This window comes from Danio aesculapii, chromosome 19, assembly GCF_903798145.1.
Source record: "Danio aesculapii chromosome 19, fDanAes4.1, whole genome shotgun sequence".
Lineage (NCBI taxonomy): Eukaryota > Metazoa > Chordata > Actinopteri > Cypriniformes > Danionidae > Danio > Danio aesculapii.
Window position 1 is genome coordinate 32,076,734 of NC_079453.1, and position 72,089 is coordinate 32,148,822.

A 72,089-nucleotide genomic window follows, 5' to 3' on the forward strand; every position below is an offset into this window, starting at 1 on the left:
CATAGCGTTTCATGTCTGGGGGTCCAGCATGTTAATGCGGTGCTCGCGGGCAGTGCATGCCATCACTGATGTCATGTCTGTTGCGCAGTTAAGATCGCGGCTCGCTCTTGAAAAAGAGCCACCCACCCCAGTTGTCCCCCGCACTGCGGTTGGCACTCGGGCAGATCTGAGGGTTTCAGTGAGAGTAAATCCGCCGCCCCCGGGCCGTGGACCTCTCGCTCCTCCACGCGCTCCATCCAAGCTTCAGGTGAAGAGAAGCGCTCCGTCCTTGGATGGTCGCTCTCTCACCTGATGACACCGGGGGTCAGATGTCCATCGCTGCATCGGAGGATGGGCTGTCATTGTCTGATGAGGATGCGAGCCCGCTCGCTCCCTCCCTCCGGGGAGGAGAGCGCGGCGTTAGCATCTAAAAAGCAGACGTGATGGCCGTGCTTTCTCGGGCTGCTTCGGCCGTGGGTCTGGTGATGGTTTATCCCCCAGCCCCGCGGCCGGACCGACTAGATGGGTGTATGTGGAGGATATAAGGAGGCAAGACCTTCAAAGCCTCCCGTCCCCTTCTTCCCGGAAGTGCACAGTAAGCTCACGCTGTCCTGAGGGCACTTTTTTCTGCCCGATCTGCGTGCGCTTCCATCCTCACCATCCTTGGAGGTTGGGCTGTCAAGGTCTGACGAGGATTCGAACCCGCTCGCTCCCTCCGGGACTTTGAGCGCGGCGTCGAATCCAGAAGCAGACTTTGCGGCTGTGCTTCCCCAGGCTGCTTCGGCCGTGGCTCTGGAGATGGTTTATCCCCCAGCTCCGCGGCCGGACCGATTAGAGGGGTGTGATGTGGAGGATGAAGGCGAGACCTTCTAAGCCTCCCCATCCCCTTCTTCCTGGATGGGCACAGTAGGCTCACGCAGTGTGCTGCGTGCGCCTTCCCCCTCACCATGCACGCTATGGCCACCTACCAGCGCTACCAAGCGCAGGCGCTGGCCCGGCTGCGCGAGGATGGTTCTGACCCAGGACTGAGCATGCGCTCCGCACCGCAACCGACTATGCTCTTACAAAAAAAAAAAAAAAAAAAAGTCGGCTGTGTGTGCCCTGGGAAGGACGATGATCACATCCGTGATCCAGGAATGCCACCTCAGGCTAAACCTGGTGATGTGCGTGACGTTGACAAAGTTCGCTTTCTTAACTCACCCATATCCCAGGCTGGCCTGTTCGGCGACACTGGCGGTGAATTCGCCCAGGAATTCACGCCGGTGATAGAGCAGTCGGAGGCGATGGGCGAGGTCTCTATCGGCGGGATTGTATGACCGCTCCCCCCCCGCCGAGCCATCCACATCCACTGCTTTTTCGCCGAGGACGCCCGCCCGCAGCTTTGCTTCGCCGCCCCCGCCTGCGCCTCCGGCCACGCGGCTGCGCCGAGCATCGCGCCGGCAACCAGCGTCCCCCGCCCAGGGCGCCGCTAAGTTCGGTAAAACGGACCGCGAAGCGTCCCTGAGGCGGGCCATCTGGGGAGGAGGGAGTTTGCTCTTTCCCCGCTGGAGGGCGGGGCACGTTATTTAAAGGCGTAAAAAAAAAAAAAAAAAAAAACGCCATCAAAATCCTCAGTGAAAGAGCACTTTTCCCCTCCTCCGGATGTGACAGCCCGAACACTGCCAGTCTGGGACGCTATGCCTTCCAGCTAGCAGGATCGGTGCATTTCGCCAATGGCTCATGGAGCACGAGAGAACGGTCTCCTTTCTCTCCACTCCCAGCCCCTCTCCTGGAGTTTGAGTGCGAGACGAGAACATCTCCTCTCCTGCTCTCCTGTGGGACCCCAGCGCTCCCCGGATGAGCCCACTCACTCCACGCTGCCCCGCCGCTGGCACGTCAGCGATCGTGCGGGTGGGACCATTTGCGGGGGCTCTGCCTGCCTGGTTAGCGCGGGCCAGCCCATCGCAATGGCTCATCCATACGACCAGACTCGGCTATGCGATTCAGTTCGCTAAACGGCCTCCCAGGTTCACGGGCGACCAGGGTCAGTCCTGCGTCCGCCCCTGTCTTGCGAGAGGAGATTGCTGTCCTCCTGGCGAAGGATGCAATCGAGCCGGCCCTCCAGCCGAGATGGAGCGCGGGTTTTACAGCCCGCACTTCATCGTGCCCCCCAAAAAAAAAAAAAAAAAAAAAAAAGCGGTGGGCTATGGCTAATCCTATATCTGCACATTTTGAACCGCTGCCTTCACAGGCTGCGCTTCGGAATGCTTACGCAGATGCGCATCACGCGATGCGTTCGTCCTCAGGATTGGTTTGCAGCAATAGATCTGAAGGACGCGTATTTTCATATCTCCACACTTCCACGCCACCGGCAGTTTCTGCGGTTTGCGTTTGAAGGTCGAGCGTGGCAATACACGGTCCTCCCCTTCGGGCTCTCTCTGTCTCCGCGAGTTTTCACCAAGCTCGCGGGGGGTGCCCTCGCGCCCCTTCGGCTCGCCGGCATCCGCACGCTCAATTATTTCGATGACTGGCTGATTTTTAGCCCACTCTCGGGAGCAATTGATTATGCACAGAGACAAGGTGCTCCGGCACCTCCGCCCGTTGGGGTTTCAGGTCAACCGAGAAAAGAGCAAGCTCGCCCCCGTGCAGAGCATCTCCTTTCTCGGGTTGGAGCTGGACTCGATCACTATGGAGGCGCGCCTCTCACGAGAGCGCGCCGAGGTAATGCTGAACTGTCTGAGAGAGTTCGACAGGAAAAAAAGTGGTCCCCCTGAAATTATTTCAGAGGCTCCTGGGGCATATGGCATCCGTAGCCGCGGCCACGCCGCTCGGATTGCTCCATATGAGACCACTACAGCATTGGCTTCACGATCGGGTCCCCAGACGCGCATGGTACGCGGGCCCACACCGAGTGACTGTCACTGCGCTGTGTCACCGCACCCGCACCCCCTGGAAAGGACCGCTCCTTCCTACGGGCCAGTGTGCCCCTAGGTCAGGCGTCCAGGCAGGCTGTCGTTTCGGCAGATGCCTCCAGTATGGGGTGGGGGGGCCGTGTGTAGCGGGCATGCTGCTGCGGACCTGTGGAGGGGAACCCAGCTGCATTGGCATATCAACTGCCTAGAGCTGTTGGCAGTGTTTCTCGCTCTGCGCCGCTTTTTACCGGTGCTGAGGGGGCAACACGTGCTGGTCAGGACGGACAGCATGGCCGCGGTAGCGTATTCCATCCGGATAGGGGGTATACGCTCCCGCTGCATGTCTCAGCTCGCTCGCCGTCTGCTCCTCTGGAGTCATACGCGGCTGAAGTCGCTGCTTGCTATTCACACCCCGGATGGGCTCAACCGTGCGGCCAACAGGCTCTCACGGCAGCTCCTTCCCCGGGAGAATGGCGACTCCACCCCGAGTCATGCGTAAGTATGCACTCCCCCCAGTGAGCCTACTCGCGCAGTTTCTGTGCAAGGTCAGGGAGGACGAGGGGCAGGTCTTGCTAGTTGCGCCCCTGGCCCAACCGGACCTGGATATCAGAACTCTCCCTCCTCGCGACGCCCCCCCTGGCGAGTCCCTTTGAGAGAGGACCTACTCTCTCAGGGACAGGGCACCATCTGGCACCCTCGCTTAGTTCTGTGGAACCTCCACGTGGGGTCCATAAGACGCGACGAGGAAGACTTAGGTAACCTACCGGTGGCGGTGGTTAATACCATCACTCAGGCTAGTGCACCCTCTACGAGGCATGCCTACGCCCTGGAGTGGAGTCTATTCACTGAGTGGTGCGCTTCTCGCCGAGAAGACCCCCGATCTTGCCAGATCAGTGTTGTGCTTTCTTTCCTTCAGGACAGGTGGAGCGAAGGCTGTCGCGCTCCACACTGAGGGTTTACGTGGCCACCATCTCCGCTCATCATGATGCGTGGATGGCGGCACCGTGGGGAGGCATAACCTCATCATCCAGTTCCTCAGAGGTGCGAGGCGGATGTTTTCCCCCGCCCCCCTCTCATACCCTCTTGAGATCTCGCGGTAGTGCTACGAGCCTACGTGGGGATCCCTTCGAACCACTCGACTCAGTATCCTTGAGATTTCTGTCCTTGAAGACAGCTCTGCTGGTCGTGTTGGCATCGGTTAAGAGGGTTAGGTACCTGGAGGCATTTTCGGTCAGTGACTCGTGCCTAGAATTCGGGCCGGCCTACTCTCACGTTGTCCTGAGACCCCGGCCCGGCTATGTGCCCAAGGTTCCTACCACGCCGTTTAACAATCAGGTAGTGAGCCTGCAAGCGCTGCCCGCGGAGGAGGCAGACCCAGCCCTTTCATTGTTGTGTCCTGTTCGCGCTTTGCGAATATATGGGGACCACACTCAGAGCCTTAGATCCTCTGACCAGCTCTTTGTCCATTACAGTGGTCGGCAGATGGGAAGTGCCGTATCTAAACAGAGGTTGGCCCACTGGGTAGTGGATGCCATCTCCCTCGCCTTTGGGCCAGGGTGAGCCGTGTCCCCCGGGGGTGAGAGCGCACTCCATTACGGAGCATCGCATCCTCCTGGGCGTTAGCACGCGGCGCCTCTCTGACAGACATTTGTAGAGCTACGGGTTGGGTGACACCCAATACATTTGCAAGGTTACAATCTGCGAGTGGAGCCGGTTTCCTCAAGGGTATTAGGCAACCCTTGGTGATTGAGGAAACGATTCGGTTGAGGTGTCGAAACACGCTTGCTGCGCCACTCTCCCTAACCCGGAGATACGTGCGCTTTTTCAGCTTTGTCAGTTTAGTTCCCCATTTCTTTGGCGAACCCTGCAGAGTTCCTCCGAGGCCCCCAGCACCTGACTCAGCGGAGGAGTCAGGTGTTGGCCCGTTACGTTGTCGGCATGCCCGCTGGTCAGCCCGCGTTCTGGGTATAGGTGCCTGCTATGTGTGATCCCCGCTGGCGATCCCATACGTTCACACAGCCACGGTATAGTCCCCCCCTTTTTAGGGCAGGCTCGTGTCTTCCCTCCCCGCTAACCATCCTTATGCTAGGACCCCCCCATCTCTGGGCTGGTCCATAGATTGTCACCAGGTCTCCCCTCTGGGTAGCAGGTGAGCTCCGCAGCGTCCTCCCTATCGGGACTGAACGCTTTCCCAACGTACTGTCGTATCAAAACCTTTTTACAGGGTTATTGCGACTCCCCGAAAAATATAACCGTTTCTGAACAGGTAAGTGAGGGCCAGGGGACACGTTGGAAGACTGTGTCTCGGGGTGTTGTAGGTGCGCTTGCTCTACTGCGTGGCACACCCTTCGCCAGGGGCGCAGTAAGGTTCTTTCGTTGTGGCGTTTTCCATAGATTTCCCCATAGTGGAAGTTTCCACATAGCATTGGAGTTCCCCATCCGAAGGGGAACGCTACGGTTACTAAAGTAACCCTTCGTTCCCCGAGGGGGGGAACGGAAATGCTATGTTCCTTCGCCACAACGATTGTCCCTTAGCTGTTGAGCGTGAAAGTCTCTTCAGCTAGAAAAGGATGTCGAGCATGGCACTGGCTGCGTCTTTATAGCATGACTGATTGTCATTGACGCCAGCTGTGCACGCTGACGCTGCCAACTCATTGGCATTTCATTGGCCCGTTTTTATACTCTTTCAGATGATTGGATTCTGACGAAATCCCCATAGTGGAAGTTTCCACATAGCATTTCCGTTCCCCCCCTCGGGGAACGAAGGGTTACTTTAGTAACCGTAGCGTTCTGAACAGTACCAAATTAGGGTTCTTTGACTTGTAACAATAGCAGAATCCTTAAAAGGTTCTAAATGGAACCATGCTTTGAAAGTGATATATAGAATCTTAAAATATCTATTTTTAAAAAATATCATAAATAGTATCAATATTAGTAATAAGAGTGTTTATTTTATTAATATTAGAATTCTTCACAGCAAGAAGGTTGCTGGTTCAAGTGCCGGCTGGGCCAGTTGGCATTTCTGTGTGGAGTTTGCATGTTCTCCCTGTGTGGCGTTGGTTTCCTACAGATGCTCCGGTTTCCCCCACAAGTCCAAAGACATGCACTATTAGGTGAATTGAATAAACTAAACTGGTCGTACTACTGTATGAGTGTGTGTGTGTGTGAGAGAATGAGTGTGCATGGGTGTTTCCCAGTACTGGGTTGCAGCTTGAAAGGCCACTGGATAAGTTGGCAGTTCATTCCATCGATTAATACAGAGACTAAGCCAAAAAGAAAATGAATAAATGAATGAATATTATAATTATTTATATAAATTATATTATGTGATAATATTTCATTAATTTCTTAATTTGTTTGTCTGGTCTTATACATTTGCAGGCTCTGTTAAGGTCCCAAAAAAGAAAGGGATGAGCCCATTATACCCAACAGCTTATATCAGTTAAGTACTTAATTTTTTTAAAAAGAGAACTTGTAGTGAAAATTGACAGTACTTGTACTACAGTTATTAGCTTATTCCTCTTTAGTTCCCCAGTCCAGACTGAAACGTAGAGGGGTCAAAGCTTTTTCTATGCCAGGTCCTCGGTTATGGAACACTCTTCCCCTTGAGATTAGAATGGCTCCATCACTATCTATTTTTTAATCACTCCTAAAATGTACTTAACTAGCTTGGCTTTTAATATTATTTTAATAGTCCTTTCTACTGCTTCATTTTTACATTCATTCAGTCGGATCTCTTGGCTTATTTTTATGTTTTATATTCTGTCTTTTATTTTACTTTGACTTATGTACAGCACTTTAGTCAGTCTTGTGACTGTTTTAAATGTTCTCTATATATAAATGAACTTGAACTTATTAAAGTTATTAAAACATTAATAAACATTTACATTGAAAATTAATTAATACACAAAGAATTAAAACAAAAAACAAAAGCATATTCATACATTGAAGACCAATTGTCCAAAGTCTTCACAATCTCCTCTACAAGCCATTATGACAATTGTTATGAGTGTATTCTGTAAAATTGAGAGGTATTTTCCCTCTGCAGATGATATTTAACGGAAATTCACAAATGAGTTTGAAGTTACAGTGTGTCTCTCTTCCATTTGATCTTCACAATTGTGTTTAAGGTAGCCAAAAGTATCCAAAGTGTGTGATACAGATACCATGTTAAAAAGAAAGTAAAAATGTGTAGATGTTTTAAGAAAGAACAATATGACGTGTTAGAGGGTGCTGAGTTGATGATTGAGCAACAGAAACCAACACTGTAATGCTTGATTCCACACAATTTCTTTATGTTGTTCCAACACAAATCGATTAAGTTAACTTTATCATGTTTAGAAATGTAAGTGGACTGAACATAAAGGAATGAATTTGTCACAAAAAACTCTTAAGAATTGCATTGTTTCAACTAATTTTAAGAGTGTAAGTAGTTTTAACATGAAGCAAAAGTCATTTTTGCAGTAATGAGGTGCAAGATGCTCTGTCAGTTACAGATTTGAAGAATGTTAAACTCACATAAAGAACCTTTTCAAGAGTTCTTGAACAATACAGTTCTATCTACAACTAATACTATGGGGAAAGAACTTTTAAATAACAATCTTTTTCAATGTGTATTTTATTACCTTAATTGATGTGTGTTAGGAGAAAATGAATGAATTGTGTGGAACCCTGCATTTTTGACCATGTATGGATATCAATGTTCTGGTTTCCAACATTCTTCAGTATGTCTTCATGTGTTCATCAGAACAAAAGAATCTCAAACTGGTTTAAAACAAGTCTAGAGTGAGTAAATGATCACATAAATTTCAACATTGGGTGAACTATCCCTTTAAGGCTTTTTCATGCACCTGTCTTTTTTGGGGCTTTTTGTGACGTGTTTTATCAATCTAATGAAAAGAAAACAAAAGACCTGTAAGTGTTTCTTTTATAAAATGTGTAGTTTGTCTCTGTAGATTTACATAACAAAACATACATAAAGCCTTCATACAACACAGTTTTCTCAAAGTGAAAAAAATGATTCATTTGATTTATTAGTTTTTTTTTAAGGTACGAGGTTGCAAACAATTTATATGGGCTGAATTTAAACAAACAAATTAAATTTAGCAACGTTCAACTTAATTGTTTGTTTAAATTCAGCCCATATAAAATGTTTGCAACCACTTAATTAAAAAAAAAAAACTTGTAAATCCAATGAATCCTCTTTTTCAGTGTATATAATTTGCCCAATTATAAAGCATCCCCCCCCCCAGCATTTTCAGAATTATGAAATGATGAAAGGTGACACCCAAAATCCTCTCTTTAGTATCCCCCGCTCTTAACTTTACTATTCAAAAAAGATAATGTCCTAGATATAGATGCAAGTACATGCATATTTAATTGAATAGGACCTAATTTACATACGTAAACATAACATTTAGGGAGTTTGTACACTGTGAAAAAATATCTGTTAATTAACAGTTTATGTATTTTGTGATACACAAGAGTTTTATGTTTATTTACAATTTTGAATTGCATTATGGGATGTTGATCTCTGCTCTGTCAACTTTTGATGATGAAAGTTCAGCTCTAAAGTTTAACGGAGTGACTTTTGTTGACATTGTAGTTAGTTTGAAACAATATAATGAATAAGATATACACAGAGAAACATGTCTAAAATAAAAATTACAGAAAATGTACTGGCAGTTTATTACCAATCTTTGTGTGTAATACACAACACCAGCCTAGACAATATTTTAGGCCTGTCACGATATCAAATTTTTGTTGTACGATATATTGCAACCATATTTATTGACCACAATCTATTGTGATAATTTATTGTGATATTGTCCTTTTAAAATCAATTTATGCCACTCATTATATAATGCAATATGAACATAATAGCATCATAATAGAAGTGCACTCTTTCAAAGAACACATAATATTTTATTCTTAAAAATACTTATTAGAATTTTAGCAACTTTATTTGGCATTAGGCACTTTATTAACTATTATTTAGGCATTGGAATCGTATATATACTAAATAAGTACTAGGATAAAAAGTAACATGTTTAACAAAGTCAGTTTAGACTTTTAAACACAGCAGCACAGGAAAACAAACAGGACACATCCTCTACCAGAGCTATTTTCAGTTAGGCACCAACATGAAAAAAATACTATAGTAATTTATAGTAAATACTATAGTTTTTTTTAACCATACCGTCACTGACACCTTTAATAGAGTTTGGATGAGATGACAGAGGCTATGCAATGAGCTAAAATATTGCTAACATTGGTTTTTAAGTATGGGCAATTTACAGTTGAAGTCAGAATTATTAGCCCCCCTTTGAATTTTTTTTTCTTTTTAAATATTTCCCAAATGATGTTTAACACAGCACAGTATGTCTGATTTTTTTTTCTTCTGGAGAAAGTCTTATTTGCTTTATTTTGGCTAGAATAAAAGCCATTTTTATTTTTTTTATATCCATTTTAAGGTCAAAATATTAGCCCCTTTAAGCAATTCTTTAAGCCTAATTACCCTAACTTCCCTAGTTAACCTAATAACCTAGTTAAGCCTTTAAATGTCACTTTAAGCTGTAAAGTGTCTTGAAAAATATCTAGTAAAATATTATTTACTGTCATCATGGCAAAGATAAAAGAAATCAGTTGTTAAAGATGAGTTATTAAAACTATTATGTTTAGAAATGTGTTGAAATGTGTCTTCTCTCTTTTAAACAGAAATTGGGGAAAAAATAAACAGGTAATTCAGGGGAGCTAATAATTCTGACTTCAACTGTATATTGCATCATGAAAAATTATTGAGGTCATGTGTTGTGTTGATATATTGAATATTGTGACAGGCCTACAATATATCACTTCAAACTATTAAAATGTTGAATAAAAGTCACGTTTTGGAACTTTTCAAGGTTAAACATTGTTGGAAGAAAGCATCAAGTTATAACAAAGGCATCAATAAACAAAGAAAAATGAATAAATAAAAACACGAATCACAAAATACGGAAAACTGCTAATTTACAAGTATTTTTATAGTGAATACAAACATGCAACCCTAGCCCTAACCCTAAATGATACAGCATGTAACCCATCAATTGCTTATTATATCGAACTAACAATTTTTTAGTACCTAGAACATTTTCGTTGGTTTTAATTATGTAATCAGAAAATTCTTATGTGAATCCTCAAAACAAATAAATATCAAATAGCAACCAAATGGGAACCATACAGAAACACTAGGGGTGCTTTCTGTGTATGGGTTATTATTAGAGCTGCACAATATATCGTTTGAGCATTGATGTAATGTAAGTGTCTGCACATCGCAGGATATGCAATATGGAGTTTGGGTTCAATTTGACCAGAAACCACAGGTCAAAACACAGGAGATCTGTGGAGACCTGTGGCTTTGTGAGCATTTTAAGAGAGTTTAAAGCATTTTATAGTGCCTAAAGAAGGTTAATAAAGCTTTATTCATTTATTTTCCTTCGGCTTAGTCTCTGATTTATCAGGGGTCGGCACAGCGGAATGAACCACCAACTTTTTGAGCATATGTTTTACGCAGTGGATGCTCTTCCAGCCACAACCCAGTACTGGGAAATTAATAAAGATTCATTTTATTGAATAATTTATATGATGAAGACTATGAAAAGTTATTTTACATTTAATTATTCAATTTCTAAATACCATAAAACACGGTTTATTTCACTTTAATATTTGCTCCATTGTGTTTATTTGAAACTGTAGTTTGTTTATTATATGTATATACTAACTTACATGAAAATATATTTACATTTCAGTGCCCAACAAAAGCATCCCAATAAATCTAAATGAATGACTTTCCAAATAGAGCTATTAAGGTAATCTGGTGAAATTGTATTTATTATATCGCTATATATCGCAGAGAAAAAAGATATTGCCAATTTTTCCAATATCGTGCAGACCTAGTTATAGTAATGATTAATTGTACTTGATTATTTCCTCAATGTGTGGCTTAATGTAAAAATAAAATGAATCTTGCATGCGAGGGGTGGTTTGATTCTGTCCGCGACACCTTTAAACACTCGCCTGGTCGGGATGGAAAATTCATGACGGTGGCACAGAGCTGCTATGAATGTCAATGGCATGTCTGAACACTGCAGAGTTAAAATAGACAGGAAGCTGTCAGTGGACATTGAGTAATGTGCACACTGAGCGTCACTGATCCTAATTCAGCTGATCCTAAAACAGGCGGACAAGTGACTAACTTACCTTATGACCCCTCATGAGTTACAGTATACAGTATAAGCAACTGTGACACGCTGTTATTTTGTAATGGATGAGTTCATTGTCATTCTGAGCTTCAAGGCTTCTTTCTTTATTTGTTTATTACTTGTGTGTTTCTTTCTTTCACTTCATTCATTCATTCATTCATTCTTTCTTTCTTTCTTTCTTTCTTTTACTTCATTCATTCATTCATTCATTCATTCATTCATTCTTTCTTTCTTACTTACTTTCTTTCTTTCTTTTACTTCATTCATTCATTCATTCATTCATTGAATTCATTCATTCATTCATTCATTCATTCATTCATTCATTCATTCATTCATTCATTCATTCATTCATTCGTTCGTTCATTCATTCATTCATTCATTCTGCTTTCTTTCTTTCTTTCTTTTTATTCTTTTAACTATTTGCCAAATTAGATTTTATGTTTACAAAAACACATTTATTATGGGAGTAAAGTACAAAAAGAATGTAAAGCACAATGTTCACTTTTCTGGTATAGGACAAGCAAAATTGGCCATTTTAAAATCTCATAAATGTCGATGGAGAAAACAATGATTTACTCAGAATGTTTAGTGTTAGTTTTAGTAGAATACTGGGTCACTGTGGAATATGTATATTGTCAATTAACAAACAATATGTTTTTCTTTGATATGAGGTGGTGTGTAAAAAATGCGGAATTTGGAGAATTACAGCTGAAGTCAGAATTATTATCCCTCCTGAATTATTAGCCCCCCTGTTTATTTTTTCCCCAATTTCTGTTTAACGGAGAGAAGATTTTTTTCAACACATTCCTAAACATAATAGTTTTAATAACTAATTTCTAATAACTGATTTCTTTTCTCTCTTTTTTTAGATATTTTTCAAGACACTTCTATACAGCTTGACGTGATATTTAAAGGCTTAACTAGGTTAATTAGGTTAACTAGGCAGGTTAGGGTAATTAGGCAAGTTATTGTATAATGGTGTTTCATTCTGTAGACTATTGTAAAAATATATAGCTTAAAGGTGCTAATAATTTTGACCTTAAAATGTTTTTTTTAATGCAAAACTGCTTTTTTTCTAGGCGAAATAAAACAAATAAGACTTTCTCCAGAAGAAAAAATATTATCAGACATACTGTGAAAATTTTCTTGCTCTGTTAAACATCATTTGGGAAATATTTAAAAGAGAAAAAAAATCAAAGGGGGGCTAATAAATCTGACTTCAACTGTAAGTTTTAAGTGGTAATGTCTATGAAGTGGTAATTTTATGAATTGTTAAATTACTTGTTTTGATTTAAAATAAAAGTCTTTTAACTTCGTTTCTTTCTTTTACTACTCCTTTCATTTTCTTTATTTCTTTCTTTTTCTTTCTTTCTTGCTTGCTATATTATAACTATATTCCCTATTTAGTTTTTTTGTTGTTGTTTGTGAAGATGGTGTATGTTTATTTATTCATTTTGTTAGTTATTTTATTTATGAACAAACTCTTAAAAAGCAATGTTTTATAAATGTAGTATATGTTATATAAATGTTTTAATATCTTAAGTTTGCTAAAACCAATAATGTTCCTTCAGATTCTTTAAGAATCCAATAATTTATTGTTTTCATTCATTTATTCTCTTTTCGGCTTTTTAGATCCTTTATTAATCCGGGGTCGCCACAGCGGAATGAACCACCAACTTATCCAGCACGTTTTTACGCAGCGGATGCCCTTCCAGCTGCAACCCATCTCTGGGAAACATCCACACACACACTCATTCATCATACACTACGGACAATTTAGCTTACCCAATTCACCTGTACCACATGTCTTTGGACTGTGGGGGAAACCGGAGCAAACCCACACGAATGCTGGGAGAACATGCAAACTCCACAGAAACGCCAACTGACCCAGCCGAGGCTCGAATCAGTGACCTTCCTGCTGTGAGGCGACAGCACAACCTACTGTGCCACAGCGTTGCCTATTCATTCCATCATGCTGTATTTTTTTTTTTTATTATATATATTTATATATTTTTTTCTCTGTATTATATATGATACGCTGTAAAATTGGCCTTAAATTTCTAAGTTGAATCAAATTACATTTTCTAAATCATTTCTAATTACACTCAAAAATTTGTTTGCTGCTTGTTCAAACTACTTATTGAAAATGAGCTGAAACAACACCATTTTTGAGGGTTTTTTGGGACAGCTTAATTGTTTTATGTTCAATCAACTTAAAATTGTAAAAAAAAAACTTAACTTAATCGATTTGCGTTGGGACAACATAAAGGGATTGTGTTTTTTACAGTTACATTAAGCTAAAAAATCATTTCTATAACTTAAAAAAAGTTTAAACCAATTTTACTTGTTGAAATAAGTAAAAATAACATAAAAGTATATGCTGTCGTGACTTTTTGAAGATATCAATCAGCAAAAATCCATCTTTAAGAGATAGCAGTCAAGCTTTCCACATTGAAAAGTCTCTAAAACATGACGTGTCGGTCAGCAGAGGTACAGTACACGTCCATCTCAGACTGTCGGAGGTCACGGATACACCTATTACGTAGTGTAAACAAAACCAGCATGGCCCGATATTGTGTATTGTGACCCACAGCCACATAGACACTTTTATTGGACTTTGAGACTATCAGCAGAGATTTTTAATGTTGCGTGTATGTGGACTGCTAAACATACAGTGGATGTGTTTATTTGACTTTTTTTAATAGTCATTTGCAGTTCACATCTACGTGAGAGATTTAAGTGAGCAAAATGTTGAATCTGAAAGGTAATATCAGTCTATGCATGAGGGGACATTCAAAGAGAAAATATTAAAAGTATAAAGACACATATGCTTATTTATGTCACAGATAATGCATCTCTGACAATTGGTAATGCGTATTTTGTATGCATTCAAAACCTGTTATAAAATATGCATCGCAAAAAAGAAAACATTTCTTTTTGTTTTTCTCTTTGCTACTGTTTTGATTTATTCAAAACGTCTTGCTGTAGATACGCCGTTGCTGGGTGTGATTTGAATGAATGGACCTCCTGTGTAGACATGCTGTGTTTCTGATGGACTGGATATTGCTGTTATATGTCTTTTAGTTTTGATTCACTTTCTCTGCGTTGGAAATCTCTTCAGAAGTGCATGTGATTAATAATTACAGCAATCTTTAGTCAGAATAAAAGCCAAAAATAAAGCTAATTTCACAGATTCACGAAACACACACACACACACACACACACACACACACACGCACACACACACGCACATACATACAGTAAGAACACATTATTTGAAAATATTTGTGTCATTCATGTTTGTTATGTCATTTTAATATATAAATATATCAATAATATTAGAAGCTTCTTTCCTAAAACAACTTTAAAATATATGTTTTTTTTTTTACATGTACTTTTGTCTTTTACATGTACCAGTGTCTGGACACACCTTATGAGTCATTGCTATGACTACACTACAGTATTTCCACAGTGTTTTCAGTGGAATAATATCATCTAACATGGTTATTTTAAATTAAACCAATAAAATTTCTAGTGATTAATTCAGACAAATTAAAAAAATATATAAATTTATTAATTTTACAATAACAAATAAAGTTTTAAAATGAAATCTTTAAATGCAAAAAAATTGCTAGACAATTAACAATTAGCTAGTGTGAATGGCATTTTTGTAAAAAAAACATTTTAAGCTGACGTCTTTTCATCACATAAAATACTAATTAAAATAAAGATTATTTAATACAAATTTATCATTAATAAACCATATTTATTGAGCAATAAACAATGATTTTAAAATACATAATATTCAATAATAAGGACAAAATAAACAATTATATTTATTTAAATTTGATCCCATTTTTCCATTTAATAATGTTTTATGACACTAGTTTTTTACTATTTTTAAAATAAAATCTGTACAAACTCATTTTATTTATTTAAAAGTGTTTTTAAAATGATCATGTGTCACTAATGACTTCAGTCACATGTCATCACAGTTTTGCAATCAGTCACAATTCCTATTCAAATAGAAACCTATTTTAAGTTGCAGAAATACAACATTTTCACTTATGTTTTAGAACAGGGCTGCCCAAACTTCTTCGTATGAAGGGCCAAAACCAAATATCATTGAGAGCCTTGGGCCGAAGGAAAACATCCCAAATTATATTACATTAAAGTTGCCATGGGTAATTTCCTAATTTATTTCAGAATATCTCAAATAAAAAGAAAACATTTAAATCGTATGAACTAATGCTTTTTAAATTAATAGCTTAATGCAATAAAAACAAAAACAATCACATTTATAACACAGCGGAGTTCAATGCTGAATACACTAGTCAAGCAGAATCTCCCTTTGAATTGATTTTCTCACCAAAGTCTCTGTATTGTCGGGTGACAGTGTGTACATTTAAACAACATCTGATTAAATGTGCGCCATGTAATTGAAAGATTTAATTTAAGTTAGCTTTTAACAATAAAACAAACAGGGTTACATTAAATTTGGCCCAGAGGTTTGGTAATCACTGTTTTAGATGATCAAATGATTTTTCTTTCAAAGCCATTCAAAAATCTCAATTATTTCACATTTATGACTAGTAGTTCAGCCACACTTTACATTTGTCCACTTGAAATCCTTTTCAAGTACTAATAAGCTTTTCCAAAAAGGATCTCAATATAAGAAGCAGTCAGGTGTATCTTAACACTGCGCGATATATTACATCCTGTTTTAAATAAAAATAAACTCATACATAGTGAACTTGGTGAGCAGAACTGACAAAAGTACAGAAGGTGCATGTGCTTCAAAGCTATGGGCACAATGGGAGCAATTCTCACATACTGTGCACTCACACGTATATAAAACCCACCGCTTGCTCGTGACTTTCCATAACACCTGTGGCTATCAATAGATGAGAACAGCAGTCATGACACTGATCCATCCCGCGACCTGTGTGTTTGACAACACACTCATGTGAGCCAATAAGATGAAATGTATGTTGCGTGATTACACTGAGACACTGCTGGCAACAACACTGAAACAAAAACAAAACAAACAAAAAGAAAACATGAGGTTGACTTAAATATTCACGTTGAATTTTAATTGATTTACTTTTTGAAGTGATTTTAACTTATTACATTAAACTGACTTAAAAGAGCTCATATTACCATAAAATGTAAATTAATGTAAGTAAGGGCTTATATATGATAAACATACTAATTAATAACTAATAACAACTATTGTATATCACAATGTATTATTATTCATTAATTTTCCTTCGGCTTAGGCCCTTATTTATCAGGCGTCACCACAGCGGAATGAACCGCCAACTATTTCAGCGTCTGTTTTACACAGTTGGTGCCCTTCCAGTCGCAATCCAGTACTGAGAAACACCCATGCACTCTCACATTCACACACACACACACACACACACACACACACACACACACACACACACACACACACACACACACACACACACCAATTTACTTTCTCCATTTCACCTGAAGAACATGTCTTTGGACTGTGGAGGAAACTGGAGCACGCAGAGGAAACCCACGGGGAGAACATGCCAACTCCACACAGAAATGCCAACTGGGCCAGCCGGGACTTAAAAAAGCGACCTTCATGCTGTGAGGTGACAGTGCTACCCACTGAGCCACTGAGCCAGGTCAAAAATAACTCATGCACAATTAAACAGCAAAAAAAAAAACCCAAACAATGATTTTTTTTCTTTTGTTTTTATCTTATTTAATGAACCTAACATCATAAATTCATAATTTTCCAGTTTCATATTTTCATGAAGGCTGTACACATTTGTGGCACAACAATTTTCCTTAGGGTCAATTTTACCCATTAGTTTAAAAAAAACATTTACGTCACAAAAACTGCATATGCACAAATATACACACCCCAACACACACATTCATAAACACACAGAATAAGAATCTGCTTTAACTTTTATGAATATTGTTTTGGGGAGGCGTTGTGGTTCAGTGGTTAGCACTGTCACCTCACAGCAAGAAGGTCACTGGTTCAAGTCCCGGCTGGGTCAGTTGGCATTTCTGTTTGGAGTTTGCATATTCTCCCTGTGTTCGCATGGGATTTCCTCCTGGTGCTCCGCTTCCCCCCACAGTCCAAGACATGCGCTAGATAAGTAAATTGAATAAGCTAAATTGGCCGTAGTGTGAATGAGTGTAAATGAGTGTGCATGGGTGTTTCCCAATACTGGATTGTGGCTGAAAGGGCATCCAATGTGTAAAACAAATGCTGAAATAGTTGGCGGTTCATTCCACTGTGGTGACCTCTGAAATAGACACTAAGCCGATAGAAAATGAATGAATGAATGAAAACTGTTTTGCTAAAAATGTTTTACACATATGCAGGTGCATGTGCAGGTTTCCCTCCGTTTAAATAATGATGAAATACTCCACACTGATGAAAAAAGTTTGTCAGGAAGATGAGGTTGTTTTTTCATGCAAAATAGGTTTGGGGATTTAAATTAAATTCATTCTTTCATTCATTTTGTTTTCGGTTTAGTCCCTTTATTAATCTGGGGTCGCCAGAGTAGAATGAACCGCCAACTTATCCACCTTTTTGCTGTGAGGCGATTGTGCTACCCACTGAGCCACTGTAATGCCCTGAAATTAAATTTAGCTGCTTTATTTTAAAGGTTTAGTGAAGATTGACCATTTTTGACCTGAATCACAGAATTCTAAGACAGTTATATGCTCTAAAATGTACTAATTCAAATGTAATCATACTGTTTTTCTCACTTTATTTAGAACTTCAGGGCAAATTTTGATATAAAAAGTAGAAATATAAAATAAATATAATTGAAATATAAAAAACTATATTACAGGTCGAATAAAAAAAATTATAATAATACATACTGCTAAATAAAATGTAAATTTAAACAATGTACTTTCAAGATTGCAATTTTCTTACAAGGCTCAAAATAGAGTAAAATATGAAGCAATGCAAATTATATTTAGATAATACTATATATATTGTTATATTGTACAACAATAATGTAAGTTATTCGATTTTCTTTTTAATATATGTTGTCTTGACTTACAATTCTAATTTTACAGTGTTTTCATGCACCTGTAAGTTTCGAAATTTTGAGCTTTTCATAAAGTTTAGCTTTTTCCATCTAATGGAAAGAAAACAGCCGCACTTTATCACAATTTGTGTCTATAGACTTTAAAATTGCATCACATATTATTATAGGGGGTTTTCTCACAAAGAGATTTTTTTTACCTTCACTGATCCATAAATCTTTACTAAGCTTCAATTTTATTTATATCTATATTCGGAGAGTTTTTACTGATGGATACATTTATACGTGATTTTCCTTTATTTTATTTTATTCAGCAAAAATTGTATGTAAAAATCATTCATTCATTCATTTCCTTCATCTCGATTTCAGAGGTTGCCACAGCTGAATAAACCGCCAACTATTCCGGCAAATGTTTGACACAGTGGATGCCCTTCCAGCCACAACCCAGAACTGGGAAACTAAATGTAAAAAAAAAAATACTATTAATAATAGATACATCCCAATGTAAAAGCAGTGGGATGATGTTTACGGCCAGGTCAACACTATACAGACTCCACAAGAAACTTAGTCATGATTATTATAAGTTACAAAAGGCCATTGTTGCTCTAATGCAGGATATTGGAAACAATGAGTCAAGGTCAAGGTTCTGCACATACAACAAAGAAATACGGACACGAGGAAAAAGGAGAGCTGTAAAAAACTGCAGGGCTCCACATGTAATGGAATACCAATAACTAATCTGTTTCATGTTGGCATTTGTTCCATGTACTTGTACAAACAGACAAAAAAAATGATCTCTGGACGGGCTCTGTTGTGTCGTTTTGTCCTAGACAGGTAAATACGAGTCAGGACTGCATCATTCAACCAATGGTAAACTCTGTAGACATACTAAATCAACAAAAAAACTTGCGTATTAAGGTCATATCTTCAGCAAATATTAGCAAAGCAACTGAGATTGTTTAACATTATGAATTCTGATTTTGATGGAAAACATGCACTGTAAAAACGTAATTTAAACTGTAAAATATTATTAAAATGCTAATGATTTTTTACTATTTTTAAACACAGTAAAATAGCATTAAATATTAAAAAGAACAAGTAATCTAATATAATAAAAACTCTGAATTGTGTGATGTAAACCTAACCTCAGAATATGATGTGAACCTGGAACTGTGAGGTGAAAACTTGGAACTGAGACGTAAACTTGGAGTTGTGAGATGTAAACGTAAACTCGGAATCTGAACTCGGAACTGTGAGGTGAAAACTTGGAGTATATAAACTCAGAATATGAGCTGTAAATTTGGAACTATGGGATGGAAACTAAGAATTGTCAGATGTGAACTCAATCTGTGAGATGTAAATTCAGAAATGCAAGATCTAAACTCTTAGAGACTTACTATTAGAGACTTTCTTATTATGAGACTTACCTATATAAGTTTATTTTTCAACATTTCTTTATTTTCCAGCTTTTATTCATGAAATAGTTTGTTATTTTATGTTGTGTGGTTTGTGACTGAGGACTTGTGTGGTTTGTGAGTCAGGTGACTATGGTAAAATTTGAATATTCAAATAAGAAAACCCAGTTTATCAGCACCCCTTAAATGTAAAATCAAAATTGTGCAATATTTACTCAGTATAGTGAAATGTAAAGCGAGGTATAAACTCAAAATTGCTAAAAAAATAAATTTTAAATAAAAAATTAAATAAACTTAAAAAATATGATTTAAAAAAAAAATTAGTTCTAACTTTATGTATTAGAATTAAAGGCATAGTTGACCCAAAAATTAACAATTCTGTCATGATTTATCAACACAATCTCACGCAAATTTGTACCTTTTTGATTTAGTGGCTAATTTGTACAATTTAGTACGATTTCCTTATCTCCCAATGACGGATGGGTTTAGGGGTGGGGTTGGGTGCCATGCCTGCTTTTTAAAATCCTATATTTTTGCAATGATTATTTTTTTGTTTACAATATTTTGCTTGAATTTAATTGTATTATCTTTCGATTTCTAAACATGTTTGGTGACTAAAATATAATTATAATAAATATATCTGTGTAATAAATCTGTTTTGTTTAAATGCACCAAAATGCATAGCCTATTTTCACTGAGAAATGGATACAAATATTCATTTTCAAAATTATTTTGAAATATATATATAATTTTGAAAATGAATATTTTTATCCATATATAAATAAAGTTTAAAGAATCTTGGAAACCAGTAACCATTGACTTCCATAGTATTTGTTTTTCCTACAATGGTCAGGCCAGTAGCTAGCCTGGTAAAAGGGGTGCTTCCTTTTTCTCAAAAAGTAGACCTTTTTGCAGTTATACACTTCATTTTTTATTTAATTATGAGACTTAAATACTGCATTTAGTGTCATTTTAAGCACAATTTTTTTAGCTGGATTAGCTTGTCGCATGATCATCATAACCACACTTTTTGATGTACTAAAAATATTTCCTAAAGATTTAGAATAAATAAATAAAAACATATTTTAAAAATATTTTTTTACATCATATATCATTATAATAAAAATGAAATAAAGCTTTTTAGTTCATCATTTATAACTTTATGTTATGTACATTACGTTATGTTTATGTCATTACTTCATGTAAAGTTATAATATCAACTTTATGAAATAACGTTTTAAATTAAAAACTGTAACCTATTGTCATTTATTAGGCAAATAACACATTGGCCAGCACATAACTGGCCAGCACATTCGACTTTCCTCAGTCAGAATTTGGTCATTTGAATATAAAACAATTATTAATAATAATGTGGAGATTGACGAGTACATTTGAAAATTCATTGATAACAAAAACAGCCTAATTCAAAAGTGGTCATTTTTATTCTTTTACGAATAAGGTCCAAAATTTAGACTAAAAATTCCTTGTAAAATGTTTTCTCTATTTAACAAAAATACAGTAGCGAAAGTTGACTTCACTTACGTCAGATTCCGCTTGGTCTAAAAGCATTTGATGGGTTATTTTCTCAATTTATGATGGCATAGCAGTCAAAATAGGACAAATGAGCTCATGTTTGGGACAAATTCTGGACCTTTGTCAGTGGGAGGTGGTCTTTCAAAAAATGTAACAGAATGTGAAGTAGAACTGCCAATTCTCAAAGGTGAGAACTGTAAAATAAAATGCCACAATTACTTATATTTGTTCATCTATTGATTATCCCATTATAGAAAAGACGTCCATAATTTAATCTTAATTGTAACGTAAATACAGCACTGTATTTCCCTATGCCCTATGCTCCCAAGATAAACACTCACGCCTCCCCAAACACAAGCGTCTGTGACACTAAACGACTCGACCCAACAGTCTCTTATCTAATCTGCTATTGACACACATTGATTAGTGCGCGAACCTGAACTCTGTAAGTTGTGTATATTTATGTTGGTGGACGCTCCCTTACATGTGAGTAAACAGTAAAGCCAGTCTCCACGTGGTATATTAGCCTGTAAACATTCTGAATACCCAAAATCCACAACGGAAAAAAAATTCATCAAAGATTAAATGAAAATTGCTTAAGTGATTTTATTCACATAGAACACTAAATGGAAGTAAAGTGTGCTTAAGGCAAGAAACTGCAGGTGAGTAGGGTAAAAAATAAGTACTAATAATCACAATACTTCAGTTAATTCAGTTATTATTTTTTGGTGTCACAAGTTTTCCAAAAATGTTATGTAATGATTTATTTAAAAAATGCGAAGTCAGGTTTAAAATTAATGTTTCAATTTTCATTTCTTGTTTCAAAGGTTTTTTACAAAGAGGACTTTAAACAATGACGTAATAGGCAAATTATGTATGAGAATATCCCTTTAAAAAAACAAGATAAGAATAAATCTGTGGAGTTTGGTTTAAGTGCTGCTGAGGAGGAGATTTATGGTCCACCAAAAAATGATCATTTCCTCCTCATTTCCTCACACTAAAGTAGTTATAAACATTCATGAATTTCTTATTTCCGTTGAACACAAAATAAGATCTTCTGAAGATTGTTGAGAAAGGTATCCGTTGACATTTTATAAGAAAAAAACTATATATAATGCCTGCCTGTTTTTTCCCCCCAGCAGTCATCAGAATATCTTGTTTTGTGTTAAGCGCAAGAAACTCAAACAGGTTTTGAAGAGGTGTTGATGAGTAAATGACAAAATATTCCATTTTGAGTTACATATCCCTTTTCACTCAAGTTTCAAATGACTTCTGTGAGAATGTTGAAATATGTGAAACAGGGCAGCATGGTGGCTCAGTGGTTAGCACTGTTGCCTCACAGCAAGAAGGTTGCTGGAAGGAGTTCTGGCTGGGCTAGTTGGCATTTCTGTGTGGAGTTTGCTGGAATAGTTGGTGGTTCATACCACTGTGGTGACCCCTGATGAATAAGGCACTAAGCTGAAGGAAAATGAATGAATGAAATATGTGAAACAGTGTTTCATTGTAATACAGCATAATTGGATATATTTATCAAAATAAAGGAATATACTTTTCTTTACCTATTCTAATTAAAATATAAACGCACACGCGGCCCGGTCCACCATGCCCGGGAAAAGACAACGGCAGTCTGGAGCAGAGAAGAGGAAAAAAGTACAAGATGAATCACGTGCATCAGTTTTTGGTAACTTACTGTATGTCCATGAATCTGGAAAACATCTGGAAATTATTGGTTAAGTAAATTAGTAAGGCTAATGTTTAAACTTCTCCAAAACTGCACCAAATCTGCCTGATTTGACTTTGCATTGTGCTTTAAACTATGACAGGACATGTTCTATGACTTTTCGCGTTTGCCCCATGTAGATAATAAATACACAAACTCAGTTATTTTTATTAACTTGTACAATACTTCTACAATTCTGTTTGCACACTAGCTACATACACATGCACTGCACAATTATTTCGAAGTATGTATTATTTATTAATATATAGTTATTATATTATATAATTATATCATTCTTTGCAGTTATCATTGTTTATTGTTTTGTCTATTTCTATACATTTCTTATTGCTGCTGTTATTGCTTGTATGCAATGACAATAAAGTCTCTTTAGTCTTTACATCAGTGGATTGGTGTGTTTTTAATAGGCCAGTTTTTCATTTTTGTACATTGCTATATGAAATAACAAAACTGACTCATTCTGTGATTTCTGAAAGATCAATATTATAAAATGAGTCAAATTACTGTAAGCCACAGGCCATAAACTATTTTTATTGCATGGATTCATTAATGTTTTTTTTTCCTGAATGTTAACAAAGTTTTTGTTTAAAAATAAACTCATTAATTCTTATAAAACCACAAATGTCTTTGATTTATTCTGAAAGAAAGGGCCAGCCTATGTCACAATGGATTATAGTGCAAGTTAAATCCACATTTTGGTTGTAGTTTGAAAACATTATGAAGAGTGCTTGACTAACCCATTGTTTTAATGGTATGTCGTGAGTTTTTCTTTAAATGACTAATTTCTTCTGTATTGAACATGGAGGTCAATGCTGACATTTGACACAAAATAAGATGACATGTCCTGATCCAGCACTGCTCCAGAGACACCAGCAGCTGCACAGGTACAGACACGGGATGCAGCATCTATCTCTACAGGTACAGAGAAGGTTTATTCCTTACCTTTTGTAAATGTTTGAAATTTTGAATGCTTCTGCAGAAGACATGTCAGTGTTTATTTTGATGTAAACTATTATTTTGTAATATAAGCATTTGGATGTTTAAGAATCATTTTAAGTGTTTATAAGCATATTTATATAAATAAATAAATACATGTTTAAAGACATATGTTTGTTCCTCTGGGGGGCACCACAGTAAAATTACGCATAGGGCACGCTTTTGGCCAGCAGCGGCTCTGTGTGTATGGATGTTTCCCAGTGATGGGTTGCAGCTGGAAGGGAATACGCTGCATGAAACATATGCTGGATAAGTTGCCGGTTCATTCCGCTGTGGTGATCCCAGATTAATAAAGGGACTAAGCCGAAAAGAAAATGAATGAAGGAATGAATGAATGAATGAAAGCTCAAGAGATTGTGCAGTATTTTGTACTAAGTATTGCTTAGATGTGTGATATATGACAGTTAATTAGTTGGCACGCCTATCCTGTTTCTGTCTTTTCTAAATCATTTTCAAAATGTTTGATAAAGGGGACACGTTATATTGTACGACACAAACAACAAGAAGACAATTTAATTATTTTTGACTTTGACCCATATAAGCATTTGATGAATCACGACTTCCTTTTGTCATTAGAGAGTACAACTATTCTGTACAGAACGTCTGTCTTAAACTTAGTGATGCAATCGTATTATGTCCAAATGTCCCATTAACAAAAAAGATTTAGTTCCTCCGGTGCGTCAGACTCACGTGGTGACGTCAACGGTAGGGGGGGGGAAATCATACGAGCCTAAGAGGGAGGGGTTTGTTGTATTAGAATGAATGGTTCAAGGGGGTGGATCTAAACTTCCAATTACTACACCCTGTTACACGCTTTGGTAGAAACACGGGTTGATTCCAAAGGTACGGTGTATACTAACAGGATCAGTTTATGTTTTAGTCGAGTCGGTTTATTTTTCGTCCTTTTGAAATAGCACTTAATAACTGGCTTCACAGGAAAGGTGTAAACGATTTTTAAATCTTAAAGAGAGATGGCAAAAGGAGAGGGAGCAGAACAGTACTCCAATACCAGCCTCTTACAAAAACCCAGCCCAGACGAAGTCAAATTGGCGAAGGTAAGATACTGAAAATAAAGTATGCTTTTTATTTATTTCTCGTATATACAGTGAGATATTACAGATGCTTTTCTTGTTGGAGAGCCACGTAACGTTAACCGGTAAACGCAGATCGACGTGTCACATCAGGTTGAATTGAGCGCGCACGCCCTTCTTTACCGCTTCGCGACGCCAAAATTATAGGCTTCATATTATTATGAAGCAACGTTTGACTGAACACACGTGAATAAGCTTACTGTTTTTTTCAGTATTGCGCCAGAGTTTGTGGTTTTGTCACGTTTCATTGCTGGTTTGCATAGTAGACCGGTGTGAATTTGAATGGGAGCCGTTGGCTATATTCACTGCTGCTGACTGACGGTTCTATTAATGTACGTGTTATTTGAGCCTAGCTTACAGTGTGCTTAATTAGTTCATCTTGAAATATTTAGCATTAAAAGTTGTTACTTTTTTTACTTGTATTATATATATTATTTATTTATTTACAGCAGACAGTTTCCTTAATATTATTCAGTGTAACAGTACAAACATTTGCTCACATCCATATTAAAAGAAGTAGCCTATAGCAATGTAATGAAAAAGTGTTTTAATTTTACATGAATATGTTGCGCTCAATGATAGAAAATAATTTTGCCTACATGTTGAAGCCGTAAATATATACAGTTTGCATATTTAATATGCTTTCTATATTTATAAAATCTATTTTGTCACTTAAAATTTTATCAAGACAATAAATTACATTGACTATGTAGCAGACTGATCTCAAAGCAGAAGACCTAAAACACAGGAAGCTTAATATCTGTCCAAACAGCTTAACACATTTAAATGATTCCACACCTCTACCCAGCTTCATGCCATCATAATTAATGTGGTGAGTGCACAGATTTTACATCAATCAGTGGTCTGTCATCAACTCAAAATTGTAAATAAAGTAATTATTTCAGATGTGTTTTCAACTTGGGTGTGTGCCACAAGGCATTAATCAATGGTTAAATTGGTGGATCTAAGTCTAGACTCCACATGCACACATGCCACATCATCAGAATGATTAATCCATGCCACCTTAAATGTAAACAGTCATTTGGTTTATGAGGTTGATATGATTTCATTGCTGTAAAATGTGATATGCTTTATTGCTGGTAGATAAGCTAAATTAGTTGTATACTGGATATTCTATGTCAAATGACTTCCTGTTAACTCTCTCTGCCCTAATTTTGTGTGAATGGTTACAGCGCAAACTTAAAATTGTGTTTGACTGGAGTCTAAACGGTTGATTATCTAACATAAAAAAATGAAACCTGACTTTAAAAAATGGTATCGCTATTAAGTAATCCGTTATTTTGCAGAGCTGTTAAAAATTTCACAGTTTAGGGTTTATTTACTTTCCTATACCTTCTTAGCAACTTTATTTACCCTAAGTGTTGGCATCCCAAGCAAACACAGCATGCAGTCCAGAATTAACAAAAGCCCCACTGACTCCATATACCACCAACAAGTGCTCTATTAACACCCTGAGTCTTTGGCAATGAACTCCCCTTGTCCACTATTATAGCTCTGTCACACCATTTCCACGTCACTTGGACCTTCCATAAGACAGTAATCCTGTGTCTTCATTACATGACTTTGGAGTGTTAAGATCATCTCCGTGTCCTTTAACATGATCAGGGGGTGTTGTGGGAACACCGTGTGCAAAAAAAGGGCAAAGCCAATGGCTTCCAGTATGAACATTGCAGCTTTAATGATTTATTTTTGTACATGTGACTGACACTCAGCTGTTACTGACTAATATATTTGAAGTCACCAAACTGATTGGCAATCACACCCACACTTGACTTGATAAATGAGAAAGGGAGTGAGCTCTTGTTCAACCCCTATGATGAGCTTGAATTTTTGCTGATCTTCCATGAGTTGGCGTGCTGATGTTAATCAGAGAATGCTTTCTCATCTGATTGTGTTCAGTTGAATTTGTCTGCTCAAGGGCTCATATGTTGACCCAAATATAAGAATCTACATGTTCGAATGGCGAATGAGGCTACGTTTGGATTAGAATCAAACAGCAAGTCAAGCAGAAATGCGTAGTATTAGCATAATTGAAACAGACGCTTGAAACCCTAGCAATTCAACAACTTAAGCCAAATTACAGTGTGTCTGGACAAAGTGTGCCTATTTACACCGCAATTAGGTTATTTTAGATATCTGCTGGGACATGAGTAGGGTGAGACAGAATCTGCAGACATTTTTTGCTATTTTTGCAGAGAATTTTGTAAAAAAAAAAAAATCTGTGGATTTATGCGGAATGATTTTGGGAGTATCATAACTAAACTTAATATATGAAATAAAAAATATTACCTTTTTAACTTTTAATGTTGACAATTCAAATCCAATTAGAACCACTTATTTGGTAAACAAAGCAAGTCTCTGATTTAACATATGTAATAGACAGAAAGTATTAATTTACAAACTGTATTATAAACAAATCAAATAAACATTTTCATATCAGTCAATAATATTACTGAAATTAATTTAAAAACAGAATTAATATAATTTACACACATTTTCACAAGTTTTACATACTCAATGATGGGCTAAAAATATGTGGATTTCTGCGTGTGCAGATTCCGTGTGGGCCTAGACATGAGCAACTATTATTATTATTAACTATTATGACCTTATTGAATTTAGTATCCATACTTTTTTCTTATTTCTTAACTGATTTCTTATTTCTTCTTTTAATAAACAGCATGAAACGAAGAGCCGGTTGTCGGTGTGCAGCAAGTTGTGTTATGCCATCGGAGGAGCTCCATATCAGATAACAGGATGTGCAATTGGCTTCTTCCTTCAGATCTACTTACTGGACGTTGCTTTGGTGAGTAGAGCTCTGTGATTTTAATTTTTTTATTTTTTATTTTTCTGACTGATATATTTTTTGTGTCTTCAAGAAAGATAATACTTTTTAAAAATTTCTATCTAACGTGGTATTAAAATGTGTTTTTGTCAGCAAGCCCACAGGGTTCAGCATAGTTTTGTAGCTATCACAGCAGAAACAAAACCTGCTTCTCTTCATAATGTTTTCTGTTGTCTTCTTTTGAGTTCAAATATATTGCCAGAGCAAGCTCATTCTTCAATATTAGATCACAATATCAGAACACGCCCAAACATAAACCCACCCATAGACTCTCCCTTCTGGGAGATCTGGATAGTAGTCAAAAGTGAAGAAAAATAGAGATTGATTGAAAACTCCAGGTGTAAACGGCAATGTGTCTCCATTGTGAATCAGATTGCCACAAGTAATGTTTAGACCTCATGCATTTTCATTGACCAATTGGATAAAAGAGGTGTTCTTTTTGTGTGGTTGAATGCATTTGAATAACCCCAGGTATTTACATTATGAAAGCAATCCGATCGAATGTGTTTTCAAAACATTTAAACCCCATTAACACTTGAAGGCAGTGTGTGATTAGATTGCCGAAGAAACATCTTAATACCAGGTGTCAAAGTGGAGTTGATGTCATTGTATTTTCTCACAAGTGTGTTTGCATTTGTCATGCAGTAATAATAGGGCAGAAACAAAATATGTAGGTTGAAGATCAACATTTTCTGAACTTGACCTGCCTTGCCTAAAAGCCAGGCCCTTTCTCGTACATTCAATTCATGGAAAGTGCCTCGTAACAGAAGATCAAGTTGACTTGTAGAATGTAGAATATGATTGTGATCCTCAGGGGGCAGTGGGTTTCTTTACACCCCCTGCTCGCATAGTCTGAGACGACAAGTACAGTCACAAAGGGGGAATTGTACTGGAAAATGAATCGTTTTTGCAAAGGTCCTTGGTGCCATTAACTTTTGGGGCTACTGTAGTCTTGGCAGGCTTATTGGCCAGATTAAAGAGTCTGAATAGGATTGTTCTAATAGCCTTCAGTGTTTATCATGTAACCACTGACTACAGAAGACAGGTTCCCAGTATGTATTCTGCTAATGTGTTTAATCCCATAATTAACAGTTATTCCTACAATGCACAATGTCAGCATGAAGCACTTGGTCTGTGCAACATTTCCTCCAGCAGTTTTGTAATTGTGTTGTACTGTAAGTAAAGCTGTTTCAAAGGAGTAACTCCATTTGCTTGTCATGTGGCTTATGATCTCGTGCGTTTCAAGGTCACTGGGCACCATGAGCTCTGTGTAAAACTTTGCAGTAGTTTACATGCTGCCTAGCCCTTTAGACTGTTGTAAATGCGTAGGTTTATTGCGAGAAGTCATATCTTTACCTGATATGTAGCGGTGCATATCTTTCTTTATGACCAAAATAGATTGATTTTTTTTTTCTTCCAACCATGTATGTTAATAGTGATTTCTATTTTTTCCCCTTTAATAAAGCAAAAATAATTCATATTTCTTTTAAATTTGTCAACTCTTTGTTATCAGTCCATTCTAATGCTTAATAGGGTTTTGAAAAATCCCACCCAATGATGTGAGCTATAATTTTTTTTTCCTTTCTTGATAGTTGGATCCATTTTATGCCTCCATCATCTTGTTTGTGGGTCGAGCATGGGATGCCGTCACAGACCCTACAGTGGGATTTCTTGTCAGTCGGACTCCATGGACAAGATTTGGACGAATGATGCCTTGGTATGTCCTTAAATTCTCCAATGCTTTGTTGTCTAGATCTTGATGTTCAGAGCCATTTTTCACAGACTCATTGAACAAGACTCGGAATTGTCTTGTTAAAGGAGCATGTTGCCTGTAGTAACTGCTTTGCCCTTCTTAGGAAAAGTGCTGTTTCACAATTCTACCCTCAAACGACCTCTTCTGTTGAATTTAAAATACATCCCAAATGAATCTCTCTGGTCCGTCACTTGCTTTGTCTTCTGACCTATTTCTCCATCATTGTGAAATGTCAGGAGGTGTAGACTTTAAGTGGGAGAGCCAAGTATGTCTGGTGATGTTTCTAAGTGAGGGGACACAGGGGGTCGAGGGACTGGATACACTACAGAAGCAATGCCTTTGGGCAATTTGCATTTTCAGTCAGCCAATCTGATTTGATTCTACATCACACGCATGAATAAACCAGTGACTATCAGTGTCCTGACAACAAGGAACATTTGCGTATAATTTGGTCTGTTGAATAGCTTTTCTGGTTTTGCTAATATATTGTTATACTCGTTATGATAAATAATTATTTGGAATTCAAACCATTTCACTTAATTTGCTTCTGAAAGTGATAATACAAACAATTGGTAAGCAACGTATCGAATCAAACATGAAATTTGAAGCAGAAACCTACTTGACTGTTTTATTTACAACTTCAAAATCATCTTTAGTTTAAATGGCATATAATGAGGTAAATAAAATTGAGCTTTAAGGATGCTTTTAACATAGAAAAAAAAACATTTTCATTAAGTTTAATGTTACTTCTAGCAAAAAACTTTTTTTTTTTGCTAAAAGCTTTTAGAAAACTAAGTAAAAGTAAATGTTAAGCTAATATTTGTCCACCTGAAGTTGCCGATCAACTTTTTTGAAGTCCTCAAATGCCATTTGACTGAAGGAACACAAATATGAGGAAAAAACTCAACTTTGAAATTTGAAAATGATTTTTACTGACAAATGAAGCAAATAACCAATTTAAAGCTCCGAAAAGGCAGGTTTACTTATTTAGTTTTATATGTCATATGGTTGTGCATATGAGGAGTGTTTTGGTGACCATGCTTTCTTGAGTCCTCAGAAGTAGGAGGTCTCTCATTTGTATGAATAAGTGGAAAACCAGTCAGAGGAAGTGGTGGGAACTGGGGGTGGGGTGAGGGAAATGTGTGACTTCTTTCTAACTGGACACTGTGCATGTGAAGGAATCTGGTAGGAAGCTGGTGAGAAAGTTATGCCCTATTAAGCTCAATTCAGTGACATTGAATCTGAGCAAGAAGATTGTATTCTCTTAGGTGGGATCCATTAGAAGATCCCTAGTGAACGCCAGTTTTGTTCTGGGAAGTCACATGGGATTGTTTGTGTAGTTGTCAGTACAGAATTAAAGGGAACTTTTTTTCTCCCTTAAGTATCCCCTTAGAGAATCATAGACCACAAGCATGTATAATTGAATTTTCTCTGCACTTGATCACACATATTATTAATAGTCATGTGAGTTATAATCAGCCCTAAAGGGCAATTCATTACAATGGTTTATCAGTAGTGAAATTGCATACTCTGTTACTATAAAAGTCAATATTTGAACACGATTCCCTCATAAACCGCAAATGACTTTCTACAGATGTTAAGATTAAGAAAGGCCAAGATCATCTCTGATCTGCCTTAATCCGCGGAATATTTTCTGTCTTAAAGCGACATGTGAAGTGTAGATTGAGTTATCTGTAATTCAGCAATGGCATGCATAACACAGCATTTGTCCTGCGTTGAGGGCTCAGAAGGAAGACATTCCTTTTTTGTGCCACATACCATGGGGGTTGGGAGAAATATGCAAATTTGGTTGCAGCATGAGTGGTCCAACCCACAACACACCATCTCTGTTATCCAATCAGAATGAGGGGAAGGCAGACCAAGCAAAGCCTCAAGTCTAAAGGCGGCACACTCATCGGTGGGGTTATTTTAGTTCAAATGGCTGGGTCTACCGGGTAGAGTGAGATGTGGTTGCTATTTCGAACTCCTAAATAGTAGCACCTTTTTGCTAAAGGTGCACTTAAACATATGTTCAGTTAAGTCTTTACAATGACATGTTTAATGCAAGCTGATATAACAAATTGTTAACAGATATTATATATGCAAGATAAACTATAGTACAATACAGCTCTGTCATTACAGTATTTCTTCATAAGTGTAAGTGATTTTTAAATGCAATCAAATAACTCTATATCGATCAAATACAGTCCTCCATTTAGGCTTGTATAGACAATTATTTATTTGATTTTTAAATATATTGTATAATAGTATTATGTTCTTACAAAATAAACTAAAATATGGGTTGTTGGTCAATACTGATGACAAAGATTTAGAGTTTTGTTGTTTTTAGTTTTAGCAGGATGTCCCTGTCAGTGATTTCAGATGCACTTGAATAACCTTCGCTCCAACAAACTCAGTCCTACCTTTACCTGTTAGGCTCGTTTACACTGATATTTGTTTAGTGCAGGCAAAGTCCATTATTTAATCCAAGCCATGTTTTTAACATGCACTTTTTTGTTATGCTAATTGTAGTGTTAATAAATTAAAAGTCAAAAAGTATATTATTTTACATTTGGTTAACTTGTATAAAAAACATGTACTATCCATGGTAAACATTTCAGAATTACACAATATTGGCAAATTCTGCCTGAGAATGTTGTAGGTGAACATCTGTATTGTCATTAGCTAATAATAAATAAAAGCAGTATAAAATGTAGTGCCCATTGATAATCGTAATGGATTATTTTTCATATTATTATACAATGCTGCAATTATAATTGATCATTTTTCTTTTTAGAGCTTGAAATATTTGTGATTCTGAACACAGTTGTTCTTTTTTTTTTGGATGAATCAAAAATGATTCCAGAGTTTTTCAATTTGAAGGTCCACATAGAACCTGAGAACATATTTTGGGTAAAAAAAATCTTGAATATGACTTTAAAGATGGGCAATGCTACACTTTTGAGTTCTGCGGTCTTATTGGTAGCTGAAAGCATCATGGAATTAGCCAAAATGTTTGATAAATAAACAGCAAGGGGGTGGAGAGGGGTGTGAGGTTAAAAGAAACTGAATACAAACATTGATATTCCGAGTCAATCAGGGAAGTACTGTGAACTCTGATTCTGTGAAGGTATACTCTACAAAAAACTGCCAAGCGAGGCTCCACTTTCTCCATAAAATCAATAAAGCTCAGATTTAGTGCTCACTTGACAAGTCACTTTACCAGGAAAGCAAATGCCATTCAGTTCCATGACTAAATATGACTGAAATGAAATTTCCTTGTACAGAGATAACAGATAAGAGCAGACGCTATATTTCCACTTCAACGTCCACATTAGCCACCTAAAGGAGTCGTGCAGGTTTCTGAACAAAGACAGGAAGTGATCTAGTCAATTTGCTTGTGACTCAATATATTGGGAATTTATGATGACATCTTGGCTTTTATAATAGAAAAAAGGGAAAGGATATAACATGTTTGCCACATGATGTGCTGTAACACTTCACTTGGCACACCTCAACTGTGTGTTATCTGTTTCCCAGACATGCTAATCATGATCATCTTTTATACCATTCCACTAATGTCATCTCTTTTATTTTATGCAGGATTGTTTTGTCTACTCCATTTGCTGTACTTTGCTATTTCCTCATCTGGTACGTGCCCTCTGTTGACCAAGGAAAAGTTGTCTGGTATCTAATCTTCTACTGCTGCTTCCAAACTTTACAGACAGTGAGTTATCTTATTTATAACATCATAAGTTGTTGCTTATTTGGCTTTGAAAACATTTCCTAACCTTTCTTTTTTCTTAAAAAAAACAGTGCTTCCACGTGCCATACTCCGCTCTTACCATGTTCATCAGCACTGAACAGAAAGAGAGGGATTCGGCTACAGCTTACCGTGAGTTTTAAAGCATCTACAGCTAGTTTTGTTCTCTGTGACAGCTAGTTCTGTTTGCATAGCTAATCCCTTATCTCTTACCTCAGGAATGACTGTTGAGGTTTTGGGCACACTCATTGGCACTGCTATTCAGGGTCAGATTGTGGGAATGGCCAATGCTCCCTGTATCAGCACTGAGATTGACCTGAACTCCACTGGTTGGGAGGTGGCTCCCGATGTCAACATCACTGAGCCTCATGTTTCACTGCAGGACCTGGTGAGGCTTTTTTAAAGACAGGCTGTTAAAATTAATGTTTGTTTTTGTCATTAATATTAAATTGTTGGTATCTTATGGTTTCCACAGAGAAATGCTTACATGATCGCATCTGGTGTCATCTGCGCCATCTATGTTGTCTGTGCTGTGGTCCTGTTCCTTGGTGTAAAAGAACAAAAGGGTAAGTGCTGGTACTATTACAAAGACTAAGTATTTCTCTGCTTTTTTTAGGATGACATTTAAAGATTTAACAATTCTTTTCTCTATAAATGCAGTAATCAATACCTTAATATTTCTAAAAAAGTGATTTGGTGTTTTAAATAATTTTAATGTAAACCATTTAAGGATCTATTTGAAATGAAAATCATTTTTTACAATTATAAATGTATTTACAAATTTTATTTCAATAAATGCAGTCATTTTTTCACGATGAATAAAAATATTGACACAAACTTGACTCATTTTATTGGCCCCAAACTTTTGAAATGCTAGTGTAGATCAAGCGATTAGTCCACATCTATAATGTCTTATAGTAGGCTAAAAGATAACCAGATTAAGCTTTTTTTTATGTAAAATTTACACAAAGTGGTCAAAAAATTGACAACTCATCCTGCGCAGAACATTTTTGGTCCATTTAAATGTCTAAATAGCAGTCTTCATCATAATACTACCACAAACCTGACTAGTAAGTAGCATAATGTTGCTCGTGGCTGTGAAATTTCTATTGTTTTTTTTTTGTTTGTAAAAAGGGGAAGTGGTTCCTTCAGTTTGCACCAACCAAACCTGGTGATGAATGTGTAACAGTGCTTATCAGTCTCATGGGGTTCTTGCAGATGTGCTCTGGGCTTTTCCACGCTGCTCGAGTTACTTTGAATCAGTAGTTGGCCCTTCACCAGAGCTCAGGTGGTCCCAGGGAAATGCCAGGGAAGAAGCTTAGCAGGGTTATTAGCTTTCACAGTACAGAGAGAGCTGTTTGAATGGAGCTTGTGGTAAAAGAAGGTCATTATTGGTGTAAACTTTATTTTGGACCAAACTAATTCAGCTCAAATAAGCAGGTCTATATTGTGAGACTGTAGTAGTGAAAGGCAAGCACAATCTTGACTTATTATCATGCCTCATTTGTGGATTTATAATGCTCAAGGTGTAGAAATGAAAGAGAACAAGCAATTAAACAACTTTTTTTGTGTGTATGTGTGGTTTACTTGTAATACAACTCTGCAAGTTGTTTTAATGATCAGTGTGCACAAGTTCCCTTTCGTTTTCAGTGGGTTAACACCTAAAAATTGTCGGGAATAACCAAAAAGCTTAGTGTTTGCATTTATTGTAGCAACTTTAATTGCCATTTGTTTGATCTAGTGCCATATTTCCATCTCATCTTGACTTTCTCTTCTTTTTGACAGACACATGCAGGGTAAGGACTGAGCCCATGTCATTTTTCCAGGGTATTTGCATGGTAATGGGTCATGGTCCATATGCCAAGCTGGTCATGGGCTTCCTCTTCACCTCTCTAGCCTTTATGGTAAGTCCTCATGCAAATAATTTAGGTTGATCTGTGGTCACAACCAGCTGTTTGGTTGCTTAAACTGCAACCGCTATGGATGAGCAGCACTGTGGCCAATACTTTATTTGTTAGCTTTTCCAAATGTTTCCTTACCCTGTAGCTTATGTCTATGAACACTTCTTGCAGCTTCTGGAAGGAAACTTTGCTCTGTTCTGCATTTACAATCTGGGCTTCAGAAATGACTTCCAAAACATCTTGCTTGTCATTATGGTGAGTAAGGCATTTTGATTGTGCTTTTTCAATGCTAAAAGACTATTATTGAATTCTTCAGTGTAGAAAGGTTGTCAATATGCAGAGTACTGGCAACCAGATTGTTTGAAGAAGAGCAGAAGTTGTTCAAAAAACAAGATGAACAAGTTCATGTTCTTTTGTCCTTGTTCTGAGTGTTTAAACCCACATTCCATATGGATTTCATGTTCATAAAGAGAGGATTATTGTTGTCATGTAAACCCAATACTGTTGCGTTTTTTTTCTTTCTGACTACAGTAATCCTGAGGGAGATGTAATGAATAGAATGTTTTGAAATATTGAAAATATGACACCAAGCCTACATTCTAATATTGTTGTCAGAAAGGTGTTTGGCATTCTTGTTGGCAGTCTGCGTTTAAACAGAGATACTGATTGTGAAATAAAATCTTGGTCAGTGAATTGCTTGCGTGCCTTATCTATCCTAAATCTAGAAAGATAGAACAGTGCAAAAACAGAGCATGGATTTAGATTGAGGTCATGGCTTTGAGTCACAAAAATGGCACATAAAATTAAAATGTTTGAGAATTTTGCGTTAACATTATTTGAAAAAAGTAATTATGATTGTGGTGAATTTATTTATTTATTTTATTATTATTTTTTTTCCCCAGATAATTTGACCCTTGTAATGACATTAGTTCAGGTTGCAAATGTTGTGCTTGTTGCTTTGGTGAAATTTCAAAACTGGTTATATCTTTTTCCAGGTTAAAGGTATAGTTCGCCCAAAAATGAAAATTTACCCACCATTATTATGTGGTTTCAAACCTTAGAGTTTCCTTTTTCTGTTGAACACAAAAGAGGATATTCAAACTTCACTCTATTCAACACGGACCTTCATACTAGGGAAAAATATACCTATCGGATTCAAGCATTCTTCAAAATGTCATCTTTTGTGTTTAACAGAAGAAAGAAGCTCAAATAGAAACTGAAGTTGCGGCTGAGTGGATGACAGAATGAATCATTTTTTGGATGACCTATCCCTTTAAATGTTATTGTGTCAATCTCAATAGAACATTCCAAGAAAATGTCCCTTTTTATTCTTCACACTCTTACAGCATTTCTCATTGAGCCTCTTCTATTTTCATTTCCTCTATTTTAGCTCTCTGCCACACTTGCTATCCCATTTTGGCAGTGGTTTCTCACGAAATTTGGCAAGAAGACTGCAGTGTATATTGGGACTACAGTAAGTATTGGCAGTGGCACACATTGAAACCTTCAGTTAAACTGAAACATCAGCGTTTGTCATCTAAATACTGTTTTTGATTCCAGTTACTGATGTTTTATGTTCTCTCTGCAGTCTGTGGTGCCTTTCCTGATCTCTGTAGTCTTGGTGCCAAGCAGTCTTGCTGTGACATACATCGCGTCGTTTGCTGCTGGAGTCAGTGTGGCAGCAGCTTTCCTCTTGCCATGGTAAATATCCAACAACAACAAATAAAAGGTGTGCTTCCAAGTTTGATGCACTTGTATTCATGAGTTTTTTTTCATATGTGCTCAGGTCCATGCTTCCGGATGTTGTAGATGATTTTAAAGTCCAAAATCCTGACTCTCAAGGCCATGAAGCTATCTTCTACTCCTTCTATGTGTTCTTCACCAAGTTTGCATCTGGAGTTTCTTTGGGGGTCTCGACTCTTAGTCTTGAGTAAGTTTACACTACTTTAAGTGTGGCACAGGTCAATTTGTTTTTGTTTGAGAAGAACAATTCTACATTTTTATCCCCATTCTCATATGTTGTATTGTAAAATTATGTACTTTAATTCATGAGTCAATGAGGTCTTTTAACGTTGGATTATAGTCTGCATGATCCAATAAGCCTGGATTTGTGTTCTACTGTATGAGAATCAGTCTGGCCTCCTGACCTGCAGATATAATGCGATTAGCACTTCTCTTATGGGTATGGGTATTTCGGGTTTGTAGACTGTGACCATGCAGGACAGTGTTTCATGTGAGATACATTGATCAGTCACGAGGCTGGATTTAACATGCTAATCTTTTGTTTCTTGCTCTTTGAAACAGTTTTGCTGGCTATGTGACGAGAGGTTGCACGCAACCCGCTGAAGTCAAGTTAACCTTGAAAATCCTGGTGTCTGCTGCTCCCATAGTCTTGATCATTATCGGACTGCTAATATTCATCTCATATCCCATCAATGAGGAAAAGCGACAAGGCAACCGCAAACTGCTTAATGAGCAAAGGTAAATGCACCTACTGATTTTCTGAAGCCCAAATTGTACTTTGCTTTTTATTAAGGTTGTTAGTTTAATACTTTAATTGAATTATTTATTCATGGAGAACCTAGCATGCAGACCCACCATCTTACATTTGAAACAGTTGATTGGTCATAAACGTGATGCAAGACATTGATTCACTAATATATTTATATGTTCCTACAATTCAAGATATTAGAGCAAAAATGCCCATTATTAGTTTTTGTTTCATATTTGAATTGTATGATACAGTGGACCCATTTCACAAGACTTATTTAATGCTCATCAGCATCCTAAATCCTCAAAGGTTTTTCATGTTTAGATAAAAAAAAAACGTATGTACATTTTATAAAGCTATACGTTGTATTATATCATCCTTGCATCAAATTACAAAAGAAAAAACACAAATTACTGCTTATACAAGGTGTTTAATGCAGCATCTAAGGGCAGACAGTAAATTTTACTTTTTTTTTTTTTTTTTTCTCTTTTCTGGCTGCCATTATCAGTCTTGATTAGATTTGAATGTGAAACATGTATTTATGGTACTTTCACATTCATTTCTCTATGTAAACTCAACTATGGCATAACTTCCAGTGGTGAGAAACACGGAAATGTGAAAAAGATCTGTTATGCCACACATGCCAACAACTCAATTTTGTCTTGAAATAGCGCAAATGTGATATTAATTTTATACAACAGTTCTAGAACAACAATGAACTACAGGTACACAGCAAAATCCTCCTGAGTACAATTTTAGAAAGTATTTAATCCTTCTCTAAATTGAGTTACTCAAGTTAAAGAGACAATGAAAGGATTAATTTGGTGATGATTGAGCACTGATGATGAACACCTGCTGATTTCAGTCACAGCCTTAAAAGAAATCAGCTGAAATATAATACATTGAATCTCTCAAAATCTGAGCAGAGGATCAACTCGATCAATAAGCAACTCCACAAACAGCAGCTTTACTTATTACCAACCTGTTTGCCCTTATTTAAAGAGGGACCAAATGCTCTCTAAACTGAGTACATTTTACTCAGAGGACTTTGCTGTGTAACAGTGAAAATAATGGCCATACTTTTGATGAGTGTGAGATTGAGAGGACTAAAAGATATTTGTATGTTTCGAATAAAGCACTACAAAGACATTCTCGGTGCTCATTACTTTTTAGATGAAGACGAATGTTTGTAATGTGCATGTAAAGTACCTGTGCTACACTGTGTGTTCAACTGTATACTAGTATTTACTGTAAAACAAAGTATATGTTGGGATTCCATTCTTCCAGTCACATGTCTTGCTTAACTTGAGCCTGCTCAACATTCTCAAAACTGTAAATTCAAACCTCTAAATCTGATTAGTAGCATTCTTGTTTTTTGGGGGCTGTGATTCATTAATTTCGCCTAACTCTAACCTGTGTGGCTTTTTTTTTAACAGAGAAAATGAGATGGACTCAGAAACGGACTCCACTGAACTCAATGTGGTTTAATAGAACCAAAACCCTGATGGGACATTGTGCCATTTGAGTTGGACTAACAGAGCCGGAACAAACCAGAGTGAATACTCTGAACCAACCATGCCTTGTGGCTGAAAGCTTCCAGCATCATCACAAATATGGATCAACTGGAAACGTAGCCTGTGCCAACTCAAGCTCAATGTGCCTTTCCATTTCCAGTTGCAAGAGCTAATATGGAGTCGGCTTGTGTGTGTGTGTGTGTGTGTGTGTCGCCAGTATTTGTGCTGCTCACTGGTTAAAAAAAAGCCAGCTTTTGATAAGCACACATCGATATACTGCACTAAGAAAATGATGAGGTGGGACATATCGACCTTTTAGATGAAACTTGAAACATTTACAAAGGTTTTTAGGTGCTAAAACCAAACATGCTTTTCAATTGTGATTGAAAAGTACATTTTGGAAGGAATATCTGTGAACTGTACACTACATAGGTAATGTTTGTATGTAATTTAATATTTATAAATGCTTTTGTGCTTCTATCTGAATAAGCAAACTTGAAACCATGACACCTAAATGGGGTTTGATTACATCAAACTGTAGTATTGCACACAAAGTTATCACCTTTTTCTTCTTGTATTACTTTCCTTTTCATCTTCGTGGGGCATACAGAGAGATGTGCTGAGGGAAAAGTGTACAAATTTGATCCCTCGACACCTTCAGATCAATCAATAAGCATTAAAATACTGCTGAGGCTTTGAATTAGATAAACGCCATCAGAATGTGTGGGCTTGAAATGTATTCCTTAATTATTCCTTCTGGTGAGAGGTGAAGAAGATTATTTAAGTATTTATTACTTTTCTTTTAAATCATATGTTGATTTGATTGTCTTTTTCTCTCATCTTCCTTAATTTATCTTGTTTAAGGGCCTCTGTCACAAAATAAGGGCAATTAGGGTAGAGTTGTCACTGCTGAATTATATCTAATATGCCATTACTTCCTATGGAAAAGCCAACCAGTGTGTTTACAGGTGACACTACTGTTTATTTAGGTGTTAAATTAATTTGATTTCTGGTCTGTTCGTTTTGATTCTTCGTCTAGTCTAGTGCTTTTATTGTATAGTATTAATTAATGTCGGTTCTCAGCCTGTAACTAAGTGTGAAAGATCTGAATGCCAAGTGTTCCCTACAAATGTGTACGTGCTGTGAAATATGTACATAGACCCGTTTTTCATTTTTTGGGGGAAAATGGAATTATTTGTAAATAACATTTGTGTATATACGAGTGTTGTATGTTATACATATGTACATATGATGCACATTGAACTCTCATCAGTGCAGTTTTTTGCATGTTTCTAATTAATACTGTTTTCTAACATGACAGTTTTGTATTGATGCATCTGTGACATTTCGGTTGCTCTCATTAACTCCAGTTTGTGTTGATCTGTCATAATTTCCACATACTGATATCAAAAATACAGTTATTGTAAATAATAAATGTGCTGATGTTTGTACATAGATTTTATATATTTTTGGATGGAATCCTAAATGTGTGTGTGTGTGTGTGTGTGTAGTTATTTAAAAGAAACCATGTAAATGGTGGTTAATAAATGATAATTGATATTGAAAGATCATTTTCTAATATGTCTCCTATTTCAAAACACTTGAGAAATAACATGAATACATTCTATCTATCTATCTATCTATCTATCTATCTATCTATCTATCTATCTATCTATCTATCTATCTATCTATCTATCTATCTATCTATCTATCTATCTATCTATCTATCTATCTAGTTCTAGACAGATAAACCTGTACTACGTATAATAAATGGCATATATTTTTATTTCGATTATTTGGCATAATGATAGATGGTGTATAGTACACATTCCGTTTTTATATAATGACAAATTAACATTTTATATTCGTTAACGTAAATGGCGTTATACAAACCTGTTTGAGCGGGAAATATATATGATTATTTAAGTTAACGTTGCCGGCGACGACATTTTAGATACAAACTAGAGCCTCCTGTCATTTTGTCAATATTATTTTGAAAGAACGAAGATTGGTACTGTGTCTGTCAGTTTCAACCAATAAATTTATTAAATATTAACAGGTAATATAGAAAGAAGTTACCTTGGAGTTGGGGCGCCTCCTGGAGGAGACAATTCGACAGCAGCTTAGTGATCGTCCCTCGATTACTCCTCCTGCTGATGATTGCTCGACAATTGATTGTTCAGAGCTGATGCAATACTGTCATTACAAAGCACAATATTTAAAAAAACAGCTATATAATACGTATTTAAGTGCATTTACTCAACAATAAATATTATATGTTTTTTAAAAATATGTGTATACAATTTTAACTGAAGTTTAATTAAACTTTTATATTCGATCTGGCTTTTATTATGAAACGTGATGAAATCTTGGTTCAACCGGAACAGCCTGTCACCGGCACACACGTTTCTCAACTACCGCTGGTGAGATTTAATGTATTTTATTATGAACATCAAATTTCTGTTATAGTTATTGTCACTGACGATTTATAAACATAATATTCAAATTTATACCGACACATTTCCCGATCTGCAGTGTTTCTAGCACTGTTTCTAGACAGCTCAGCGATTCATTCATTACAGACGTCACTGTTTCTAAAAGATAGATGACTGATCGTAGAAATAACAATCGTGACATATTGTTTCTACCGGAATCACAAGTTGAGTTTATGTTTATTACTTGACGTATAAACCTATATTACCTAATTTTGCACAGAAGCAGCAGACATCATGGGAGAGCAGCTGAGTCCTGATGAGAAGTTCCAGCTCATCACCAGAAACCTTCAGGTGACAAACGTGTTCTTTTCTGTTTGCTATGAGCTCAAACATAGTTAACATTTGAAGTATATTATCAAAAGAATATACGGAAATACATTTAAACTAAATAGTTTCTGTTTCATTTTCATTTGAGTACATGAGCTGTCACACATTGTCACTTTCTCTTTCATTTATTCATTTTCTTTCCGGCTTTTCTTTATTAATCATGGGTCTCTACAGCGGAATGAACTGCCAACTTATCCGGCCCTTCCAGCTGCAACCCAGCACTGGGAAACACCCATACAGTCCAGCATTCACACCCACACATACACCACGGCCAATTTAGCTCATTTAATTTACCTATAGCGCATGTCTTTGGACTGTGGGGGAAACCGGAGCACCCAGAGGAAACCCACGCCAACACGGGGAGAACATGCAAACTCCAAATAGAAATGCCAACTGACCCAGCCGGGGTTCAAACCAACAGCGCTACCCGCTGCACCACCTTGTTGCCTTTTTAATAATATAGTTTCCGAAAAGTATTCTTTGCAAATCCTAGCAGCCAATGACTATCAAAGTGCAGCATTGTTCAGTCAAATAAATAGTGCTATTGTTGTTTTGAAGTCATACTTGTACTATGGTAAACAACATAGGAAGCAGGTCACTTAACATAGTAAGTTGTTGCTTAACAAATGTGCGAATATAAAACCAACTTTACCTCAATGTTTTCTCAGGAGGTTCTTGGTGAGGAGAGGTTGAAGGAGATCCTGAAGGAGCGGGAACTGAAGGTTTACTGGGGAACAGCGACCACAGGCAAACCACATGTTGCTTACTTTGTCCCCATGTCAAAAATTGCTGACTTCTTGAAGGCGGGCTGTGAGGTTTGTATTCATCACTATGTATTGGTTGTTAATAAGCATTTAGTAACTTATTTGTCTTTTTTAAATTCATTTTTAATTGCTTGAATTATAAATCTGTACATTGTTGTTTATTGGTAAGAAATGATGGATGTTTTCAAGCATCAATCAATGTAGGCTAAAATGTAGATTTTTTTGGCTTCATTTTTTTTTTTTTTTTGGATGAAAGAAATTACTAAAACCATATTTGAGGATCACAGTGCTAAGCGGTTCCAAACATTATAGGTTATGGGAACCTTCTGTTTGTGGGTTGCTTTTTGGTTTTGCTCTTGTTGAATATGCAGAAAAATATAGGAATATATTGGATGCCGTATTTATTAACATACACTATAGGAAAAAATTCAGTGGCTGTCAGTTTCCAAAGATATCATCTTTTGTGTTTAAAAGAAACTCAAACAGGTTTGGAACAAGTGGCGGATGAGTAAATGATGACAGAATTTTAATTTGTGGCTGAACTATCCTTTTAATATTCTTTCATGTGTGTGAAGTTGTTTTTTAATATTACGTGACTAAGATACAAAAATGTGCCATCACGACTTTGACCTTCTCGTACCTATTTGTCCTTTTTTTCTCAAGGTGACCATCCTCTTTGCTGATCTCCATGCTTACCTGGATAACATGAAGGCTCCCTGGGAGCTGCTGGAGCTTCGGGTGAAGTATTATGAGCAGGTCATCAAGGCCATGTTGGAGAGCATTGGAGTTCCTCTTGACAAACTCAAATTTGTCAAAGGCACAGATTTTCAGCTCAGCAGGTAGCTGGATGATGATTGCAGAAGAATTTGTTTTATGGATATTTCAGGTTTATTCCATAGATTAAGAAGTGTATTTTAACCATGCATGTAGAATGTTTGCTTGTGGTTGCTTTGTTTAGAAGAATAAATGCAAATGTCATGGCTGGTCTGTCATAGAGAATACACTCTGGATGTTTACCGACTGTCCTCCATGGTCACTGAACACGATGCAAAGAAAGCAGGTGCGGAGGTGGTCAAACAGGTTGAACATCCTCTTCTCAGCGGTCTGCTGTATCCTGGACTACAGGTATGCAGTTTGGGTTTTTCCAGCCTTTAGGGCCTACTAAAGGATTAAAGCTGCTTTTAATACATTTCTTTGTTCTTTTATTTAGTCACTTAAAATGATTATTTTTAGAGCTTATATATTATTTTATTATATAGAAATATATTTTTTACTTGCTTTATTTACACTTTTTCACACATTTTGTTCTGAGTCTTGAAAATAATCACCAAAGTCTCCACAAAACAATTGTTTTGTAATTTAAAGTAACTGAAATGAAATGCTGAAACTTGAAGTAATGATATTGAATATTTAGCTTTGCTAGTACAAGATAAAATTACCTAAACTGTGAAAAATATTTGACGAATTGACTCTGCTTTTAGTCATTTTAAGTACATCTGTTCTTGTAATTAAACCTAAATTATAAGTCATTCATTCTTAAGTTATCAATGTTTTAATTTCAAACACTGTATTTTTCATTTCCATCAGGCACTGGATGAGGAATACCTAAAAGTAGATGCTCAGTTTGGTGGTGTGGACCAGAGGAAGATCTTCACATTAGCAGAGAAGGTACATTTAAATATATATTTTGATCATATTTTTGAACCGGGCTGCATGTTCTCCCCGTGTTGGCGTGGGTTTCCTCCGGGTGCTCCTGTTTCCTCCACAAGTCCAAAGACATGTGGTACAGGTGAATTGGGTAGGCTAAATTGTCTGTAGTGTATGTGTGAATGAGTGTGTATGGATGTTTCTCAGTGATGGGTTGCAGCTGGAAGGGCATCCACTGCGTAAAACATATGCTGGATAAGTTGGCGGTTCATTCCGCTGTGGCGACCCCAGATTAATAAAGGGACTAAGCCGAAAAGAAAATGAATTAATGAATAAATGTTTTTGAACCACATAGTAAAGTGCATAATGTGTACAGACGTCCCAAGTTGGGAAAAGTCATTTCTGGATGGGACATTGATGATTTGTGGGTGGTTGCGGGAGTTGGCCAGGGCGTGATGTATCTGAAGAGCAGGAGAGGGATGCGCGATGTTTTGGAGGTCCGAGGTGGAGACATGCGATTTCAGGAGATTATCATTTGTTTGCGGGCATCTGGGAGTCCTTATGCATATGCGGGAGACTACCGGAACTTCCAGGAGACTTGGGATGTCTGTGTACAATCCTATGTTAATGAGTGCTACCGAATACTGTAGCACAGTAAACCTGATAAACTGTAATAAATACTGTAACGTTAGTGTAAACTGTGGTGCATTGTGATTATAGCGTAGAAAACTGAAGTCTATTGAATAATTTGTTTATTACGACAGTTGTGTTGTACCACACCAAATTATTTTCTATAGTATGCTTCCAAACACTATAGTCTTTACTATAGTATTTTTCATGTAACGATATTATACAGTATAAAACACCTTGGTGACAGGCAAATTTATTTTAGTTCAGTAGAAAACTCGGCCCTCTTCATGATGTAAGGATCATGTCCAACATATGTGGTTATTTTCTATTTATATCTCCTTTGAAATATGGTATGAATCGCAAAAATATGGACGTTCCTCTATGTCTCCCATTCAGTTTTTTACTTCCTGCCCTCCATCTGAATTTTGCACGTCACCAGAACCACGTGATTTGAAAACCTATAGATCGCTCACAGAGTTTCACATTTACGTTTGTGTTTGTCTTTGCCTGGTTATTATACATTTATAGAACATTTTTTTGAAATTTGTCTTTGCACTTTTCTACAGTTATTAGCAATAACAACGTTAGAAATTTGATCATTTACTGAGTAAAGGATATAAATTATGACTTCTGAACAGTATATATATATATATATATTGAGAGTCACTGGAGAGTCATTTGGTGTGTGTGTGAGCTTGGTCGATTGTGTTTAGTGTGAATTACAGTTAAGTTTACTTGTTTTGCAGTACTTGCCTTCTCTTGGGTACACCAAACGTAGCCATTTGATGAACCCAATGGTTCCAGGACTGACTGGGAGCAAGATGAGCTCCTCAGAGGAGGTACGGAAGCACCTTCAACTTCTTATGATTTCATGAATATCATAAAACAAATAATTCTGTAAATTTCTTCTGTAACATCAGGAATCCAAGATTGACCTGCTAGACAAGAGCCAAGATGTGAAGAAGAAGCTGAAGAAGGCGTTCTGTGAGCCCGGCAATGTGGAGAATAATGGAGTTCTATCTTTCGTCAAACATGTGCTTTTCCCTCTGCACTCAGGTGAGCTTGGGAGGAGAAAAAATCTACAGACTATGTAAACATCTATTTAAGTGCTTGATTATGTGTTACGTTTATAGAGTTTGTGATTAAAAGAGATCCAAAGTTTGGAGGTGACAAAGTCTACACAGATTTTGAAGAAGTGGAGAAAGACTTTGCTGCAGAGGTACAGTATCTGAACTGTGTTTTTATAAATGTACTCCACAAAAGTCTTACACTTGAGATTTTTTAATTTGACATTTACATTACATTTATTATTATTATTGGCTTAATAAAAAATAACATTTTTAAAATAACTCTCCTGTGCTCTCCAAAGATGCTTTATTTGATACTGCAAAAACAGTGAAAAAGTGTCACATAATCCTTCAGAAATTATTTTTAATATGCTTATTTGGTGCAACTGTATTTTTAATATATCATTTATTCATTTTTAAATTGTTCTAATCAATGTTGGAAACCGATGTGGGGCATAATATTCATGTAAAAATATGATGCATATATTTCAATATTTGATCAGTAAAAAGTAGAACAAAAACATTATTTAAATGAAATAGAAGTCTTCTGTCATGTTACCTACAGTTGAGGTAAGAATTATTAGCCTCCCTGAATTATTAGCCCCCGTTTATTTTTTTCCCCCAATTTCTGTTTAACGGAGAGAAGATTTTTTCAACACATTTCTAAACATAATAGTTTTAATAACTCATCTCTAATAACTGATTTATTTTATTTTTGCCATGATGACAGTAAATAATATTGTACTAATTATTTTTCAAGACACTTCTGTACAGCTATACAAGTGACATTCAAAGGCTTAACTAGGTTAATTAGGTTAACTAGGCAGGTTAGGGTAATTAGGCAAGTTATTGTATAACGATGGTTTATTCTGTAGACTATTGAAAAAATATATAGCTTAAAGGGGCTAATAATTTTGACCTTAAAATGTTTTTTAAAAAATTAAAAACTGCTTTTATTCTAGCCGAAATAAAACCAATAAGACTTTCTTCAGAAGAAAAAATATTATCAGACATACTGTGAAAATCTTGCTCTGTTAAACATAATTTGGGAATTTTTTTAAAAAATAAACAAAAATTCAAAGAGGCATAATAATTCTGACTTCATCTGTATGTCTTTAATGGAAAGTTTGACAAATGTATTCTATTTTTGGCATGTTATGATTATTATTATTTTTTTTTTTATCCAGATTTGGAATATAGTAGTGTATCAGAGTGTCCACACACAATTTTAATAATAATTGTTTATTGAGCATCAAATTACCACATTAGAATGATTTGAAAAGGATATGACATGACACTGAAGAGAGGAATAATGGCTGCTGAAAATATACATAACATAAATTAATGAATAATTAATATACTATTGAATAATATAATAATTTCTAACAATAATATTTGTTTCTTTATTTTTAAATGAATCTTAGTAAGCAAGAGGTGTCATTTAGAAACATGAATTACTTCATTTATTACTCCAAACCAAAAGTGTGTATTTAAAAAAAAAAAAACTGATTGAAGCGTATGCTCACCCTGCACTTCTTACAGCAAATTCATCCCGGGGACCTGAAGGCTTCAGTAGAGTTGGCTCTTAACAAACTGTTGGACCCTATCAGGAAGAAGTTTGAGAGCCCTGAGTTGAAAAAACTGACATTATCAGCGTACCCAGAACCATCTAAAAACAGTGAGTGAAAACACATGTCTAAAAAACATTTGAAAAAGTTCAAGTTTCAAAGTTTGATTCGATTGTCATCATTTCACAGAAGGCGGAGCTAAGGGCAACCCTAAACAAACCACAGATGACGATGAGGTCATCCCATCCAGATTGGACATCAGAGTGGGCAAAGTCATCAGTGTAGAAAAGGTAGAGACTGCAACATTGTATGAGCATTTTAACTTCTATGAGGCTAGGGTTGTCTAAAGTATCGACTTCGGTAACTGTCAATACTCAAATTTTAAAAGCTTCTTCCTGCTGATTGGCTGTTTAGTTCATGTGCTCAACAGATATAAATGTGATTGGCTATGAAGATCAGTTCACATTTGAAAACCACATCTATTAGCTAATCTATCAATGAGTGGATACGAGTTATCTGCCAATGTTTCAGTGCTTTGGTGTGAGTAAACAATGTTTCTCAAATATGATGGAGTTTTTAACTCATGGAATATCAGGAATGTTTGTCATTCATCAAATTTTTTTTAACAGTTTATCATTACATGTTTTTTGATTATTATTTTTTTATTCACACCCATTGCAATGGTAATATTTCAGCTCCATTGTATTGCTTTCCGCTTATAAACTGGCAGTCACCAGACTATATCTGTTAACTAAGGAAAACATGTTGGGATAATGTAATGGCTCCAAAATTACCACTTTAAAGAAGAAAAGTGTGACAAGCTAAATATAATGTTTGTAAAACTACTATTAAGCTATTTAAAATTGGACTGGGAGTACTTCAAAGCCACACAAACAAAGTACTTTAGTTTTTTTTTTTTAATCTGAGGTGAATTAAAAAACCATTGTTATTCTCATAGTGGCTATTAAAGTCATGGGAAATTATATTTAAGCTATAACCAATATATTTTGTTTTTATTTTAATATTGTATTATTAATATATAAGCACAAGAGCAGTCTGTTTTTATCCTCATTAGATGTCATCGAAATTATCTTTATAGTTAGGGAACTTGATATTTGGCTTAAAGTTGGAACCCTGTTCACTTGTTGATGTGGCTTTTAAATACTCTGTGTATTGTATTTTATGAAGAGTGGTGAATTGATGGCCTTGAGAGCCAATCACAGTCATATCTGTTGAGCACATGACCAATGGCCAATCTGCTATGTCTGATATGTCCTCAAATGCTGGTGGGAATACTACTAAAGCATTCTTTGTATCGATCAGTACAAAAGTCGACACTTTTGACAACCCTGTAAGAGTGTATTTAAATAATGTTTGTCTTGATCTGTTAGCATCCAGATGCAGACTCGCTATATTTAGAGAAGATTGATGTGGGTGAAGAACAGCCGCGGACTGTAGTGAGTGGACTGGTAGCTTACATCACAGAGGAACAGCTTCAGGACCGACTCGTTGTGCTGCTCTGCAATCTAAAGCCCCAGAAGATGAGGGGGATTGAATCTCAAGCAATGGTGCTCTGTGCTTCAATGTTAGTAGAACACCAAACACTGCGATACACACCAATTCATTCACAGTTTTTCATGGTAAAAGTCATTTTTTTATTGATCTTTCTAAATGTTTTGGCCTTTAGCGAAGGAGAGCCAAGGAAAGTGGAGCCTTTGGATCCACCAGAAGGATCTGCAGCAGGAGATCGTGTTTTTGTGGAGGGCTATGAATCTGGCAAACCAGATGATGAATTGAAACCAAAGAAAAAGGTGTTTGAGAAGTTACAGGTATGTGGTGTTTATGTGTTGTGTGTGTCTTATATATTTTTGGTATTTAAATCAAGGGACTATATGTACATTTTTTTTTGGTAACACTTTAGTCAAAGTATCAGTTCACACTTTTAACTATTGGTTTATTACCTTGTTATTATCACAGGGTTTCCGTGGGGTCTTAATGTCAAAAATTTAAAAATCGAAATTTTAGGCCTTAAAAAGTCTTAAATTCACTGTTCTAGGTCTTAAATATTTATGCACAGGTCTTATTTTTCTGATGTCCGACGCTACATCTAATGCTCATTTAAATTCTTTGTTGTTATTGCTTGGTTTTCGTAGTGTTGTAGTTCTTTATTTCACTATAAAGAACTACAACATTTATTAACAATTATTTCACAGCTTGCAGTATTAAAACTACAAATGAGACCAACATGCAATAGCCAATCAGCTTTCTGTTATTGAACTGTGTGTGCGGCGAATGTGACGTCATCGCTGTATTTGCGGAGGTTCGCTTTGGGTGCGCGCGACATGATTTTGGTTGGCGGAGCTCACAAATTTTTTTGAGACTCAAGCAAACAGTTTGTGCAGGGCCGCCCGCGTTTGATTTGAATTGAATTTGTAACACTTTGAAGAGATTTTGTCTGAAACAGGTACAACTGTACAGACATCTTTATGATTCGTCCATGCGTGATCATAGGGAGAACCATCTGACCAATAATTCTTGGCTAGAAATTGCAACAGTCGTGGGAAACGAGGAAAGTGTTTTGTTAAAAAGTTTGGAAAAACCAAAGGGATAAGTTTGTTTAAACAAAATAAGAGGCCATGGAAAAGTGCAGACCCAGGTGGTTTTAATATTACAGTATGTTTTTCCACCATTCATAGGTTTTACACTGATGTATATATTACAGTTTTGAATACAAAGCAATTTACAAGTTACAAACTAAAATTAAGTAACAAATTATTTCTTTGATAACAGGAAAGGAATATTTGAACCTATCAGTTTACAATATACTGATGCCCAATTTTTAGGTTTTATGGATGATAATGGACAGGAATGTTGGACCATTATTGACTTTTTAGCTTATAAGTAGAGGACAAAACTAGCCAGACAGTAATGTGTGAATTGTTGAGTGGGCAAAATAAAAATAAAAAACAGTCAGTATTTTTAGTAAGTGTACTTTTTTTTACTTTTATTCTTGCCATTATAAAATATAATTGTAGAGCAACCCTTGTTCTGTTACCATTAATATTTAACTTTAATAGGTTATTAGGTTTTCTGTAGTTCAATGGTGCATCTAACCTGTCTTTAGTACTGTTCAATTTAAATACACTCATTCTTCCACAAATTTTGTGATTTTTGCATTTTCTCTTTGTGTATGCGTGTTTTTGATACTGTGATATAGGTGTTAAGTTTAATATTTAATGGTCTTAAAAAGGTCCTTAAAGTCTTAAATTTGACTTTATGATACCTGCAGAAACCATGTAATAAGATATTAACTTATTACCTATAAGGTAATGTTATATTCTTATCTAAACCCATCTACTATCTTACTAACTATTTAAAAAGCAGCTAATTAGTAGTTTTAGCTAATAGTGTTAGTGAATGGTTTGTTACTAGTGTGAGTTGTATATTAAAGTAACAGGTGACCAAATTTTCAAGTATTAATTACTTTTTTATTGTCATTAAGAGCTAACAAAACTTTTAAAAAAATTATACCGTCCCCAAATTAATATGTTGTCTATGAACAGTTTGTTATCAGTATGTCATTGAAATAATATTTTCTTCTTTAATTAAAGGACAAAACAGCAATAAATTGCCAATACTGGTGTTGCTAATCATAATAATTTCTGAATTCTACACATAGCTGCTTTTAAGGTATCGTTTTGTCTTTCTGGTTTTATTTTTATTTGTCGGATCTCTTCAGGTGGATCTGAAGGTCTCCGGCGAGTTTGTTGCACAATGGAAAGAGCAAAATCTGATGACCAAACTTGGACAGATCACCTGCAAAACACTTAAAGGTGGAAATATCAGCTAGAATATCCACACTTTTTTTCTCAAGCTTCAGAGGGCGTGTTTTCATGACAACCGTAATCCACATGACGTCTACACTGTGTCAGGTATATCACTCATCATGGACATCAAAAACTGTAAACTGACTCTGACTGAAAAGCAAATGGCTTCTAATGTCCTCATTTCATTTTACCCTGTGAATGAATTACTAGCTCACAGTTACTGCAGAAGAATACACATGGTATTGTCTGTGCTTTACATTGCATGTAATGCCGTCCAAGATGATTTCCGCATAAAGTACTGCAGTAAATATGCTCATTTGCATTAGTGATAAATGGAGAATCTTCCAGGAGCTCATCTGTTATCTTCAAACTCAGGTTTCCTGTGGTGCCGTGTCTGGAAATTGATCATTGCTTACAATGACCAGTGTGACAATGTACAAACTATTATTTAACCATCAATGGAAACGGTTCAGACGTGGGACAGTCTACAGTATATAAACAACAAAATGTTATGGTGAATATTTTAAGATTAGTTGTTAACAGAAAACAGCTAGTGTAACAGTTAATGTAACATTCAGATCTAATGTTAACCAGACTCGCTCAAATAAAGGATCATTCATAACTGATTTCTGTATGTCTTGATGGAAATTATTATAGAGCTGCCTTTATTTTTCCGTTATTATCTCTTGGAAGGAGGTGTTTGTTTAATTTTAACCAAAAAATACAATTTTGGGAGCCAATTTAAAAAAAAGTGGTCATTTAAACATTAAGGTTAGAGATTAAGGGAACAAAACTTGTGTGTTTTATGTGCTGAAATGGTAGCTTTATCAGTATACAAAGGTGCATTTACACTGCATGATTCAAGTGACTCAATTCAGATTTTTTTTTCTCTCATGTTGGCACAGATCACATATGACCCCTGTACGTGTAAGCAGGAAAAAAATCACATGGATTCTGATGTACTCAAATCAGATTCAGGCCTGTTCATATGTACAAATTTATCCTATCCATGTCCTCGTGACTGCAGTGGTAAGCAGGTGTGAGCCACGCTCATTAAAAACCGTAGATAATGACGTCAACACTGATGCTTTCATTTCAGAACAGTCCAAAACCTTAAATTCTCATACACGAGGACTAAAGCTTTTATATTGTCATTTAGCACCGAGTATTTAAGCATGTTAACAATAGAGAGAGGGCAAACATCTGCCACGTAACCAATATTAAAATATGTAAAACTGTTGAATACATCACAAGCAAAAATCACACCATGGACATTACATTAAGGTCCCTATTGGTTTAAAAAGGCCTAGATTAAAAGAAGATGGCCAAATTGGAACTTTTCTACCATAAACTATAGTAAAAAAACAACTTTATCAAAAGAATTTAAAACAATCAAACCCTGTGAACACATTAAATACCGATATGGAAAAAAGAGCGCTCTAATTATAAGCAGTCAGTCAGCGCTCGCTCTTTTTTTTAATTTACTGGTCATTGCGCCTTTTGCCGTGTGCACTGTAAATGCATACAATTGAATTAGAGTCACTGTTGTGTAAATATGATGTAAGCAGGTCATCAAAAAATCAGAACTGACCATCAAGATCTGCTGCCTCATGCTGTTAATATTAATAACTGCATTTATCATACCAATATATAAGGATATATATATATATATATATATATCTATATATATAGATATATATATATATATATATATATATATATATAGATATATATATATATATATATATATATATATATATACACGTTTGTATGGTTGAGTCATTGAGAACAACCAATTCAAAAGTGAAACAGGGTAAATCTATAAATATCTTTAATGCATATTCCATTTTAAAAACAGTGTAGCACTTCTATTCACCCCCTCCTGAAGCATTAGCTACTAAAGTTTTGTATATATACCATTTTACATCAATTTCAGAGGGACCATCAAGTCAATACTCTTACCTTTTTTTTGCTGGTTCCAACATAAATGCAGCATCTACCTTACAAAGTGCTTCAATCTAATGAAAGTAAATATTTAGATTTTTGTGTATACATTTACAGCGATGGTTTGGCGTACTGCAGAATTCATAAGGTAATAGAAGTTTCTGTACATGTATAATTACATTATTTGCTGACAGCAAATCTTTTAAGGTTGATTGGGCAGTAGCCTAAAACCTTTCTCAATTGTTAGTATCATCAAACTTTCATTAAAGCTAAATCAATCTCTGTGCTTGGACAAGTTTGGATATATCAAAAAAAATAATGTTACAGGGTTTGACTTTTTGGCGCCAAGCAGTGATTACTACCAACAGTGACCACTAGATGTCATTTCAGTCTTGCAGTCATTTGCTTTAATAAGTCGATTATAAACTAAATGCGTCTCTTCCCAGAGCAGAGAAGCTCTTAAAAAATACTTGAAAGCTGTAATAAAGCTATTTTATAAAACATGTTTTGGGGAATAAAGCTTTTTGCATACATTTAAAGGCCATTTCAGGCTAAGAGCTTTTAAGACTGTGATGGTAACCATGAATTCTTGATCAAGACCTTACTTGGGCTTCAATCACTTGCTTTGTCCTTTTCACTTTACTAGCAGTCCAATCAAAACTCAATCTTATGTCTCTTCAACATGAGGTCTCCGTACTTCCTGAAAAGAAAGGTAATTATGATCATTTACATGATCCATTCTTTATTTCATGCACAATTGACATTTCTTTGCGATGCTTTCTTACTTGCTTGTTCCTGGCTCCCTAATGATTGTGCTCGCTGGCCAGCAGGATGCACTTGATCACTTTGCCCATTAACATCAACCATCATTATTTGCTCATTTGTCAAGATCTCGCGTCTTTCCTGTGTTGCATTTTCCATCATGTTTGGAGGATTGGGTTCCATGCACGTGGTTCTTAGCAACAGGTGGCGGCACCTATAATTGGCTTTTTTGTTCCATTTGTAATCCATCGTCTTGGCTTCGGTCGGAAACCTGCATTATCTCAGCTGCAAGACTCTGTTTGAGGCTTGCTTGGACCTCAGGAGAAGTAGGTGTTTCAATCACAACTCTTTTTGTGCTTTTGGAGAATATGAAACTGGCTGTAGATGCAGGGGACATTAGTAAGTCACATCCATCTGGTGATTTAGGAGATGGCATGGGTGAAGTTGCACTGCTACCTGAAGATAAGCGTAGATTTAGCATTGCAGGTACTCCACTGGAGGACATTGCTGCGGTCTTCATACGTATGGCCTCCTGAAGACGCATGGATGGGACTGCGGATGAAGCAGAGGACGACTTGGCAGGTGAGTTAGACTTCAAAGTCAGGGATCTGCGAATAGGCTTCTGTGGTGTTACTTGACTAGAAATACTATGATCCTCATTTGTTGTAGGCTCAGTACTTGGTTTGGAATCGTTGTTTACTTGGTCTTCACCAACATTTACAGACCTCAGTCGAACCATCTGGAGTAAAGAAGGTGTGACGAGTGGAATGTTGGCATCCTCCTTTGGAATAGGTGTGCTTTTGTGCCGACAGAGGAGTTCTTTGCTCCGGTTGTCTTTACCTAAGAGGCTCAATGCTTTCGGAAGTTAATAGTAGATTGTTCTTCTACAGGAAGAGGAGGTGCAAGTGGGATGCTAGTGAAAGCCAGCGTTTCCTTCTCATGTAAGTTCTCATCTGAAAAATGACTGGATATTATAGTAGAGGCTACATTTGTGTTTTCTATTTCAGCTTGGTCCTCCAAAAATTCTGATACATTGTCGGAAGACTTATCTTGTTGTCTATCCTCCATAACGTTTTGTACAGTTCTTTTTGACAAAATGGTATGCATTTCTGAGTGTTGTTCTGGACTACTGTCCATATCTGAGACATTAGTTGACAATTTTATACTGACCTTCTCTTCACATGACACTTCATGGCAATTGTCAGATATCTCTGACATGGGCTCATGTATGAATGAAGGAGGTGGTGGAGGGAAGTCAAGCTCATCTTGTTCCTCAAACATCAATTCACGTTGACTTCTTCCATTGGTGGTGGAGGTGGAGGCCAAGAAGACTCTGGGGAAAACTTAACTTGTCTTTCTTCTATCTTTTGCTTTTGTTCCTCCTGTTCAGATTGTGGTATAGACACTAAGATGTCTGACATCTTTTTAATCGGTGGGGGAGGAGGGTGGTGCTCTGGAGGTGGAGAAGGAGGTGGAGAAATGCCATTGACTTTAGGTACTTCTATACTGAGTGTTTGCACCGATTTACGTTCAATGATGTCTGTAACAATGCAGTTTCCTTGGTTCTCATTGCTGCTCACATTTGCAGCTCTTGTTTTTTCTTTATAGTTTGTTGTGACAGCATGCATTTGATCAACTATGATAGACGGTACATTTGTTGTAGGAAGTGTTTGACATCTATCTTTTTGGTCATCTACCGTTTTCCTCACCTTGTGTGTGAGAGATCTGGTTAACCTTTGCAAGTGTTTCTGGACTTTTTAATTCATTAGGTAAGGTTGAGATTTCTTTATGCCTTGCATCCGAAGGTTTCTACAGCATTTGTTTATGCACATGTGGTGATGCAGATTTAGTTAGCTCTTTTACAACTTTGTTTTCCAATTGGATCCCAGTCTTACTTTCTTCTGTTGTCTTTAGAATAATTTGTTCATTGATTTTTATTGGATTTTTGTTTTGAGTTTACTATTAATGACTCCAACTTATGGACGTTTGGACCTGTGCCACATAATAGTTTCAAGGGTCTGTTTATTGTGAATCCAGGTTTCAGGGGGTGGGGGAGATGGGGCTTTTACGTTGGGTGGTGGGGGAATGTTGAATAGTGTCCTAAGAGCAATAGTTGGTGTGTAGGTGTAACTTTGTTTTTCACTGTGTGTAAGTGGAGGGGATAATTTGAGTGGTTCCGATGAAGAGGTATTGGTTTGAATGTCCTGATGTGCTGTATCTGATATGACTGAAGACAGAGATGTTAGTGATGAAGACACTGAAACCACCGGTGAAGTCTTTGCACATACTCTTTCAGGTTTGAAGGCTTTACTCTTCTCTTTCCAGGTGCAGAGGGACTGACCTCTTTAGGGGAATGCGTAGGTGTCCCACTTTGGCTAGAGTAGCCACTTGAAGGAGACAAAGTCCTATCAAAATTGTTTTCACCACATTCTCCAGTTTTGTGTGGGGATGAGTTACCTGATCTGGCATGCCTTCCAGTGAAAACTTGATCAGGACTAAGTGGACTAGATTTCACAATTGTGTGGAAGTCTGACCTAAGCTCTAAAGAATGGACTGAACTCTTCTCGTTTTTGGTGGACTGATGATTTTCTTTTGTTTGCTCATTATTTGGTGTCATGTCTTTGGGATCTTGTATGTCTCCCTGCTCCCTCTGACTTTGCTTAATTTTTTCATGATGCAGTGAGTAGGTTCTCTGAGGTGGTGCTGGTGGTAATTTTGTCTTCATTACAGAGAGACTACGGGAGAACGAATGGCTGTTTCTGACATTGTCCCTGCATCACCACACTCCCTGGGGTTCAGTCTGTCATTTGTACCTTTCCCCTCAGAACTTTTCCAGCTGCTTGAGCTTGAAACACTCATGTCCTTTGGGATTAAAACTGAAATGTCTTTGGCACTGTCAACATCAAATGTTGGTAGACACTTTCCTTTTGAAGAGATTGTGGATGAACTGGAGACTATAGTCTCAGATGATTGTGAATCGCTCCTGCTGGGACTAGTAGTGGGTGGACCTTGATTTGTCCCACTTCCAGATCGAGAAGAAGATGGGCTAGCTGATGCTATACTACCCTTGCTAGCTGTACTTGCACTGCATCGATTGTGATCATGATTGATTTCAATGATATCTATTGCAGCAGGCAACACTGCATTTGGAATAATTTTAGATAAATATGTTGCCTGTGGGGAAATAGACATAACTGGGCCTTGAGGCTCTTGTAGGAAAGAGTAAGTGGTCATCCCTGGGCACAGCAAGTGACTTAGGCCTCTGTGTAAGGCATGCTCCTAGTCCAAGCTTTCGGTTTAACTCATCTTGATAGACAGAATGGATGTGGTTCAAAAGGAAGTCTTCATCTCTTGATGCCTGAAGGACCTCAATGTTCTGCAGGTGTACACGAGCCCCTTCATGATTTACTGACGGGAGATCTCCATCATTGTTTGTAGAACAACTGTTTCAGATGAATAGTCTTCACTGTCATGTCCTCTGTTTGGAAGCTGCTGCAGCATAGTTTCCTCTTGCCATATCTGAGGTATAAAAACAACATAATAGTTTATTATTATTTTTTATTTTATGGAAATCATAGTTTTACAAACTTGTTGACACTACTGTTTTTAGGTATGCTATACTCAAACAATGATGTCTAAATATGTCAATGGCATTACATACCTAGTTCTCTTTGAACTTGCTGTGGTATTCCCATGATAGTTGTTCTTCTACTTCGTCTCTTGGTCTTATCCAGTCGTTTAAACAGGGTTCAAGGGCTTAAATGTAGAACCTAAAGAGTGATGGTTCATAAAAAGATTAAATATTAGGGGGAAAATTACATATTTTTTAAACTTTACTAAAATAATATGATATGTTTTGCTTTGCATTGCTATATCACTATGATCTGCTCCAGCTTAAACCTGAAAACACATTAGTGGGGGGAAAAAAACAAAGGAGGTAGTATATGTGCCACTAAGCATGTTGTTTAGACCTCCTTATTAAGTCAGCATTATATACCTTGACGTGTAAGCACTGGACGTGAAGAGACTGCTGAGGCAGTCGACACTGAAATGACAGAGTGTCCTGTAGTGCTATCGGTTTCAAGTGATTCATCCCTTTCTTTTGAGTTTGTGTCTTCCTCTGGCTGTGCAAACATGGAGGTCATCAGTATAATACATCCATTAAAGCTTCAAATTTATACATTATTTCCACCCTTCTTTAAAATGTGAACAAATACGAAATTACAATTTAAACACATTCTAAAGTAGTGAAGTAAAGTTTATGATTCTTTATAAACTCTGTTTATGATTTTACTTGTTACCATATTGTACTATATTTGTGGAAAACTCCATTTTCAGAGGCTTACCACAATATGATCATCCTGAAAGTCCACTCCATTTTTGTTCTCTGCATGGAAGAAAGACTGAGTGAGGTGCATCAGAAAACACAAGTGTATGTTAGAAAGCCAGAATGCGAGCTGTGTGTTTTGTGTAATTGAAAAAAGTGGGTGTAACGCTCACCCTCCTGTTGTAGTATCTTCAGTCCCTCTTGGGCCTCTGTATGCAGGTCCTCCAGATATTTTGGCCTGCTCCCCTCTATGAACACATTCTCCTGGTAGTGCTGGGAAGCCGTGTAGTGTACAGTCAGCTTTCTTTGCTCATCCTGCTGTTGACCTGGTACAGACAGACAGAAGGAAGGTAAACGTACGCATGTATAAATGAATGCACTCTTTCCCAAAACCTTCTCTTTAACATGCAGTATGTCATGCAGGGATCCAGATTCCTGCTCCTGGAAGACCAACGTCCTGCAGATTGAACACATTTGTCTGTAGGTTTCTAGTTGATCCAAACTCTTGATTACCTGTTTAGGGGATTTATTAGGGTTGGACTCTTCAGGACAGTGGTCTACCAGGATCAGGTTAAAACAACCCAGATGTATGATATCATTGGTAGTTCATTAATTTTTGTATGAAAAGTTTCCTACAAATCAAATCAAGATGTTGATGCAATAAGCAGGACAGTTTTGCTAAAGGCACAGAAGGTCAACATCTGCAAATCATCATCTTTTCTGCTGGATTGGGTTTTACACTGGATGACCTTCCTGACTTAACCGATCACAGAGGGTTGTAATGACATGGGCAACCACAGTGCTAGGACACATGCACACTCTTACTGTCAATTTGCAGTAGTGCATGTATTCACTCACTCCTGTGTTTGTGAGGAAAACCAGACCTCCCTTAGCAGGGAAAAATGCAAACTCTGTACTGAAAAGACCTGTGGATAACTCAATCATCCGGAGCTTGTGAACGTGATTTCTACATATCTATTTTGTGAATGAAAGGCTTTTAAATCTGGCTGTTAAAAGTTCTCACTCTGCACATCCTTTATTTATCCATTGGCAACACTTGCTAAGCTGGGCAGCCAATTCTAGTTAGATCATCGACAGGAGTGAGTGGTACATTTTCATGGTAGGTGTCCAACCAAGTCATGGTTCAACTCAAGCTGTGGCCAGGTAATCTCTTCAGATCTTTAATTCCTTGAAATACCAGATTACCCTTTCCATAGCTGCCCCTTCAGCATATGTCAGCACAGGGGGCTTTGCTTTTTTAAACTTTTAAATTTATTTATTTTGAAATCTTACAATCAGTGTTCATAATTAACAAACAACCTTGTCTGTAATATAAAGAACAGAGCTGAATCCTCCAAATATATTCCTAAAACATCCAAGCTATTACAGACATCAACAGTATAACAAATTGTTTTAATAGTCTTAGAATCTATCTTTTACTGAAGCTAGCTATTAACTTTGTAATTGAAGAAACAGGACTCTTGAGGGTGGCCTATCTTTGGACTGGCTCATCTCTCAAAGGAACAGTGAGATTCTTCATTCTGGTCCCCCTATCATCTTCCTTGCGTACCACCCGAGTGCCTACTACTGACTGGACTTTTTTTATGTTTCTGAAAGGCAACTGCAAAATCGATGAGTGTTTCAGGACAGGGACTTTCCCTTAACAGAGGACCGTCTCAGCCTCTTAGCCATTTATGCAGATTTCTAACTGCTCACCGGGTATCAACTTTTAAGCTTCTTGTGTAGTACACCCCATGGGGAGTGTCAGGTGTCCTGCCACTGACTGCTGGCACTGTGACATAACTGAGACTGAAAACTCAATCTGTAGGCAAGTGAACTATATAGAAGTCCAATTTGCAAATTGCTCCTAATATAAAAGTAAGAATGTTTATTTACAGTACAGTTCCATTTGTAACACGTTCCGCACTCATACACCAGTTTACAGCAATTATTCAAAATTTCACAAGACTCAAATTTCAACTCCTTGCCATGTTTTTTTATTCAAATTTGTATTCATCCTTTACTGTAACAGGAATTTCCTATTGAGATATGCAATCTCTTCTACCAGGGGGGTCCTGGCCAAAATGGCAGCACAAAAAACTTTGAGATACAAAATTAAACGCGCATAAAATATTACAAATTAATATTTACACAAAACATGTGCATGATTCCTTCCAGGTAAGACTTAAAGATGGTTTTCCAGGTAAGATTAAAGATGGTATTGTTTCTAACATGATAATACTCTGCATTTCATTCCATATTGTAGGGCCAAAGGAGGAAAATGTTGTTTTACCAAACTCTGCACATACTGTTGGAACAGTTACATGTCATTTATAAGAATTTTGTGTACTATAACTACAAGTATAATATGATAAAAGGGTCACAAATATAAGATGGCATTTACACAATGCCCTAGCGGTGAATAGAAGCTGTTACCTCAGGTATGAATGTTAATAGACCTAGCCTAGTTCTTTTTGAATAACTATGGAATGATTATCGGTTGGCACAGACTGATTCGGTAATGTCATTATGAGCATTGCACATAATAAAAAGCTACAGATATACAGAGAACTTTGTCTCCCAAACCACATGGCCAGGTATGTTTTTACAGCAGTGGATTTTTTTTTTATGCTATTGTAAGAAACAAGTACATGCATGAATAGTACAAGTTAAATTCAAAATTATTTAACTGTAGTACTTAGTCTTTGTGAAGACTGAATTTACTGTAACGAATACATCTTGCATTGTGCACTCATTGTGTTCAGTTGAATTTGTCTGCTCAAGGGCTCATATGTTGACCCAAATATAAGAATCTACATGTTCGAATGGCGAATGAGGCTACGTTTGGATTAGAATCAAACAGCAAGTCAAGCAGAAATGCGTAGTATTAGCATAATTGAAACAGACGCTTGAAACCCTAGCAATTCAACAACTTAAGCCAAATTACAGTGTGTCTGGACAAAGTGTGCCTATTTACACCGCAATTAGGTTATTTTAGATATCTGCTGGGACATGAGTAGGGTGAGACAGAATCTGCAGACATTTTTTGCTATTTTTGCAGAGAATTTTGTAAAAAAAAAAAAAATCTGTGGATTTATGCGGAATGATTTTGGGAGTATCATAACTAAACTTAATATATGAAATAAAAAATATTACCTTTTTAACTTTTAATGTTGACAATTCAAATCCAATTAGAACCACTTATTTGGTAAACAAAGCAAGTCTCTGATTTAACATATGTAATAGACAGAAAGTATTAATTTACAAACTGTATTATAAACAAATCAAATAAACATTTTCATATCAGTCAATAATATTACTGAAATTAATTTAAAAACAGAATTAATATAATTTACACACATTTTCACAAGTTTTACATACTCAATGATGGGCTAAAAATATGTGGATTTCTGCGTGTGCAGATTCCGTGTGGGCCTAGACATGAGCAACTATTATTATTATTAACTATTATGACCTTATGAATTTAGTATCCATACTTTTTTTCTTATTTCTTAACTGATTTCTTATTTCTTCTTTTAATAAAGCATGAAACGAAGAGCCGGTTGTCGGTGTGCAGCAAGTTGTGTTATGCCATCGGAGGAGCTCCATATCAGATAACAGGATGTGCAATTGGCTTCTTCCTTCAGATCTACTTACTGGACGTTGCTTTGGTGAGTAGAGCTCTGTGATTTTATTTTTTTATTTTTTATTTTTCTGACTGATATATTTTTTGTGTCTTCAAGAAAGATAATACTTTTTAAAAATTTCTATCTAACGTGGTATTAAATGTGTTTTTGTCAGCAAGCCCACAGGGTTCAGCATAGTTTTGTAGCTATCACAGCAGAAACAAAACCTGCTTCTCTTCATAATGTTTTCTGTTGTCTTCTTTTGAGTTCAAATATATTGCCAGAGCAAGCTCATTCTTCAATATTAGATCACAATATCAGAACACGCCCAAACATAAACCCACCCATAGACTCTCCCTTCTGGGAGATCTGGATAGTAGTCAAAAGTGAAGAAAAATAGAGATTGATTGAAAACTCCAGGTGTAAACGGCAATGTGTCTCCATTGTGAATCAGATTGCCACAAGTAATGTTTAGACCTCATGCATTTTCATTGACCAATTGGATAAAAGAGGTGTTCTTTTTGTGTGGTTGAATGCATTTGAATAACCCCAGGTATTTACATTATGAAAGCAATCCGATCGAATGTGTTTTCAAAACATTTAAACCCCATTAACACTTGAAGGCAGTGTGTGATTAGATTGCCGAAGACATCTTAATACCAGGTGTCAAAGTGGAGTTGATGTCATTGTATTTTCTCACAAGTGTGTTTGCATTTGTCATGCAGTAATAATAGGGCAGAAACAAAATATGTAGGTTGAAGATCAACATTTTCTGAACTTGACCTGCCTTGCCTAAAAGCCAGGCCCTTTCTCGTACATTCAATTCATGGAAAGTGCCTCGTAACAGAAGATCAAGTTGACTTGTAGAATGTAGAATATGATTGTGATCCTCAGGGGGCAGTGGGTTTCTTTACACCCCCTGCTCGCATAGTCTGAGACGACAAGTACAGTCACAAAGGGGGAATTGTACTGGAAAATGAATCGTTTTGCAAAGGTCCTTGGTGCCATTAACTTTTGGGGCTACTGTAGTCTTGGCAGGCTTATTGGCCAGATTAAAGAGTCTGAATAGGATTGTTCTAATAGCCTTCAGTGTTTATCATGTAACCACTGACTACAGAAGACAGGTTCCCAGTATGTATTCTGCTAATGTGTTTAATCCCATAATTAACAGTTATTCCTACAATGCACAATGTCAGCATGAAGCACTTGGTCTGTGCAACATTTCCTCCAGCAGTTTTGTAATTGTGTTGTACTGTAAGTAAAGCTGTTTCAAAGGAGTAACTCCATTTGCTTGTCATGTGGCTTATGATCTCGTGCGTTTCAAGGTCACTGGGCACCATGAGCTCTGTGTAAAACTTTGCAGTAGTTTACATGCTGCCTAGCCCTTTAGACTGTTGTAAATGCGTAGGTTTATTGCGAGAAGTCATATCTTTACCTGATATGTAGCGGTGCATATCTTTCTTTATGACCAAATAGATTGATTTTTTTTTTCTTCCAACCATGTATGTTAATAGTGATTTCTATTTTTTCCCCTTTAATAAAGCAAAAATAATTCATATTTCTTTTAAATTTGTCAACTCTTTGTTATCAGTCCATTCTAATGCTTAATAGGGTTTTGAAAAATCCCACCCAATGATGTGAGCTATAATTTTTTTTTCCTTTCTTGATAGTTGGATCCATTTTATGCCTCCATCATCTTGTTTGTGGGTCGAGCATGGGATGCCGTCACAGACCCTACAGTGGGATTTCTTGTCAGTCGGACTCCATGGACAAGATTTGGACGAATGATGCCTTGGTATGTCCTTAAATTCTCCAATGCTTTGTTGTCTAGATCTTGATGTTCAGAGCCATTTTTCACAGACTCATTGAACAAGACTCGGAATTGTCTTGTTAAAGGAGCATGTTGCCTGTAGTAACTGCTTTGCCCTTCTTAGGAAAAGTGCTGTTTCACAATTCTACCCTCAAACGACCTCTTCTGTTGAATTTAAAATACATCCCAAATGAATCTCTCTGGTCCGTCACTTGCTTTGTCTTCTGACCTATTTCTCCATCATTGTGAAATGTCAGGAGGTGTAGACTTTAAGTGGGAGAGCCAAGTATGTCTGGTGATGTTTCTAAGTGAGGGGACACAGGGGGTCGAGGGACTGGATACACTACAGAAGCAATGCCTTTGGGCAATTTGCATTTTCAGTCAGCCAATCTGATTTGATTCTACATCACACGCATGAATAAACCAGTGACTATCAGTGTCCTGACAACAAGGAACATTTGCGTATAATTTGGTCTGTTGAATAGCTTTTCTGGTTTTGCTAATATATTGTTATACTCGTTATGATAAATAATTATTTGGAATTCAAACCATTTCACTTAATTTGCTTCTGAAAGTGATAATACAAACAATTGGTAAGCAACGTATCGAATCAAACATGAAATTTGAAGCAGAAACCTACTTGACTGTTTTATTTACAACTTCAAAATCATCTTTAGTTAAATGGCATATAATGAGGTAAATAAAATTGAGCTTTAAGGATGCTTTTAACATAGAAAAAAAACATTTTCATTAAGTTTAATGTTACTTCTAGCAAAAAACTTTTTTTTTTTGCTAAAAGCTTTTAGAAAACTAAGTAAAAGTAAATGTTAAGCTAATATTTGTCCACCTGAAGTTGCCGATCAACTTTTTTGAAGTCCTCAAATGCCATTTGACTGAAGGAACACAAATATGAGGAAAAAACTCAACTTTGAAATTTGAAAATGATTTTTACTGACAAATGAAGCAAATAACCAATTTAAAGCTCCGAAAAGGCAGGTTTACTTATTAGTTTTATATGTCATATGGTTGTGCATATGAGGAGTGTTTTGGTGACCATGCTTTCTTGAGTCCTCAGAAGTAGGAGGTCTCTCATTTGTATGAATAAGTGGAAACCAGTCAGAGGAAGTGGTGGGAACTGGGGGTGGGGTGAGGGAAATGTGTGACTTCTTTCTAACTGGACACTGTGCATGTGAAGGAATCTGGTAGGAAGCTGGTGAGAAAGTTATGCCCTATTAAGCTCAATTCAGTGACATTGAATCTGAGCAAGAAGATTGTATTCTCTTAGGTGGGATCCATTAGAAGATCCCTAGTGAACGCCAGTTTTGTTCTGGGAAGTCACATGGGATTGTTTGTGTAGTTGTCAGTACAGAATTAAAGGGAACTTTTTTTCCCTTAAGTATCCCCTTAGAGAATCATAGACCACAAGCATGTATAATTGAATTTTCTCTGCACTTGATCACACATATTATTAATAGTCATGTGAGTTATAATCAGCCCTAAAGGGCAATTCATTACAATGGTTTATCAGTAGTGAAATTGCATACTCTTTACTATAAAAGTCAATATTTGAACACGATTCCCTCATAAACCGCAAATGACTTTCTACAGATTTAAGATTAAGAAAGGCCAAGATCATCTCTGATCTGCCTTAATCCGCGGAATATTTTCTGTCTTAAAGCGACATGTGAAGTGTAGATTGAGTTATCTGTAATTCAGCAATGGCATGCATAACACAGCATTTCCTGCGTTGAGGGCTCAGAAGGAAGACATTCCTTTTTTGTGCCACATACCATGGGGGTTGGGAGAAATATGCAAATTTGGTTGCAGCATGAGTGGTCCAACCCACAACACACCATCTCTGTTATCCAATCAGAATGAGGGGAAGGCAGACCAAGCAAAGCCTCAAGTCTAAAGGCGGCACACTCATCGGTGGGGTTATTTTAGTTCAAATGGCTGGGTCTACCGGGTAGAGTGAGATGTGGTTGCTATTTCGAACTCCTAAATAGTAGCACCTTTTTGCTAAAGGTGCACTTAAACATATGTTCAGTTAAGTCTTTACAATGACATGTTTAATGCAAGCTGATATAACAAATTGTTAACAGATATTATATATGCAAGATAAACTATAGTACAATACAGCTCTGTCATTACAGTATTTCTTCATAGTGTAAGTGATTTTTAAATGCAATCAAATAACTCTATATCGATCAAATACAGTCCTCCATTTAGGCTTGTATAGACAATTATTTATTTGATTTTTAAATATATTGTATAATAGTATTATGTTCTTACAAAATAAACTAAAATATGGGTTGTTGGTCATACTGATGACAAAGATTTAGAGTTTTGTTGTTTTTAGTTTTAGCAGGATGTCCCTGTCAGTGATTTCAGATGCACTTGAATACCTTCGCTCCAACAAACTCAGTCCTACCTTTACCTGTTAGGCTCGTTTACACTGATATTTGTTTAGTGCAGGCAAGTCCATTATTTAATCCCAGGCATGTTTTTAACATGCACTTTTTTGTTATGTTAATTGTAGTGTTAATAAATTAAGTCAAAAAGTACTATTATTTTACATAGTTAACTTCTATAAAAAACATGTACTATCCATGGTTAACATTTCAGAATTACACAATATGGCAAATTCTGCCTGTTGAATGTTGTAATTGAACATCTGTATTGTCATTAGCTAATCATAAATAAATAAAGCAGTATAAAATGTAGTGCCCATTTGATAATCTTAATGGATTATTTTTTATATTATTATACAATGCTGCAATTATAATTGATCATTTTTCTTTTTATATAGCTTGAAATATTGTGATGTGTTATTCTGAACACAGTTGTTCTTTTTTTTTTTTTTGGATGAATCAAAAATGATTCCAGAGTTTTTCAATTTTGAAGGTCCACATGGATACCTGAGAACATAAAATATGAATATGGCTTTAACGAATGGGCAATGCTCCACTTTTGAGTTCTGCGGTCTTATTGGTAGCTGAAAGCATCATGGAATTAGCCAAACTGTTTGACTAATAACACAGCAAGGGGGTGGAGAGGGGTGTGAGGTTAAAAGAACGGAATACAAAACATTGATATTCCGAGTCAATCAGGGAAGTACTGTGAACTCTGATTCTGTTGAAGGTATACTCTACAAAAACTGCCAAGCGAGGCTCCACTTTCTCCATAAAATCATAAAGCTCAGATTTAGTGCTCACTTGACAAGTCACTTCACCAGGAAAGCAAATGCCATTCAGTTCCATGACTAAATATGACTGAAATGAAATTTCCTTGTACAGAGATAACAGATAAGAGCAGACGCTATATTTCCACTTCAACGTCCACATTAGCCACCTAAAGGAGTCGTGCAGGTTTCTGAACAAAGACAGGAAGTGATCTAGTCAATTTGCTTGTGACTCAATATATTGGGAATTTATGATGACATCTTGGCTTTATAATAGAAAAAAAGGGAAAGGATATGACATGTTTGGCACATGATGTGCTGTAACACTTCACTTGGCACACCTCAACTGTGTGTTATCTGTTTCCCAGACATGCTAATCATGATCATCTTTTATACCATTCCACTAATGTCATCTCTTTTATTTTATGCAGGATTGTTTTGTCTACTCCATTGCTGTACTTTGCTATTTCCTCATCTGGTACGTGCCCTCTGTTGACCAAAGGAAAAGTTGTCTGGTATCTAATCTTCTACTGCTGCTTCCAAACTTTACAGACAGTGAGTTATCTTATTTATAACATCATAAGTTGTTGCTTATTTGGCTTTGAAAACATTTCCTAACCTTTCCTTTTCTTAAAAAAAAAACAGTGCTTCCATGTGCCATACTCCTCTCTTACCATGTTCATCAGCACTGAACAGAAAGAGAGGGATTCAGCTACAGCTTACCGTGAGTTTTAAAGCATCTACAGCTAGTTTTGTTCTCTGTGACAGCTAGTTCTGTTTGCATAGCTAATCCCTTATCTCTTACCTCAGGAATGACTGTTGAGGTTTTGGGCACACTTATTGGCACTGCTATTCAGGGTCAGATTGTGGGAATGGCCAATGCTCCCTGTATCAGCACTGAGATTGACCTGAACTCACGGGCTGGGAGGTGGCTCCCGACGTCAACATCACTGAGCCTCATGTTTCACTGCAGGACCTGGTGAGGCTTTTTTTTAAAGACAGGCTGTTAAAATTAATGTTTGTTTTTTGTCATTAATATTAAATTGTTGGTATCTTATGGTTTCCACAGAGAAACTGCTTACATGATCGCATCTGGTGTCATCTGCGCCATCTATGTTGTCTGTGCTGTGGTCCTGTTCCTTGGTGTAAAAGAACAAAAGGGTAAGTGCTGGTACTATTACAAAGACTAAGTATTTCCCTGCTTTTTGAAGATGACATTTAAAGATTTAACAATTCTTTTCCTCTATAAATGCAGTAATCAATACTTTAATATTTCTAAAAAAGTGGTTTGGTGTTTTAATATTTTTAATGTAAACCATTTAAGGATCTGTTTGAAATGTAAATCATTTTTTACAATTAAATGTATTTACAAATTTTATTTCAATAAATGCAGTAATTTTTTCACAATGAAATAAAATATTGACACAAACTTGACTCATTTTTATTGGCCCCAAACTTTTGAAATGCTAGTGTAGATCAAGCGTTAAGTCCACATCTATAATGTCTTATAGTAGGCTAAAAGATAACCAGATTAAGCTTTTTTTTAAATGTAAAATTTACACCAAGTGGTCAAAAAATTGACAACTCATCCTGCGCAGAACATATTTTGTTCCATTTAAATGTCTAAATAGCAGTCTTCATCATAATACTACCTCAAACCTGACTAGTAAGTAGCATAATGTTGCTCGTGGCTGAGAAATTTCTATAGTTTTTGTTTGTTTTAAAAAGGGAGGAAGTGGTTCTTTCAGTTTGCACCAACCAAAACTGGTGATGAATGTGTAACAGTGCTATCAGTCTCATGGGGTTCTTGCAGATGTGCTCTGGGCTTTTCCACGCTGCTCGAGTTACTTTGAATCAGTAGTTGGCCCTTCACCAGAGCTCAGGTGGTCCCAGGGAAATGCCAGGGAAGAAGCTTAGCAGGGTTATTAGCTTTCACAGTACAGAGAGAGCTGTTTTTAAATGGAGCTTGTGGTAAAAGAAGGTCATTATTGGCGTGTAAACTTTAATATTGGACCAAACTAATTCAGCTCAAACAAGCAGGTCTATATTGTGAGACTGTAGTGGTGAAAGGCAAGCACAGTCTGACTTATTATCATGCCTCATTTGGTGGATTTATAATGCTCAAGGCATAGAAATGAAAGAGAACAAGCAATTAAACAACTTTTTTTGTGTGTATGTGTGGTTTACTTGTAATGCAACTCTGCAATTGTTTTAACGATCAGTGTGCACAAGTTCCCTTTCGTTTTCAGCAGGTTTAACACCTAAAAATTGCGGGAATAACCAAAAAGCTTAGTGCCATAGTACTCATTGCATTTATTGTAGCAACTTTAATTGCCATTTGTTTGATCTAGTTGCCATATTTCCATCTCATCTTGACTTTCTCTTCTTTTTTGACAGACAACATGCGGGTAAGGACTGAGCCCATGTCATTTTTCCAGGGGTATTTGCATGGTAATGGGTCATGGTCCGTATGCCAAGCTGGTCATGGGCTTCCTCTTCACCTCTCTAGCCTTTATGGTAAGTCCTCATGCAAATAACTTGGGTTGATCTGTGGTCCACAACTAGGCTGTTTGGTTGCTTAAACTGCATCCGGCATGGATGAGCAGCACTGTGGGCCAATACTTTATTTGTTAGCTTTTCCAAATGTTTCCTTACCCTGTAGCTTATGTCTATGGACATTTCTTGCAGCTTCTGGAAGGAAACTCTTGCTCTGTTCTGCATTTACAAACTGGGCTTCAGAAATGACTTCCAAACATCTTGCTTGTCATTATGGTGAGTAAGCATTTTGATTGTGCTCTTTCAATGCTAAAAGACTATTCTTGAATGCTTCAGTGTAGAAAGGTTGTCAATATGCAGAGTACTGGCAACCAGATTATTGTTTGAAGAAGAGCAGAAGTTGTTCAAAACGAGATGAACAAGTTCATGTTCTTTTGTCCTTGTTCTGAGTGTTTAAACCCACATTCCATATGGCTTTCATGTTCATAAAGAGAGGATTATTGTTGTCATGTAAACCCAATAATGTGAGTTTTTTTCCCTTTCTGACTACAGTAATTCCTGAGGGAGATGTAATGAATAGAATGTGTTAAACATTGAAAAACATGACACCCAAGCCTACATTCTAATATTGTTGTCAGAAAGGTGTTGGCATCTTGTTGGCAGTCTGCGTTTCTACAGAGATATGATTTTGAAATCATATCTTGGTCAGTGAATGCTTGCGTGCCTTATCTATCCTAAATCTAGAAAGATAGATAATTGATGTCATGGCTTGATTCTCAAAAGTGGCACATATAAATAAAATTAAAATGTTTGAGAATTTTGAAAAAGTAATTTATTATAATTCCGGTTGATTTTTCTTTCAGATAATTTGACCCTTGTAATGACATTAGTTCAGGTTGCAACTGTGTGCTTGTTGTTTTGGTTTCAAAATACTTAATTTCAAAGGGTTATATCTTTTTCCAGGTTAAAGGTATAGTTCGCCCTAAATGAAAATTTACCCACCATATATGTGGTTCAAACCTTAGAGTTTCTTTTTTCTGTTGAACACAAAAGAGGATATTCAAACTTCACTCTATTCAACACGGACCTTCATACTAGGGAAAAATATACCTATCAGATTCCAGCATTCTTCACAATGTCATCTTTTGTGTTTAACAGAAGAAAGAAGCTCAAATAGAAACCTGAAGTGAGGCTGAGTAGATGACAGAATGAATCATTTTTTGGATGACCTATCCCTTTAATGTATTGTGTCAACCCTGAATAGAACTTTCCAAGAAAATGTCCCTTTTTATTTCTTCACACTCTTACAGCATTCTCATTGAGCCTCTTCTATTTTCATTGCCTCTATTTTAGCTCTCTGCCACACTTGCTATCCCATTTTTGGCAGTGGTTTTCTCACGAAATTTGGCAAGAAGACTGCAGTGTATATTGGGACTACAGTAAGTATTGGCAGTGGCACACATTGAAACCTTCAGTTAAACTAAAACATCAGCGTTTGTCATCTAAATACTGTTTTTGATTCCAGTTACTGATGTTTATGTTCTCTCTGCACAGTCTGTGGTGCCTTTCCTGATCTCTGTAGTCTTGGTGCCCAAGCAGTCTTGCTGTGACATACATCGCATCGTTTGCTGCTGGAGTCAGTGTGGCAGCAGCTTTCCTCTTGCCATGGTGAATATCCAACACAACAAATAAAATGTGTGCTTCCAAGTTTGATGCGCTTGTATTCATGCGTTTTTTTCCTATGTGCTCAGGTCCATGCTTCCTGAGTTGTAGATCGATTTTAAAGTCCAAAATCCTGACTCTCAAGGCCACTGAAGCTATCTTCTACTCCTTCTATGTGTTCTTCACCAAGTTTGCATCTGGAGTTTCTTTGGGGGTCTCGACTCTTAGTCTTGAGTAAGTTTACACTACTTACTATAAGGGTGGCACAGGCCAATTTGTTTTTGTTTGAGAAGAACAATCTAAATTGTTATCCCCATTCTCATGTGTTGTATTGTAAAATTATGTACTTTAATTCATGAGTCAATGAGGTCTTTTAACGTTGGATTATAGTCTGCATGATCCATAAGCCTGGATTTGTGTTCTACTGTATGAGACATCAGTCTGGCCTCCTGACCTGCAGATATAATGCGATTAGCACTTCTCTTATGGGTATGGGTTATTTCGGGTTTGTAGGACTGTGACCATGCAGGACAGTTGTTCATGTGAGATACCATTGATCAGTCACGAGGCTGGATTTAACATGCTAATCTTTTGTTTCTTGCTCTTTGAAACAGTTTTGCTGGCTATGTGACGAGAGGTTGCACGCAACCCGCTGAAGTCAAGTTAACCTTGAAAATCCTGGTGTCTGCTGCTCCCATAGTCTGATCATTATCGGACTGCTAATATT

The 72,089-nt window shown here is 37.0% G+C and overlaps 2 protein-coding genes and 2 pseudogenes across 2 annotated transcripts; 3 read left to right on the top strand and 1 right to left on the bottom strand.

The window, feature by feature from the left end:
• Positions 1-24,646: 24,646 nt before the first annotated feature.
• Positions 24,647-40,795, top strand: mfsd2ab (MFSD2 lysolipid transporter A, lysophospholipid b). Its single transcript, XM_056479312.1, has 14 exons — positions 24,647-24,905; positions 27,643-27,768; positions 29,400-29,524; positions 33,164-33,287; positions 33,377-33,455; positions 33,542-33,711; positions 33,799-33,889; positions 35,109-35,227; positions 35,396-35,479; positions 36,615-36,698; positions 36,813-36,925; positions 37,011-37,154; positions 37,529-37,705; positions 39,152-40,795. The coding sequence occupies exons 1-14, from the start codon at positions 24,822-24,824 to the stop codon at positions 39,201-39,203; spliced, it is 1,572 nt and encodes a 523-aa protein (XP_056335287.1). The 5' UTR covers positions 24,647-24,821; the 3' UTR covers positions 39,204-40,795.
• A 765-nt stretch (positions 40,796-41,560) lies between these two features.
• yars1 (tyrosyl-tRNA synthetase 1) lies at positions 41,561-52,109 on the top strand. The gene is made up of 14 exons (XM_056479311.1): positions 41,561-41,652; positions 41,945-42,015; positions 42,720-42,866; positions 43,479-43,654; positions 43,811-43,940; positions 44,403-44,483; positions 45,839-45,931; positions 46,013-46,148; positions 46,226-46,311; positions 47,702-47,837; positions 47,917-48,017; positions 49,119-49,312; positions 49,415-49,556; positions 51,467-52,109. Exons 2-14 carry the CDS (start codon positions 41,959-41,961, stop codon positions 51,575-51,577), a joined length of 1,590 nt encoding a protein of 529 aa, XP_056335286.1. The 5' UTR covers positions 41,561-41,652; positions 41,945-41,958; the 3' UTR covers positions 51,578-52,109.
• Positions 52,110-54,245: 2,136 nt separating this feature from the next.
• LOC130246312 (uncharacterized protein KIAA1522 homolog) lies at positions 54,246-59,061 on the bottom strand (annotated as a pseudogene).
• Positions 59,062-60,778: 1,717 nt separating this feature from the next.
• The window catches only part of LOC130246313 (sodium-dependent lysophosphatidylcholine symporter 1-B-like), an 11,369-nt pseudogene continuing 58 nt past the window's right edge, over positions 60,779-72,089 (top strand).

Excerpts from the sequence above, each read along its gene's own strand:
- yars1 (XM_056479311.1), top strand. The coding sequence starts at position 41,959 with ATGGGAGAGCAGCTGAGTCCTGATGAGAAGTTCCAGCTCATCACCAGA. Across the intron at positions 43,655-43,810 it reads ACAGATTTTCAGCTCAGCAG|AGAATACACTCTGGATGTTT; the intron begins GTAGCTGGATGA and ends GGTCTGTCATAG. Across the intron at positions 47,838-47,916 it reads CCCAGAACCATCTAAAAACA|AAGGCGGAGCTAAGGGCAAC; the intron begins GTGAGTGAAAAC and ends ATCATTTCACAG.
- mfsd2ab (XM_056479312.1), top strand. The coding sequence starts at position 24,822 with ATGGCAAAAGGAGAGGGAGCAGAACAGTACTCCAATACCAGCCTCTTA. Across the intron at positions 29,525-33,163 it reads TTTGGACGAATGATGCCTTG|GATTGTTTTGTCTACTCCAT; the intron begins GTATGTCCTTAA and ends TATTTTATGCAG. Across the intron at positions 35,228-35,395 it reads TCACCTCTCTAGCCTTTATG|CTTCTGGAAGGAAACTTTGC; the intron begins GTAAGTCCTCAT and ends CACTTCTTGCAG.